General features: G+C 42.5%; 2 protein-coding genes across 2 annotated transcripts; one reads left to right on the top strand and one right to left on the bottom strand.

The window, feature by feature from the left end:
* Positions 1-19,074: 19,074 nt before the first annotated feature.
* Znf569 (zinc finger protein 569) lies at positions 19,075-44,320 on the bottom strand. Its single transcript, XM_059275271.1, has 6 exons — positions 44,071-44,320; positions 42,701-42,872; positions 31,235-31,290; positions 22,732-22,858; positions 22,395-22,490; positions 19,075-21,114 (listed from the first exon to the last, which is right to left on the bottom strand). Exons 3-6 carry the CDS (start codon positions 31,247-31,249, stop codon positions 19,304-19,306), a joined length of 2,049 nt encoding a protein of 682 aa, XP_059131254.1. The 5' UTR covers positions 31,250-31,290; positions 42,701-42,872; positions 44,071-44,320; the 3' UTR covers positions 19,075-19,303.
* Positions 44,321-48,517: 4,197 nt separating this feature from the next.
* On the top strand, positions 48,518-63,025 carry LOC131923894 (zinc finger protein 570-like). Its single transcript, XM_059279159.1, has 4 exons — positions 48,518-48,859; positions 52,458-52,620; positions 54,947-55,042; positions 58,132-63,025. The coding sequence occupies exons 1-4, from the start codon at positions 48,518-48,520 to the stop codon at positions 59,478-59,480; spliced, it is 1,950 nt and encodes a 649-aa protein (XP_059135142.1). The 3' UTR covers positions 59,481-63,025.
* The last annotated feature ends 3,767 nt before the right edge of the window (positions 63,026-66,792 follow it).

Raw genomic sequence — 66,792 nt, 5'->3', positions numbered from 1 at the left:
TAGTCTTTGACAAGAATGGAAAGGGCATAGAGACAGTAACAATAGGATTAAATATCTGAGTATTAAAACAACTTTACTTTGGACACAAGTTAAAGAAATAAATCCCTAATCTACATCTTATTTCATAATAAAGGGGATTGGAGGAGGAAGACATTGTTAGTTACATAAAATGTGAATAGTTGGGTATAGTGGCTCATACCTCTAGTGCCTAGAGATGCTGATGCGGGGTGATTGAGAGCTTGAAGCCATGTTGTGCTGTGTACCAAGTCCCTGTCTTCAATAACATGATTTTAAGAAATCTTATAAAATACTTGCTAAGAAACAAAAGACACTCAGTGTTTCTAGTGGTAAAATAGCTGAATGACACTGAGAATGAGGAATTGAAGGGAATATTTGAACTTAAAAAGGACTTGTCTTTAGGAACAATGTAACTGTGGAATTAAAGATGTAGGTTGCACAACTTTGTAAATACCCTAACATTTAGAGAACACTTTAAAGGGTAATCAAGGATAGCGTGCCATTTTTAGCAAATCAAAACTTAAACATTGTCGGGAAGTGGTGGCACATGCCTTTAATCCCAGCACTCAGGAGGCAGAGCCAGGGAGATCTCTGTGAGTTTGAGGCTCTGGTCTACAGAGCAAGATCCAAGACAGGCACCAAAATAACAGAGAGAAACCCTGTCTCAAAAAAAAAAAAACAAAAAACAAACAAACAAAAAACTTAAACATTATCTGGGCAGCGGTAGCACACCCTTTTAATCTCAACACTTGGGAGGCAGAGGCAGGCAGATCTCTGAGTCTAAGGTCAGCCTGGTCTGTATAGTGAGTTCCAGGCCAACCAGAGCTACACAGTGACATGTGTAAACAAATCAAAACAAAAAACTTTTTAAAAATTAGGATTTTTTTTTGTAAAATATATGAAAATGCCAAACAAAATGTTATTTTTATAGAGAAACTGAATGGATAGCAAAATCAGATGGAAAAGAGGTGTAACTCCTACGGACTCATAAAAGCTTCTTTTGTTTGTTGGTTTTTAATTTGAGACAGGACCTTATTATGTAGCCCTGGCTGGCCTGGAAGTTTATATGTAGACCAGGCTAGTCTCAAACCCACAGAGATCTACCTGCCTCTGCCTCCCAAGTGCCGAAATGGCATGTGCCACCACCCTCCACTTTTCATTTATTTTTGATGTTTATAAATATTAAAAAAGGCAACATAAAAGCAATGGGATATTTGACACCGCATTTGATAACCTGATGTTATCAATATCTGGTTTGAGGGAAGTAGTTACAAGTCTCAGTGTTCATCAAATATCTTGGTTCTACTTTTGGTGTGCTTCATTCTTGAAAATAGTGGTTCACAGATGTAGGTGCTGCCCAAAGCTATGATATTAGTAGAGGCATGACTGTGGAGACATTTGTCCCTGGAAGTAGGACATATGAAATTATAGTCTTCAGCCCAAGCAATACTCAACCACAGCTGAAACAGGCATTGGAAGTCTAGAGCAAAGAAAACTTGCTCTTCTAGAGGATCTGGGTTTGGATTTTAGCACCCATGTCAGCCAGCTCACAACTGCCATAACTCCAGCTTCATCGAATCTGACACCCTCTTTTGGCCTCCTCAGGTATCCGAATATACATGGCATATGCGTGTGTGTGTGTGTGTGTGTGTGTGTGTGTATGTGTGTGTGTAAGATGAAGTGCTAAACGGTCTTATTAATAAAAAAGCCAGGAGCCAGTTATTGGGGTTAAAACCAAGAGATCAGAAAAGCAGAAAGAAGCCAGCCACATTCTCACCACTTGGAGATCCTCAGCCAAAGAGACCTACTTCCTATGTACCCATGCCTATATGCCTTTCTGTTCTGCCATCTCAGTTCCTCTCTCCGCCCAGCTACATCACTTCATTTTCCTGCCCAGCTCTGTCACTTCCTGTCTGTCTATACAGACCTCCAGACCTTTATGGTCAGTGCTGGGATTAAAGGTATATACCACCATGCCTGGCTCTGTTCCCAGTGTGGCCTTGAACTCACAGAGATCCAGGTGGATCCCTGCTTCCCAAGTGATAGAATTAAAGGTGTGTGCTACCATTGCCTGACCTCTATGTTCACTATAGTGCCTGGCTTTTTCCTCTGATCCTCAGATAAACTTTATTGGGGTACACAAATAAAGTATCACCATATATACATACATATGTATGTATATATATGTATATGGGGGGTTGAGACAGGGTTTTTCTGTGTAGCCTTGGCTATCCTGGAACTCACTCTGTAGACCAGGCTGGCCTAAAACTCACAGAGATCACCTGCCTCTGCCTCCCAAGTGCTGGGATCAAAGGTGTATGCTACCACTGCCTGGCAAAATATTATACTTTTTAATCAGTGGGCCAGGCAAAATATGGTGTCACACATCTTTAATCCCAGCACTAGGGATCAGAAGCTGGTAACGTTGGTTATCAAATACTCAGGTGGCTTTTGGAGGGTTTGTTTTGTTTCTAGACAGGTTCTCATTATTTAGTTCTGGCTAGCCTGGCTAATATGTAGATCAGGCCTCGAACTCAGAGATACCCCATCTTTGCCTCCCAAGTGCTGGGATTAAAGGTGTGTGCCACTATGTCTTGCCAGCTTTAGGATTTTTGAATTGGTGAATTCAATTGATCCTATTAAAATGGAATGGGTGTGCACACATACAGGACCTAGTGACTGGAGATGAGTCTATTCTTGGCTTGTTTTTGCTTTCTATAATACAGGTAGTTACTTTTTTAAAAGTTCATTTAAGGGACCACAGAGATTGCTCAGCAGTTGAAAGCACTTGCTGCTCCTCCAGAGAACTTAAGTTTGGTTCCCAGCACCCACACGGCAGTTCACAACTGTCTTGTAACTCCAGTTCCAAGGAACCTAAATGCTTTCTTCTGGCCTCTTAGGGAACCAGGCACACACGTGGTACATATACATACATGCGAGCAAAACACTCATACACATAAAGACCTTACTTTAAAAAACAAACAAATTGAAAACAAAAAACCTTTGAAGATACAGCAATTGAAACACCACACTCACACACCCCTTACATGCAAGCCTTGAAACAAAAGACCCCAAACAGTAACACAGACAGAAATGGTCACTCTCTAAGTAAAATAGCCAGGCGGCCCTTAATCCCAGCATTCAGGAGGCAGAGGCCGGCAGATCTCTGAGTTGGAGGCTAGCCTGGTCTACAGAGCTAGTTCCTTGACAGCCAGGGCAACTCAGAGAAACCCTGTCTCCAAAATCCAAAACCCAGAAACAAACAAAAAACAACAAGGTAAGGCCGACACTCTACACACCCGCAGTGACTCCAAGTCTGGTGTCACACACTCAAAGTTGTAAGGATGTAATTTCAAATTCAGAACCTCAGTAAGCTGACAGAAGCCAACCCCCGTTGGTGCGCACGCGCAATGGTGTGCAGCAATAGTAGTGCACACACCACACACGCAGGCATTCAGTCACCGTCACGCCCTTGCAGAGCCTTACCATCGCCTCTCACAGACCAACCCACACCCGGGAACTCGCCCGGGACGGCTTACAGTTCCCTGCGCTCTCGCGCTTGCTTGCTGCACATCTTGAAGCACAAGCGCAAAGTGGAAAGGGTTGCGCCGCAAAGCACTCTGGGGCTGGTAGTTCTCGGGTCGGATTCAGCAGCTAGTTGAGGGCACGGGGGGGGGGGGGGGGGGGGGGGGCAGGCCTCAGCCCTCCTGCTCGCACGCGGTGACGTCACGGGCCTGGCTCACAGAGCGTGTTTCCATAGCCTGTGGCACCGGGAGGTGAGTTAGGCTGTGCAGGAGCGAGGTGAGGGGCCGGCTGGAGATGGAGTGTGACGAACCGTGTGGGGACCCAGTGGACACCGCGAGGCGTTGTGTGTGTGTGAGGGAGTGTGTCAGTGTGTTGTTGTGCATAACTATGTGAGCGTCTCCAGCTGTGACAGTGTGTTGTCTTGTGTCACTGTGGGTGTGCATGCCTGTGTTCGTTTCTTGTGTGTGACTGACAGGAAAACCGAATGCTTGTGAAGGTTTGTGATGTGCTGCTGTGTGTTTACGTTTTCCAGAGAGCCAACTGTGACATTATGTGTGCCTGTTTCTGTGTCTTTACATGAACTGCGTGCAGTTCTGCGAGTGACGGGGTGGTGGGACCGTGGACCTGATGGGCTGGGATCTACTCTGTGGTTATGAGGTGCAGGGAAATTAAAATTACTTGCCCAGCTTCACGAGGATAACGAGTGCTAGAACCAGTACTCAAACACAAGCACTTGGCTCTAGGCTTCTTGCTTTAAAAAAAAAAAAAAAAAAAAAAAAAAAAAAAAAATTAATTAAATTTTTTTTTTCTTTTATGTGTATGAGTATTTTACCTGAATGTTTGTCTGTCCACCATTTGAATGTCTAGTACCCTGGGAGGCCAGAGGACGGTGTTAGATCCCCGGAACTGGAATTACAGATGGTTCTGAGCCACCATGTGCATGCTGGGAATAGAACCCTGGTTTTCCATCTCTCAGCCACCTACTTCGTGCTTCCGATTAAAAATCGTTTTGGGGGCTGGAGAGATGGCTCAGCGGTTAAGAGCACTGGCTGTTATGAGTTCAATTCCCAGCAACCACATGGTGGCTCACAACCATCTGTAATGAGATCTGGTGCCCTCTTCTGGCCTGCAGGCATACATGCAGGCAGAATACTGTATACATAATAAATAAATCTTAAAAAAAAAAAAAATCGTTTTGGTTCCTGCTCCCCAACACACATATTTTGAGGGTTAAAAACAGGAGGATGCTGGAGAGAATTATCTCTGGAACTAGGGAATTTTAGGTCATGGAGGTTTGATATGGACGTTTCCCTTCAGTCTGAATTACGGAATGGAGTCAAAGACATTGTCGTGAGAACATACTGAAACTGGTTTTTTTTCAGGGAAGGAAAGTCCATCTTCTTCCTTGTAAGGCCACTGAGTTGGACATCTTAGTTTGTCCATGTCAAAAATTATGTCATTTTTGGTACTGAGACTTAGTCTATAATTCTTTTAATGGTGTACCAAGTAAGCTAAGTTTTTGGTTTTGACTTTTGCACTTAATAAAGAAAAATGTTCTCATTTCATTTTCAAATGTGAAAATAGAATACAAACAATAAAAGATATTGTGCACTAAGTGTGTTGGCTCCTGCAGTTTTAACTATGTGGAAAGAAAGCTTCTTAAGGATTTGCCTAGTGTCATATACCAAGGGCAGGAGTTGAAGAACTTCGGTCTAGAAGCTATACAAATCTGTCTTTTCCATTACACATTTTTTTTTGCAAAGACTGATGCTCAATTCAAATTTAGAAACATGTCACCAAAAATATGTTTATCTGATGTTCATCAGATATGTTTATCAGATATGATATCTGATACAGATATCAGAATAGAACAGAAACTTGAAAGCAGTTCTTTTAGGCAAGTGCCATTTAAGGTCCTTCCAGCTGCCAACAAGAATGCAGTGATTTTCCTCTCCGGTTGGAGAGGATTTTTATAGACTATTTCAAGTTGTATTACATTAAGGAAATGACATTCCTCAAGACAGCTGGCTGCTGCTGTATATCCAGAATTCTGGTCAGACTCAACTCTCCCATTTTCAGAAGACATGTTGGCTTTCAGAGGTCTGGGATGCTTCCAGCTGCACAGGTTGCTGTGGCAATGTCTCACTCAGGCTGGTTTCTGTGGCACAATTAAGATGACAGTTGCCGTTGAAAATGCTGCTGTAAGGGACACATCACATCAGTCCTCAGATCTTGTTGAATATTTTCCACTCAGACATCACAGCTTTTTTAAAGAAAAGATTTCTTCCTATTTATGTGTATGTGTGCGTATAGGTACCTGCCTGACAAGCTTGCTGGGAACCAAGCTCTGGTCCTCTGAAAGAACAGCAAGAGCTCTTAACCCACAAGCTGTTTCTCCAGCCTATTTATTTATTTATTTATTTTAATGAAACAGGGTCATATCTTACTATGTAGACCAGGCTGGCCTCAAACTTATAGAGATCTGTCTGTCTCTGCTACTCAAGTACTGGGATTAACAGTGTGTGCGACCTTGTCCAGACATCATTGTAGCTTTTTGAATGACCGACTTTGGAAAAAAAATTCATATATGACTACACTGTATTCCATAATTTCTACTCTTCCTTCTCCCTCTTCAGTCCTCTCACGCTCCCACTCTTGAATTCCTGACCTCTTATTATTATTGTTATATGCAATCACACACACATACAGCCTAGCGAGTCCATTAGTGTTAGGGCTGACCTCTTGGGATTGGATAACCTGTCATATCTGAAGGAAGCTTATTCTACCTCTTTCAATGGCCTTTGATAGCCTGTAGCTCTGCATTTGAGGGAGAGGTCTTATGAAATTTCCCACATCTACATTGTCAATGTTAACTGGGCTGAGAAAGACCAGCTTTTAAATCATACTTCATTTGAACCCTTAGAAGGCAGCTGGAGAGACAGCTCAGTGGTTAAGAGCACTTGTTCTTACAGAGGATCCATGTTTGATTCCCACGTCACACCTCAAAACCTAAACTCTAGTGCCAGAGCACCCAAGAGCCCTCCTCTGCTCTTCTTGGGCACTGCAGATATGATGCACAGGTATACATGCAGGCAAAACATCCTTACACATAAAATGTGAAGGAATTTTTTTTAATTAGAATTGGTTGCTTAAACTTCTTGAACATCAATTTTACTTATTAGTAAAATGAAGATAGTAATACCTACCATTTCAGTTTCTGAAGCTTACATGAGGTTAGCATGAGCAACATGCATAATGTCACTATGTAGATTACAGGATGCACAATATGGCTTATATTGATTTATACAACAATTCTGAGCACCTACAATAGCTCTGGCATTGTTCTACTACTAAAATGTACAAGAGAGCCAAAGAAATCCTAGCTGTCTTAGATCTTGCAATCCTGGGTTGGAAGACAAAAAATAAAATGTGTGGGATAAATGGTAAGAATAAAAATAAATCAGGATTGAGACTAGAGAAATGGTTTAGCAGTTTATGAGCCCTTGCTTCTTTTCCAGAGGACCTGGGTTCAGTTCCCAACATCCATGTCAGGTGGTTTACAGATCTCCTGTAACTCCATCTTCAGGGGATCTGATGTCCACTTCTGGCCTCTATTGGCACTCACACACATGTACCAGGCAAACAGACACATGGTTACATACACATTAATAAAAAAATAATAAATCTTGCAAACTACAACAAAATCAGGCTAGGGGGGAAGGTAGTGACCAGAAGGAATTCTGTGTAGATAAAAATAATTCAGCAAAGTCACCTCTGTAGCCACAATAATACAGGTAGGAATAGAGAGATAGTGAGTCATGTTGATTCCTAGGAGAAGGGAGTTTCAGACATAAAGAAAAGCAAAAGCAGATACCACAAGTGGTATCCATAGTGTTTGAGTAGCAGCAGGGAGACCTTTGTCTGGAGAGGGGGAAGAAAAGGGAGAAGGGTAGGAGATAAGATCAGAAGCATGGCAAGGGCTTTCCTTGCCATGTCAGCCATAGGAAAGGCTTCGTTTTTTGTTGGATTTTGGCAACATATCCTTAATATAAGTCAAGACTCCTGTGATTGACTTCAGCATGGCCTTTTCATCAGATATTGGAAAAGGTGAGTTGTCCCACACAAGGGGGAGATGAGGATGATAAAAGAACAGTAGTCCTGTCTTTGTGATTCTCACATGGGAAACAGAGCACTTTGTCCTCACAGAGCTGTGGTGTGAATCCTAATTGGTCTTAATAATAAAAACCCAGAGCCAAATATCAGGGTAAATGCTGAGCGATCAGAGAGACAAAGGAGCAAGCCACAGCCACCTCTTACCTTGCCAACTCCTCAGCTGAAAGAGAACTGAGTTCCTGTCTCCTCCCACCTTATATTCCTCTCTCCACCCAGCCATATCATTTCCTGTCTCTACCTCCCTAGTGCTGGGATTAAAGTTGTGTGTGCCTCCCAAGTACTGGGATCAAAGACATGAGATCCCAAGTGCTGGAATTAAAGACATGCAGCACCACAGCCTGGCTCTATGGTTAACTAGTGGCTAGCTCCACACTCTGATCTCCAGGCAAGCTTTATTTGTTAGAGCACAAACAAAATATCACCACATTTCCCTTTATTTGTCTAAAATTTAAAAAGGTTATAAGAGAAACTATATACAATAAGTACAATAACTATATACAATATATACAAGCAATAAATACATCAACAATGTTTAATCCATTAACAATTGACAAATTCAGAGAGAATACTCCGTGTATCTGTCCTATCTTGGTGTGTCCAAAAGGTTGTACCTAATTCACTTTCTATTCTAACTTGCATTACCAAAATTATCTTTTAATGTCTCTCAACCTTATATACTTTACACCTCTTTAGTAAATTTCTTTCCTGAATTTGGTAACAAGGAAAACTATAACTATAACTATAAAGTCTTCAACTCCATCAGAGACCTGAGAAGGATATAATATTCCTGAGTAAGCAGGAAGTGCAAGCGACTTCCAAAAAATGTGAGAAATGCCAGAAACAGCTGGCTGCCTGGACAGTCACCCAAGTTTCCTCTGCAACATTGGGGCATCCATCTTCGGCTACAGGCCTAGAATATCTGATACAATTCTCTTTGAAGTATGATTTTCTGAAGGGCTGTCCTACCTTGTCTTGGCAAGGTTTGGCAGTCCTGTCTTTTGTGTCTTGTTTGTCCATTTGGACAGCATACTGTCAGCAGTCAAAGCAAGGGCATTTTCTTGCCCAGTAGCTAACTTTTGCCCCAAAAAAGTAAACTCCATATGGAGTTTCTTTGATGCCTATCATCTTCTCTGAAGTAGACTGGTGCTGCCAGGAGCAGGCATGTCTCATTGTCATTAAAAAAAAACAAAAAAAAAAAAAAGAGCCGGGCGGTGGTGGCGCACGCCTTTAATCCCAGCACTCGGGAAGGCAGAGGCAGGTGGATCTCTGTGAGTTCAAGGCCAGCCTGGGCTACCAAGTGAGTTCCAGGAAAGGCGCAAAGCTACACAGAGAAACCCTGTCTCGAAAAACCAAAAAAAAAAAAAAGAAAAAGAAAAAAGAACCTATGTTATTAAAACATCTTAAATGCCATATTCTGTAGATCTCTGAAATGTTTGAAGATGGCCTGTCTATCTAAAATATATCTCTGTTTGATCATCAAAACATACCTAATAACCTAATATGACTACAAGTTTAATTGTAATAGGTGACTAACTACTAACCTGCATTTCTTTATTATCCTAAATAGTTTGTAATAACAACTTTCAAGGATTAGAAATTTGCATTACATTGTTAAATGAGTTGCATAGGTACAATACCTTGAACAAGAGTAGAAATGTATGTACAGTATGTTCTAACAAAATAATCTCAAATTTGTATCAATATATAAAAATCCATATCAATGTAAAATATTTAAAACTAGTAGTTGCTTTTTTTGGTTTAAAAGTTGATTCAGCCGGGCAGTGGTGGTGCACGCCTTTAATCCCAGCACTTGGGAGGCAGAGGCAGGCGGATCTCTGTGAGTTTGAGGCCAGCCTGGGCTACAGAGTAAGTTCCAGGAAAGGCGCAAAGCTACACAGAGAAACCCTGTCTGGCAGGGAGGAATAAAAGTAGATTCAATAATCTACCTTTTTATCCTATCTCTATACCCCTTTTTTCTTTTCAGAGTAGATTCAATAATGTACCCTTTATCCTATACTTTCTATACCCCCCTTTTCCTTTTTTTTTTTTTTCGTTTTTTTAACCATTGCCAATAACTTGTAACTAGTCACCCCTAAACAATGACCAAAAAACACCAACCCCCACCTCTTGGGAATGTGGGCATTGTGTTCTTAAGTTTACTTCCTGTTGTCTGGGGCAACAGCATCTTTAGGGGATCCTGTAAGAAAAAATTGGGTTAATTGTCAAGTCCTGGGAGAGGTAGCTGAATCATTTGTTGTCAAGTCTTTGTATAATGGGAAAGTGCAGAGCTTGTCTCAACTCTTGGCTAGAGTAGTCTGTAAGGCTATATCATCTCAGCTAGCCATGTCAAAATTGTCCTGAGCAGTTTGTAGTCCAAAGCTGATCTTTGGGTGATGATTGTCAGCTTAGGGTATTACCATAGTCCTGATGGAATCATCATTATGGGGCCCCATCCTCCTTTTAGAGACTTCAAAGGTCACTGTTGGGCATGGTCATGGTTCATTGCAGAAAACTTAAACATTTTAAATGTCATATACAGCAGATCTCAAGAGATTAAAGGATCAATATTTGTTATGTACATTCAGAGTCTGCATGCTTATGTTGTGTGTGGGGTTCTGGAGCACAGAAGAAGGTATTAGATGCCCTCCTCCATCACTCTTCACTTATTCCTTTGAGGCAGGGTCCCTCCCTGAAACTGGAGCTCATGTTTTCTCAACTAGGCTGGAAGCCAGCCCCAGCAATCCTCCTGCCTCCACTCGCCTTGGAACAGAAGTGAGTGTGGATTCTTTGGTGTCTAATAAGGTGTGACTTTTGGCTGAAAGCTATACCACACTCAATACAGTTATCGGCCTTTTCTCCTGTGTGTTTCCTCATACAAAGAGCAAGAGATGAGATCTGAGGGATTAATAGAAATGGGTTAATTTAAGTTATAAGAGCTAGATATCTCAATTTTCTCAAGGTTCCCCCGAAGGTACTAGCATCCCAGACAATAGGAAGTAGTCTAGAAAACAACACCCACGTTCCCAAAATATTGGTTTGGTATGTTTGTTATCATTTAAAGGGAGTTGGTGACAAATTGTTATTGATTATAGTAAAAAACAAAAACAAAAAACAAAAGTTAATTCAAAGATCTCTTTCTAAAAGAAAAAAGGATATAATCAAAAATTATGAGCTAAAAGGGTAGATTATTGAATCTACTTTAATCCAAAAATCAACGATTAACAATTAATTTCAAAGCATTTTATATTGATATGGATTTTGGTTTATTGATACAAATTTAAAGTTATTTTTACTATATTATATGTCTGTTTCTACTATTATTATGGGGTATTGTGCTTATGCAACTCATTTTAAATGTATAATTAAGAAATAGATTAATAGTCATCTATGATAGTCAAACTTATATTCATGTTAGGTATGTTTTCAAGGTCATACACAGATATATTTAGATAGATATATGATCTTCAAACATGTTAAAGACCTACAGAATATGGCATTTAATATGTTTAATAACCTTAGGCTTTTCATTGTAAGCAGAAGTTTCTGCCCCACCAGCAACTCCAAAATACCCAGCAGCCATTTCCCAAATAATTGACTCAGAGGCTTAATATTACTTATAAAAGCTCAGCTGGTAGCTCAGGCTTACTAGAAAAATGTAAATACTTTACATTGGATTAGATTATTTTATATTGTATACAAATTATATATATTGAAATTGATATTGTTAGAAAATGCTATATGTATATTTCTAATTGTACTTATACCGTTCATTTAACAATGTAATGCAATTTTCTGATCCTTGAATGTTATTATTACCAACTATTAGGATATAAAGAAATGAAAGTTAGTAGTTAGACATTATAATAGAACTTGTAGTCATATTAGGTATGTTTTCAAGATTGAGCAGATATATTTTAGATAGACAGGTCATCTTCAAACCCTTCAGAGATCTACAGAATATGGCATTTAAAATGTTTTAATAACTTAGAAAATTTTTCTTTTTTGTTATGATTATGAGAGATGTCAGCTCCTGGCAGTACCAATCTACTTCAGAGAAAATATGGGCATTGAAAAAACTGCAATTGGAGTTAACTTTCGTTGTGGCAAAAGTTAGCCACTGGACAACAAAGTATCCTCGAATCAACTGCTGCCAAACAGGACAGACAGGACATGAAACAAAGGACTACTGATTCTTGCCAAAACAAGTGTGGTTATGGCTTTATCAAAAGGCATCTTCTGAGGCCAGGACAATATGGCACCATCCTTGAAGTGGCCTTCACAATTTGGAAAAGGTACAGTGCCCTTTTCTTCAAAGGCAGCTGAACAGGCAATGGGCCGATGGCTTCTGATGTGCAATGGAACAGCAGCTGAAACAGTTATTCTTGAAGAGTAACTAAGCTCACGCCTCTCAATAGTAGAATAGCATTTAATAGAGGGATGTGGAGAAGAACGGGATGCTGAGATGAAGCCACACACACACATAGCCAAGAAGAATGGACAGCTGAATTAAAAAAAAAATCAACAATTTCCAGAATTTAAAATCCTGAATCATGACATGACACTAGTGGAATTCAGGTGTTTCTGGTACATTGACTGCTCTCACCCAATGTGAGGTTGAACTGTTGACCTTGTGTGTACATCCTACTTCACAAATGAGTCTGTCAAATACGCTAAGCCTATAGGCTGAAGATGATGCCCCAACACTGCGGAGAAACCTCAGATGACTGTCCAGGCAGCTGGCTGTTTCTGTCAACTCACAATTTTTTGGAAGTTGTTTGCATGTACTTCCTGTTTTTATTTTTGTTAGCTAATATTATTTCCTTCTTGGGTCTCTGAGGGAGTTGAAGATTAGTTATAGTTGAAGATTAATTAGGATAGAAAGTGAATTAGATACATTTGGACTTACCAAAATAGGATAGATAATGGAATTATTTTCTCTGAATTTGTCAAATACAAATGGACTAGACATTGTTTAGGTATTTGTTACTTGTATATATTGTATATAGTTATTGTACTTTTGTATATAGTTTTTCTTATGTTAGTTATAAGCTTTTTCCTTTTTTCTTTTTATTAAATAGAAAAGGGTAAATATGGTGATATTTTATTTTGTACTAAAATGTTATTTGTATGTTAATAAATAAAGTTGCCCCGGGAGTCAGAGCTATTAGCAAGCCATAGGAAAGCCGGGTGGTGGTGGCATACGCTTGTAATCCCAGCACTTGGTAGACAGAGCTAGATAAGTCTCTGTGTGTTCAGGGTTACAGCCAGCATTGGATACACATGCCTTTAATCTCAATACCAACCATAGAAGACCTGGAGGTCTACACAGACAGTCAGTGATGAGGCGGTCATGTGGTTGGGTTTACAACCAATGAGAAGGCAGAACAGAAAGTCTATATAAAGACTTTAACACAGGAAGTAGCTCTCTTTCGGAGAGGTAGGACCACCACAGGAGGAAGGGTAAGGTTTTAGCTCTTAGCTCTGACCTCTTGGCTTTCTTCTTTGCATTGGTTCTGTGTTTCTTATTTAATAAGACGGTTGGTTACATCTACAACTAACTAGCTCTTACACTTAAATTAACCCATAATTCTTATCTATGTTTAGCCACGTGGCTTGGTAACTTTTCTCAGTCTGGCATTCTCATCTTGCTTCCTCTGTGTCTGGCTGGTGACACTGACTCTGCCCTTTTCCTTCCCAGCATTTTCAGATTGGCTTTCTCACCTATACTTCCTACATGGCTACTGGCCTGTCAGCTTTTTATTAAAGCAATTTGAGTGACAAATCTTTACAGTGTAAAAGAGGATTATTTCACAGCATTCCCCACTTTGTCTAATGAAAAATGAAGGTTTTAACATAGTAGGATTATATAGAACAAAAAGTTATTAAGTAGGGCTGGAGAAATGGCTCAGAGGTTAAGAGCACTGTCTGTTCTTCCAAAGGTCCTGAGTTCAATTCCCAGCAACCACATAGCGGCTGAAAACCATCTGTAATGAGATCTGGTTCCCTCTTTGGGCCTGCAGGGATACACACAAACAGAGCACTGTATACATAATAAATAAATCTTTAAAAAAAAAGTTACTAAGTAAGAATTATAGCAACACTATCTAATCCATTTGCACTTGGCAAAATTAAAGAAAATACTCTATTACCTATCTTACCTTGGCGAGTCTAAAGTTTCGTATCTAATTGACTTTCTATTATAACTAAGGAAAACTATAATTATAACGATTTAGACTTCACCTCCATCAAAGACCCCAGCAGAGTGAAATGTTACCTAATGACAGGGAACTCAGGCTGCCTGGACAGTCACCCAAAGTTCCTCTGTAATGTTGGGGCATCCAACTCTGGCCGACAGGCCTAGCATGTGGAGCAGGGAATTCTCAAGGATTTTCCCTTGTCTTGGCAAAGTTTTGCAGTCACCTTTCTTGTGTCCTGCTGGTCCAGTTTGGACAGTAACTGTCAGCAATTGAGGCAAGGGCAGTTTCTTTGCCCACATGGCTAGCTTTTGCCATAAAGAAAACAAACTCCACATGTAGTTTTTTCAATGTCCATCATCTCTGTAGATTGGTGCTGCCAGGAGCAGATGTGTCTCACTGTCAAGAAAAGTCTAAGTTCCTAAAACATTTTAAAATGCTATATTCTGTAGGTCTTTGAAGTGTTTGAAGATTGCCTATCTGAAATATCTCTCTTTATGACCTTAAAAACATACCTGACTATAAGTTCACTATTATAGATGACTATTAATCTGTATTTCTTAATCATGTTACATTCTTAAATGAGCTGCATAAACATAATACACTAAACAAGAGTAGAAATATGCATGCAGTAAAGCAAAATTAACTTTAAATTTATATCAATAAACCAAAATCCATACTAATGTAAAATATGTAAGATTAATAGTTTTTTTAAAAGTAGATTCAATAATCTACCCTTTTATCCTATCATTTCTATGTCCCCCCCCCCTTTTCTTTTTGGAATGTGATCCCTGAATCTAACTCCTTTGTTCAGTTTTTTTCCTATTAGCCATAACAACTTGTAAACAACCCCACTAAACAATGACAAATATTCATAATTTAGTTTTGGGGATGTGGGCACAGTTCTCCAGACTACTTCCTGTTGATTGGGGGTGCTGGTAATCTTTGAGGGACCCTGAGAAAATTTAGGATTATGGTCAAGTCCTGACTGGAGTATTCTGTGTAGCTGGATCATCTCAACCAGCAACCTTGAAGCTGTTCTGGATGCAGAACTCAGAGGAAACTGCAACAGAGGTGTATTGAAATGTTGGATCGCCGGGTGGTGGTGGCGCACGCCTTTAATCCCAGCACTCGGGAGGCAGAGCCAGGCGGATCTCTGTGAGTTCAAGGCCAGCCTGGTCTCCAAAGCGAGTTCCAGGAAAGGCGCAAAGCTACACAGAGAAACCCTGTCTCGAAAAAAAACCAAAAAAAAAAAAAAAAAAAAAAAAAAAAGAAATGTTGGATCATCTGGGCCATTCATTTTTATTGGTATCTCGTCCCCTTGTTCTGAAATATATATGTATTAATATAAATATAAACTGTGTTTTGTACACAAGCCAGCCAAAGATAATTTTTTATTTTATGTTTGAGCAGGTGAAATATATGTCATGTGTCTTGTAGTTACTTTAGGTTTATTTTTTCTCATGTCTATAATTAGGATTTCAGGGGATCTTCCTCGATCACACCTGAATTTTCTTAATCCAGAATGAACCCATAGTCTCTCATTTCCTGTGGAAACAAAAACATAACCTCTCCCCCAAAGTGACATATCTTTTGACTTAAATTTTGGAATCAAGATATATTTTTAAATATACAGGTTGATTTAATCCAGCAGCTTCCATAATCAAATGTCTCATAGCAGCCAAAAAATTTAAAAACAACATAATATACATAATTCAGACTCTCCGTGCATTTTCCATCCTCATGTGGCTCATTTCCTTTATATTACTTACTCCCCTTTCTAAGGACTTTATTACTTTAAATCTATATGTTTAAGGCTGTATATGTTCTTTACACACATTTTTTAAACACACTGTAACCCATTTAGAGGTTTTTTTCCATCTAAATCTGTCTTTATTATACATCTGTAATCCTCTTTTTCTGTATGAGCAAAAGCTAAATCTGCCACGCAGTGGGCTGCAAGGCTTGGAGGCGCCTCTGTGTGCTGTGGTGGGAATCCAGCATGCTGTGCTCAAGAACACATGCAGCTTCCAGGGAAAGAGACATCAACAATGAAGCTGCTTTTGGCTTCATTTCTGTGTATCTAGAATCCTTTCTTTTAAGCTCTTTCAGGCTTTATGTGCATCATGTTGGAGCACCATATGTAAGTGGAAATTTCTGTCCTGCCAGAAACTCTCCAATACCCATCAGCCACTTCCTAAATAACTGACTCAGAGGCTTAATATTACTTATAAATGCTTAACTGGTAGTTCAGGCTTACTACTAACTAGCTCTTACATTTAAATTAACCCATAATTCTTATCTATGTTTAGCCACATGACTTGGTACCTTTTCTCAGTATGACATTCTCATCTTGCTTCCTCTGCATCTGGCTGGTGACTCCTGACTCCACTCTTCTCCTTCCCATCATTTTCAGTTTGGCTTTCCCGAATAACTTCCTGCCCAGCTACTGGTCTGTCAGCTTTTTATTAAAGTAATTTGAGTGACAAATCTTTACAGTGCAAAAGAGGATTATTCCACAACATTTCATAACAGTCTGCTCCTAATAGTACCCATTTACTTAAAAGAAGATGATAGGCATCAAAGAACCTCCATATGGAGGTCGCTTTTTTTATGGCAAAAGCTAGCCATTTGGGCAAAGAAACTGCCCTTGCCTCAATTGCCGACAGCGTACTGGCCAAACTGGACCAGAAGGAGGCAAAAAAAAAAAAAAGTGACTGCCAACTTTGCCAAGATAGGACAGTTCTTTAAAATTCCCAGCTTCTCAAAAATATCTGTCAGATATACTAGGCCTGTAGGCCAAAGTTGAATGCCCCAATGTTACAGAAGAACCTACGGTTACTGTCCAGGCACCCAGATGTCCCTGTTGTTAGGTAACATTTCACCTTTCTGGGGTCTTTGACGGAGTTGAAGACTAATCATAGTTATAGCTTTCCTTAGTTATGAAAGAAGGTAAATTGGGTACAGAGCTTTGGACTCATCAGGATAGAATAAATAATATAGTGTTTTCTCTAAATTTGCCAAATACAAATGGACTGAATATAGACACTCAAAAAAGCTTTGTTGAGATCCGCTGAACTTTGCTCCTGCTCTGATGCTGTTACTGGCCCTTGGCTCCAGAGGCTGCTAACCCCATCTGGCATTGTGAATAGTTCCTCTCCTTCTCTTCAAAACCAACCCAAATGCAACTGAACCTTTTCTTTAAAATTGAGAGTCAATATTCCCAAAAAATAATGTCTTCTGTTTTCCTACTGCTTTCAACTAGGGAAAGAACTATGTAAAAGATAACATGCTTTACAATTTTAAAACGGGCCTTCAATGTTGTATACTGTTGATTTGCATTATCCCAATCAATGTTACAAACAATGTGAGCCAGCTTTCTGTTACTGTTACAAGAAGGTCTAAGAAAATCAACTGAAATGAAGGGAAAAAGTATTACTCCTTTTGAAAGCATGCCTCAGGTGGCCTACTTCCTCTCACTAGGTATCACCTCCTACAGCTTCCACGTTCCAGTATCAACTAGGAATCCAGTAGTGGGTTAAACATTTGAAGAGGTTAGAACATCATGATCAAATCATCCATGAACACTTGTTTTAGGGTTCAAGCTCTCAACACGAGTCTTTGGGGAAACATCCAACCAAAAGAGAAAACAAAGCATCTTCAATCAAGCTTGTTTGTATAAAGAGGACTATATATAAAATAACACATAAATGCTATTAAAATTGATTCTATCAGTCCATGCTTCCTGCATCCATTGACTTACTTTAGAAAAAGCAGGCAATTAAAGACAAGCTTTAAATTTTCAGAACTAATTTTGACAACCAGACTTGTCAGCACTGTAATATTTGCTTTCATCCTTTTATTAAAGAAGTATTACAGATCAATGTAACAACTCCCATGAACCCTTCTACATCCTCAAAGGCAGTTAATATCATAAACGGACCCATGAGTAATATCCAATACTGTTCTTTGAACTGGTTTATTAAGTTACAAATATTATACCATGTCTCATTGTGTATTTTGCTTTTTCCTCTCAAAATATTGTGATCTATCCATGTAACTACATGTGAATTTTGCATATTTTACAGTGTAGTATCCTATCATAGAAATAAACATATTGATCTATGTTGATGGACATGTTACATACAATTTAGAGCAAAACAATCCATATTTCCAGGAACATACTGATAGATATCTGCTTGCACACATACAAGGGTGCTTCTGAGGCTAATACACTAGAATAAAATAGACTATTCCATGTTTATGGGTTCTTTTTAAATACTCTTATTCTAAAGCAACATATTCTACTTTATTTCCATCATAGTTTTAGAATTTTACCTTTTCCATTTGGATTATTTTTTATGTGTGTGTGTGGCCATGGATGCCATGGTGTGCCATTAGAGGTCAGAGGACAACTGTGGGCGTCAGTGCTCCCTCCTTCCACCAGGTGGATTCTGAGGATCAAAGTCAGCTACCAGGCTTGGCAGCAAGCACCCTATCAGCTGAACCATCTCATCAGCCTGATGGATTCCATATATGTATGGTTGAGAAGTAACGTGTTTGGGTCATATGAATTTCACACATATTGAATAGGCTAGACTTACTCCAATGATTCCAGTAGCATTAACCATACACAAATTGGCCAGGTCTTGAATTTCTATGTTAATCCTCAATTTTTTTCCAATAGTTTCTTTATTCGCTCAAAAGAATTTAAATGAGAAAAATCTTTAAATAATGTAATGATATCTAGTAGTGATCACCTTCCCTAGTTTTGTCAAAAAAAATTTTGTTCCCATTTGTGGTCCTTTGCCTTGCTGTATTACTCTGAAATCAGTTCATGAATTTCTTTACAACTGATGTATAAATTTTGAGTGGAGGTATAGCAAAGGTAGAAAATTGGAAGAGTACTTGTATTTTTTTTTTATAATTTTCTAGCTTTATTTTCCAAGTGTTCTTTTGTAACCATCAGCAAGTTTTGTAACTTTGTAGACATATCACCTAATTATCTTAGATTTTATTTATGCATTATCATACAAAACCTACTTTTTCATAGTCTCATACTGCCTATAAAAGGTTACTTTTCTGCTTTTTCCAATCTTCTTACCTTGCTTCATGCATTGGCAAGGAGCTCAAGTATGCTGATACTCAGCAGATATTGTCTGTCAGATTTGAATGAGAATACTGATTAGCTATCAACTGGTTTGTTCACAGTTTCTCAATTTTTCTCATACGATTGGTCATCTCACTGAGAATTCTCTAATAAATGCATGGGTTCTTCACAAGGCTTTTCTATATTCATAGTTTTCTGCTCTAGAACGGATCACGTAGTGTGTGCTATGAGGTGGTTATTTCATTGGTAGGCAGTCCCCACATTCACAATGTTCACAGAGTTTCTAGTGAGTGTGGATTCTATGGTGTCTAACAAGGTGTGACTTTTGGCTGAAAGCTTTGCCACACTCGATACAGTTATAGGGCTTTTCTCCTGTGTGTTTCCTCATATGAAGAGTAAGAGATGAGATCTGAGAGAAGGCCTTTCCACATTTGCTGCAGTCGAAGGGTTTCTCACCCGTGTGACCTCGGATGTGTATAGTAAGGGACGAGCTCTGGGAGAAGGCTTTTCCACATTTATTACATTCATAGGGTTTCTCACCAGTGTGGCCTCTCATATGCACAATAAGGGAAGTTCTTTGAGAGAAAGCTTTCCCACATTCATTACATACATAAGGCTTCTCACCTGTATGACTTCTCATATGTAAATTAAGTAGTGAGCACTGAGAGAAGGCTTTCCCACATTTATCACATTCATAAGGCTTTTCTCCTGTGTGACTTCTCAAGTGAAGAGTAAGGGATGCAATCTGAGAAAAGGCTTTACCACATTTATTACAATCATAAGGTTTCTCTCCAGTATGAACTTTCTGGTGTGTAATAAAGTTTTGTTTCTGGCTGAAGGCTTTACCACACTCATTACACTCATAGGGTTTCTCTCCAGAATGAATTTTTTCATGAGCAATGAGATTTGATTTCTGGCTAAAAGCTTTGCCACATTCCTTACATATATAAGGTTTTTCTCCTGTATGAATTCTCTGGTGCCTAACAAGATTTGACATCTGAATGAAAGCTTTCCCACATTCATTGCATCCATAAGGTTTCTCTCTAGTGTGAATTTTCTGATGTGTAATGAAGTTTTTCTTATGGCTGAAGGATTTTCTACATTCCTTACATTCATAGGGTTTTTCACCTGTGTGACTCCTAATATGTACAGTTAGTGCTGAGCTTTGAGAGAACGCTTTTCCACACTCATTGCATTCGTAGGGTTTCTCACCTGTATGGATTCTTACGTGTATAATAAGCATGGAAAACTGAGAAAAGGCTTTTCCACATTTATCACATTTATAAGGTTTTTCTCCTGTATGACTTCTCATATGAAGAGCAAGGGAAGCAATTCGAGGGAAGGCTTTACCACATTCATTACATGCATAAGGCTTCTCCCCAGTGTGAACTTTTTGATGTGCAATGAGGCTTTGTTTCTGGCTGAAGGATTTTCCACATTCATTACATTCATAAGGTTTCTCACCAGTATGAATTTTTTCATGATCAATCAGATTAGATTTCTGGCTGAAGGACTTCCCACATTCCATGCATGCATACGGTTTCTCTCCAGTATGAATTCTTTGATGTCTAATGAGATTTGACATTTTAATGAAAGTTTTCCCACATTCATTACACTCATAACACTGTTCCCTACTATGAAGTTTATGATGATTAATAAGTTTTTCCTTGAGGCTAAATCCTTTTCCACATTGGTGGCACTCATAGAGTTTCCCTCCAGTATGAATTCTCAGGTGCCTAATAAGGTCCAAGGTTTGACTAAAGCCTTTTCCACAATGGTTACATTTAAAGGGGGTCACCACAAAATAGGGCGAGCTATTACTAAATGATTTCATAGCATCATCATATTCAAAATGTTCTTCTGTCATTGGGCTTTTACCATCATTATGATCATCAAGATTATCTTCTAAAGACTTTCCAAACCACTCATGTTCATAGAGATTGTGTCTGGAAGGAATGGAGTCTGCATTTGGAGGAAATGTATTTGCAAATTTCTTAGGACATTCATTGGCTTCATCAGTCACTGTTTCCTTGAAATCTTGTCTCAAGAGTTTGTTCTGGGTTTTCTGATGCTCATCAATTGCCCAAATGTCTCCTAAAATAGATAGCAAATAAATATCACTGGTGATTTCTTTTCAAATACTGAAATACCAAGTATACTTGAAAAAAATTCCAATTAAACAAATCTCAAATGCATATCTATTTTAATTTAATCTTAAAAATATTTTCATTTTATGTATATGGGTGTTTTGCCTGCATGCATTTAGGTGCACCACGTGCATACTTGGTGCCTGTTGAAGCCTAAAGAGGGCATCAGATCTCATGGAATTGGAGTTACAGACAGTTGTGAGCTGCCATGTGGGTACTGGGAATCCAACCTGGGTCCTCCAGAGGACCAGCCAGTGCTCTTAACTGCTGAGCCATCTCTCCAGCCCCATATATATCTCTTATCTCCATGGTTTTTAGAAGGAAATTCCAAGAAAGGCAGTGTGGATAGAAGCAGATATCTAGACATTCAATCATCTTTGTTTTATGTGAAAGAAAGTAATATTAATTTTAATAACCTTCATATATACATAAATAACTATTTAGGAAATATAATAAAAAAGAAAACTGCTTATAAAGGAATTTGAAAAAATTTAAGGAAAAATTAGTAAGAAATACCCAAAGATTGTATGAAAACTCAAAATGAACACACAATAGCAAAGCATTGTAGACTATGCCTCCTAAGTTCAGCCCTTGGGAGGTGGAGGCAGAAGGGTCAGTAATTCAAGGCTAGTCTCAGCTACATAGCAAGTTCAAGACTTGCTTTTGCTATATGAGACTTTATCTCAATACAACAATAACAAGATGAGTCCAACTGTGTGCTGCCAAAAAGATATAATACAGTCCTAACTGCCAGTACCTCAGAATATAGTTATCCCCTGTCCTCCACATGCATGTCTTCACACACACATGCTCCAGCACACACTAAAAAACAACTCAGACACACACACACACACACACACACACACACACAAATTAATAGTATTGAAAAATAACACCTTGAGCTGATGAAATGGCTCAACAGATAAAGGCATTTGCCACTAAGCCTGGTGACCCAAGTTCAAGGGTACAACTTGTCCTTTAACCTCCACATGTGCACCATAGCACATGTGTACCATAGCACACGTGCATCCACACACATGTGCACACATGCACAAATAAAAATGTAATTAAAAAATTTTTAAAGGGAAATGACATCTTAGTTTTTAAGTGTTCACACTGTTACTACACAAGTCTACATGCTTTAGAAAAATACTTTGGGAAACATCTCAGACAGATTACCCATTTATTGTTCCTCTCTCCTCACCTGTCTGGTTCCCTCCCACTAACCTGGATAGTGTCTCTTTAACACTTCTTTCTCCACTACACATGGTTCTTCCTCTTGTTCCAACTTGAAAATCACATCAGGTTTGGTGACTGGAGAGCCTGTCAGAGGGAAATGACACTAACTTGCGTGTACACACTAGTAACCAAAGACATTCAGGAACTGAGCTAGGCCGGTGGAAGCCAGGTATTCTGACTTCTGGGGATGTCGTACCCTGAAATATGACCAAAGATTTTGCTTTGACACTGAAGCACAGATAGGAGCATTAACAAAGGCATCTCAAGACAAAACTCACCAACATTAAAACGTTCCATCTATTTTAGAAAAAGGACATTATCTTACCCACTGTGATTAAGTTGTTATAATTTTCTAACATCACATTCCGATATAGGTTCCTCTGAGTAGGATCCAATTGCTTCCACTCTTCTGGGGTGAAATCAATAGCCACATCTTTGAATGTCACTGTTCCCTGTAACAACATACTTACACTCAACCTGAAGTTATCCATTTTAATGACACAGGAAAAACATAATTAATCTTGTTCAGAAAAGAAGAGGTTATAAAAAAACATTGCCTGTTTTTTAAACAAAACAAAACAAATATCATTAGCAATATTCTGGCAGTTATGATCATTTACTAGAAAATGGAGCCAGTGGTATGTATACACAATAGAATTTTGTTCAGCCATAAAGAAAAATGACATCACACCTGATGAGCAAAGCCTTGACTGTTACCCCAGTGAACTAGGGAGGTTTCTAGCCTTGCCTGTAGTCCTGGTGAGTTCAGTATGTCCAGGAAGCCTCAATCCTACCACAGTTTCTGGGGTGCAACTGCCCTGAACCTTCCATAAGCGAGGTCAGCACACCTATCCAGACTATCCACCACCACTCCTGGTTCTACCAGATGATAATAACAACCTGGTACCCTTCACAGTGAAGACAATGAAGAGACACCCACTCCTAAACAATAAGGGTAAGATAAATAAGAAATAAATTCAACCAACAATCTAGCTCCAGATGTACAAGTCTCCACACAATACACAAGTAACATGAAAAACCAAGGAAACCTAACTCCTTCAAAAATTATTACTCTATAGTAATGGCATCCAAAAAATAACTGAAAAGAAGGATAAGTATGTTCAAAGAACTTAAAGAACAAAATAAACTCCTGAAAAAAAAAAATCCCAAGGACACAAACAGCTGAATACACGTGACATAAAAGAGGGATTCTGAATAAGACAGAAATAAGCCGGGCAGCGGTGGCGCACGCCTTTAATCCCAGCACTTGGGAGGCAGAGCCAGGCGAATCTCTGTGAGTTCGAGGCCAGCCTATCTACAGAGCGAGGTCCAGGACAGGCACCAAAGCTACACAGAGAAACCCTGTCTCAAGAAAAAAGAAGACAGAAATACTGAAGAAAACCCAAACTGAAATACTGGAAATGAAGAACAGAGCAATCAAATCAAAACCTCTATGAAGAGTCTCCCCAACAGAGGGTGTCGAAAGGGAGCCATATAATAGATGCAAATGAAATTCAGAAAACCACTAGTACATCCCTTAAAAGCATATCCACTAAATTGGAAAAATCTAAAAACAGGGATGAATTTTTATATGCATATAGTCTATCAAAATTAAATTAACATGAAATAAATAATTTAAAAAGATCTAGAACAAGCAGTGATATTGATGTAGTAATAAAATCTCCCCTAGAGTCTCACTGCAGAAACAAATTACTCTTAGGGGTAGGCTGCATGCCCAGCAATAGACAGCCGACAGAAAAGGAACTCAATGGCAACTTTTGAGATTCCTTGTCTCATAATGTTGTGTCAGGGGTTTTTTTTGCCCCCCCCTTTCAGTTTTGGTTTTTTGAGACAGAAATAGTTTCTCTGTGTATCCCTGGCTTTCCTGGAACTCACTTTGTAGACCAGTCTGGCCTTGAACTCAGGAAACTACCTGCCTCTGCCTCCTGGCTGCTGAGATTAAAGGTGTGTGCCACTATGCCCAGCTTAATTTTGCCTTTTTACTTTTATCTTTTATATATATTTTTTCTCTTTTTATCCTACAAGTCCTTTGGGTATATAGTATGGTCTCCAGTTTAAAGTTTTTATGAGATTCATGAGTGTGCAAATGAGTGGGTCTCTGTATCTGTATCTGTGCCTCTATATATTTCTTGTGCCTTGTCTTGGGTTCTTTTCTTTCTGTTTGTTTTGTCCCATTCCAATGTGTTAGTTTTTGTTATATCATATCATATAAACCTTTAGAAGCCTGTTTTGTATTCTAATGAGAAAGAAAGGGGTGGATCAAGATGGAAGGGGGAGGGGAGAGGAGCTGGGAGGAGTAGAGAGAGGGGAAACTATAATCAGGATATATTATGTGAGAAAAAAATCTATTTTCAATAAAAGGGGACAAAATCTCCCTTAGAGCTGGTGAGATGGCTCAGCAGTTATGAGTGTTTACTACTTAATCATGAGACTCTGAGTTCAGATACCATGGCACATATAACAAGCCAGATATCCCAAACATGCCTGTAACTCAGCTCTGAGGAGGGCAGAAACAGAAGGCTCCAGCCTAGCTGAGAGAATACCAGTTTTAGGTAGAGATCCTGCCTCAAAAAACAGACAGCACCAGGCGGTGGTGGCGCACGCCTTTAATCCCAGCACTTGGGAGGCAGAGCCAGGTGGGTCTCTGTGAGTTCAGCCTGGGCTACAAAATGAGTTACGGCTCTGTCTCGAAAAAACAAAACAAAACAAAACAACAACAACAACAAAAAAAAAACCAGACAGCAAGACACAGAGGATCACACCTAATACCTTCTTCTTACATCTGTGTACACACACACACACACACACACACACACACACACACACGTAGATATGCTCAGACACACATATACAGACATATACAAATAATTTTTAATAAAACTTTAAGTTTGCTGTAGCAAAATGGCTTTGGCAACTGCTGTGCAAGATTTAACACATGAGATGTTGACTTGTCTCTAGAAAAAACTCTAGTTTGGGGCTCACTGCTGTGTTTCATTGGCTAATTTAGGTGACTATATAAGAAGAAGAAAGGGACTTTGTTCTCTGTTTTTGCTGTTTTGTTTCATTGGAGACAGGATCCGAAACTCACTATATAGACAAGGTAGTCTTTAACTCATAGAGATCCTCCTGCCTCTGCTTCCTAAGTGCTGTGGTTAAAGGTATAAGTGAGTCATTATACCTGACAAGAATATGATTTTTATGTATTCAAGTTCTGAGTTTCTCCTTTACCACAAATGAATCCCTATTATGTTGAAAAGGCAAGCTTGTAAATACAGAAAATGCATTCAATAGGGCTGGAGAGACAGCTTAGTGATTAAGAGAACTCCCAGAGGACCCAGATTCAGTTCCAGCACACACGCCAGGCAGCTCAGAGGACCTGACTCCCTCTTTCGACTCTAAGGGCACCTTAACGTGTACATGCACACAAAACCTTTGGCTCCTAGCTCAGTTGTAGAGTGCTCAAGGTTCAACCCCCAGTACCACAGCCAAGCCAATAACAACACTCAAGAAGGTTCCTTGGGGTGACTGAGTGCTCTCCAACACAGTGTCATTTTGAACAATCACTTTAGAAAACTGTTTTCCATAGCAATGGACTCTATGCACAACCTGGCATTTATAAGAAATTTCACATTTTTCACATTTATAATTCCTAAAAGTAAAACCAATGAAATACCTGTCAGTAATATGTATAAATAAAAGCAAATTTGTTAGCTGAATGAAAGAAACTGAGCTACAACTAGATGTAACAATTGAACACGGATGAATCTGACAAACGTAATATTAAGTAAATAAAGCCAGAGACAGACAGATCTCATGGATTATATGACAGTCCTTTCCATTCAGCACACGGGGCCCGGACTGAACTCAGGCCTTCAAGCCTGGTGACAAGTGCCTTTCCTTTCTGAGCCATCTCGCTGGCAACAATCCTATTTCTTGACCCTGTGCTGCCTACACAGTGTGTTCACTTTGAAAATTATCTCAGTGTGCCTGAGCAAAAATTAGAGGTATAAGAAGCTGGCAGATATGGAAACACGGTTGAGGAAAAGAATCCTTCAGTATTTACCTCAACTGAGATAAAAATGCCATGAAGTGAGGGTCATAGTCAATAATTCAATACCTGAAAGTCTTACATGCACAGCCTGACATTTTTATAACTTACGACATGTCCACCCACCGAATAAAGTCAAACAAAGCTGTCTTCAATAAGTGACCAGTGCAACCTTCTACTCTCTCAGAGGTAGCCTATTCTGGCTTTGTTGATGTGGAGTAGGTAATGATCTCATTACCCAGGCTGGCCTTGAACTTGCTAAGTAGACAAAGTTGACACTGAGCTTCTGCTTTTTCACCTCCCAAGTGTCTGGATTATAAACATATACTGCCACACCCAGGGCACTATTCTGACTTTACACACACTGCCTCACTGCTGCACAGCCCTGCACACTGTGTTTACACACACTCCCTCACTGCTATGCAGTGCCCACTGCACACAGTGTTTAGTACACTGCCTCACTGCTATGCAGTGCCCACTGCACACTGTGTTTACATATGCTCCCTCACTGCTGCACAGCCCTGCACACTGTGTTTACAGACACACCCTCACTGCTGCACAGCCCTGCACACTGTTTACACACACTCCCTCACTGCTGCCCAGCCCTGCACAGTGTTTACAGACACCCCCTCACTGCGGCACAGCCCTGCACACTGTGTTTACAGACACCCCCTCACTGCTGCACAGCCCTGCACACTGTGTTTACAGACACCCCCTCACTGCTGCACAGCCCTGCACACTGTCTTTACACACACTCCCTCACTGCTGCACAGCCCTGCACACTGTGTTTACAGACACCCCCTCACTGCTGCACAGCCCTGCACACTGTGTTTACAGACACCCCCTCACTGCTGCACAGCCCTGCACACTGTGTTTACAGACACCCCCTCACTGCTGCACAGCCCTGCACACTGTGTTTACACACACTCCCTCACTGCTGCACAGCCCTGCATACTGTGTTTACAGACACCCCCTCACTGCTGCACAGCCCTGCATACTGTGTTTACAGACACACCCTCACTGCTGCACAGCCCTGCACTGTGTTTACAGACACCCCCTCACTGCTGCACAGCCCTGCACACTGTGTTTACACACACTCCCTCACTGCTGCACAGCCCTGCACTGTGTTTACAGACACCCCCTCACTGCTGCACAGCCATGCACACTGTGTTTACAGACACCCCCTCACTGCTGCACAGCCCTGCACACTGTGTTTACACACACTCCCTCACTGCTGCACAGCCCTGCACACTGTGTTTACAGACACCCCCTCACTGCTGCACAGCCCTGCACTGTGTTTACAGACACCCCCTCACTGCTGCACAGCCCTGCACTGTGTTTACAGACACCCCCTCACTGCTGCACAGCCCTGCACACTGTGTTTACAGACACCCCCTCACTGCTGCACAGCCCTGCACACTGTGTTTACAGACACTCCCTCACTGCTGCACAGCCCTGCATACTGTGTTTACAGACACTCCCTCACTGCTGCACAGCCCTGCACACTGTGTTTACAGACACCCCCTCACTGCTGCACAGCCCTGCACACTGTGTTTACAGACACCCCCTCACTGCTGCACAGCCCTGCACACTGTGTTTACAGACACCCCCTCACTGCTGCACAGCCCTGCACACTGTGTTTACACACACTCCCTCACTGCTGCACAGCCCTGCACTGTGTTTACAGACACCCCCTCACTGCTGCACAGCCCTGCACACTGTGTTTACACACACTCCCTCACTGCTGCACAGCCCTGCACTGTGTTTACAGACACCCCCTCACTGCTGCACAGCCCTGCACACTGTGTTTACAGACACCCCCTCACTGCTGCACAGCCCTGCACACTGTGTTTACACACACTCCCTCACTGCTGCACAGCCCTGCACACTGTGTTTACAGACACCCCCTCACTGCTGCACAGCCCTGCACTGTGTTTACAGACACCCCTTCACTGCTGCACAGCCCTGCACTGTGTTTAGAGACACCCCCTCACTGCTGCACAGCCCTGCACACTGTGTTTACACACATCCCCTCACTGCTGCACAGCCCTGCACACTGTGTTTACAGACACCCCCTCACTGCTGCACAGCCCTGCACACTGTGTTTACAGACACCCCCTCACTGCTGCACAGCCCTGCACACTGTGTTTACAGACACCCCCTCACTGCTGCACAGCCCTGCACACTGTGTTTACAGACACCCCCTCACTGCTGCACAGCCCTGCACACTGTGTTTACAGACACCCCCTCACTGCTGCACAGCCCTGCACACTGTGTTTACAGACACCCCCTCACTGCTGCACAGCCCTGCATACTGTGTTTACAGACACTCCCTCACTGCTGCACAGCCCTGCACACTGTGTTTACAGACACCCCCTCACTACTGCACAGCCCTGCACACTGTGTTTACAGACACCCCCTCACTGCTGCACAGCCCTGCACACTGTGTTTACACACACTCCCTCACTGCTGCACAGCCCTGCACACTGTGTTTACAGACACCCCCTCACTGCTGCACAGCCCTGCACTGTGTTTACAGACACCCCTTCACTGCTGCACAGCCCTGCACTGTGTTTACAGACACCCCCTCACTGCTGCACAGCCCTGCACACTGTGTTTACACACACCCCCTCACTGCTGCACAGCCCTGCACACTGTGTTTACACACACTCCCTCACTGCTGCACAGCCCTGCACACTGTGTTTACAGACACCCCCTCACTGCTGCACAGCCCTGCACACTGTGTTTACAGACACCCCCTCACTGCTGCACAGCCCTGCACACTGTGTTTACAGACACCCCCTCACTGCTGCACAGCCCTGCACACTGTGTTTACAGACACCCCCTCACTGCTGCACAGCCCTGCACACTGTGTTTACAGACACCCCCTCACTGCTGCACAGCCCTGCACACTGTGTTTACAGACACCCCCTCACTGCTGCACAGCCCTGCATACTGTGTTTACAGACACCCCCTCACTGCTGCACAGCCCTGCACACTGTGTTTACAGACACCCCCTCACTGCTGCACAGCCCTGCACACTGTGTTTACAGACACCCCCTCACTGCTGCACAGCCCTGCACACTGTGTTTACAGACACCCCCTCACTGCTGCACAGCCCTGCACACTGTGTTTACAGACACCCCCTCACTGCTGCACAGCCCTGCACACTGTGTTTACACACACTCCCTCACTGCTGCACAGCCCTGCACACTGTGTTTACAGACACCTCCTCACTGCTGCACAGCCCTGCACACTGTGTTTACACTCCCTCACTGCTGCACAGCCCTGCACTGTGTTTACAGACACCCCCTCACTGCTGCACAGCCCTGCACTGTGTTTACAGACACCCCCTCACTGCTGCACAGCCATGCACTGTGTTTACAGACACCCCCTCACTGCTGCACAGCCCTGCACACTGTGTTTACACACACTCCCTCACTGCTGCACAGCCCTGCACTGTGTTTACAGACACCCCCTCACTGCTGCACAGCCTTGCACACTGTGTTTACAGACACCCCCTCACTGCTGCACAGCCCTGCACACTGTGTTTACAGACACCCCCTCACTGCTGCACAGCCCTGCACTGTGTTTACAGACACCCCCTCACTGCTGCACAGCCCTGCACTGTGTTTACAGACACCCCCTCACTGCTGCACAGCCTTGCACACTGTGTTTACAGACACCCCCTCACTGCTGCACAGCCCTGCACACTGTGTTTACAGACACCCCCTCACTGCTGCACAGCCCTGCACTGTGTTTACAGACACCCCCTCACTGCTGCACAGCCCTGCACTGTGTTTACACACACTCCCTCACTGCTGCACAGCCCTGCACTGTGTTTACAGACACTCCCTCACTGCTGCACAGCCCTGCACTGTGTTTACAGACACCCCCTCACTGCTGCACAGCCCTGCACTGTGTTTACAGACACCCCCTCACTGCTGCACAGCCATGCACACTGTGTTTACACACACTCCCTCACTGCTGCACAGCCCTGCACACTTTGTTTACACACACTCCCTCACTGCTGCACAGCCCTGCACTGTGTTTACAGACACCCCCTCACTGCTGCACAGCCCTGCACACTGTGTTTACAGACACCCCCTCACTGCTGCACAGCCCTGCACTGTGTTTACAGACACCCCCTCACTGCTGCACAGCCCTGCACTGTGTTTACAGACACCCCCTCACTGCTGCACAGCCCTGCACACTGTGTTTACAGACACCCCCTCACTGCTGCACAGCCCTGCACACTGTGTTTACACACACTCCCTCACTGCTGCACAGCCCTGCACTGTGTTTACACACACTCCCTCACTGCTGCACAGCCCTGCACACTGTGTTTACACACACTCCCTCACTGCTGCACAGCCCTGCACTGTGTTTACAGACACCCCCTCACTGCTATGCCTCCCAGCACTCAGGAGGCAGAAGCAGGAGGATCTCTATGAGTTCAAGGCCAGCCTGAGTCTACCAGGAGAGTTCCAAGACAGCCAGGGCTACACAGAGAAACCCTGTCTTGAAAAACCAAAAAGAATTTTAAAATAAATAAATAATGAAACCAGAACTTGAGGCCCAGCTTTAATCTCTCTGAATGGACTTCATAAAACAACCACATCTGAACTCTCCCTTAGTTTTAAACTTCTAACACTACTTCCTTTGAAGAAAAAAAAATGTCTTATGTATACAGACTTTTTAGTGCAGTGCCCTTAAACTGCATGTACAAGCACAGGACAAGACACTATTTAATATTTACCTCAGACTCAGTCATTTCCTCTTCTGTTTGGGGAGGGGCGGCCGGAGCAGGCTGAGCTGGCAAAAAGAACGGAAGTCATTAGCACACAGTTGCCTTTGTGGTTTCAGGAATATGTATTTACAACTTACAATCATTCTTGGATCCAACAGAAAGTGGGAAAATATTCATACTGCTGAAGGGCTAACCACAAGGGTCACTAGAAAGATGGTCCGGGGCTGAGGTAGGGTGAGAGAGCAGGGGCACATCTGTGGAGATGCTCAGGACTTTATCCGCGGCTCTGGGAGCATAGGCCTGGGACAATCAGGAAACCGCTAAGCCATGCCGGCTCTCTTAGAGTGCTGAGACATTTACAGAGGAAAAAATTAAATGGGAAGGTAACAAGAAAGGTGGCGTATTCCAGGACAGGGAGGGTTATGTTTGCAAGGTGTATCAGAAGTACTGGTGGTTAAGAGCGCTGCTTGCTTATCTTTAAAAGTGTGCTGCAAACTCTCAGCCACAGAGATTGGACTTGCTCTCACTTTTCCTGTCTCTAGTTTAAGCTCCTTAAATTCTCTTACTGGTGTTTTTTTTGTTTGTTTGTTTGTTTGTTTTTTTTTTGTTTTGTTTTTTGGTTTTTCGAGACAGGTTTTTTTCTCTGTGTAGCTTTGCGCCTTTCCTGGAACTAACTTGGTAGCCCAGGCTGGCCTCGAACTCACAGAGATCCGCCTGGCTCTGCCTCCCGAGTGCTGGGATTAAAGGCGTGCGCCACCACCGCCCGGCTCTTACTGGTGTTTTAACAAGACAGTTTTAACACGGCAGTTTCCTGTCCTATCTATGCTTACAGTTTTGAAAACTTTTCTCAAGTTGTGACTATAAAACTTTATCATCAACCGCTCTACGAAGCAGACTTTCTTTTTCATACTTACATGAAGATTCAACACACACACACACACACACACACACACAAACACATCTAAGAATATACAAATCAGCAGAGGCAGGAGGATTCCAAGCCCAGGGCTTGCCTGGGCAACTTAAGCTTGCCTCAATAGATAGATAGATAGATAGATAGATAGATAGATAGATAGATAGATAGATAGACAGACAAATAAATAAATAATAAAATAAGTAAATAATGTTTTAAAGGGCTAGAGAACAGTCCAGTGGTCTATCGCCTACCTAGCACGTTCAAGATCCTAGGTTCAATTCTCATTACTACAAAAGGAAATAAAAGGCTATACAAACCTAAGTTTCATTTAATAAGTATATCAGGATGCAAAGTACTCGGATATTTCTGATGCTAGATTACTGTGATGGGAAGAAAGGAAGCCCAGAGACTCAGGGAAATGCACCTCGAAACCTCTCATTGAAAACAACATTTCTGGATGAAAGCATTGGAAACAGGAGCACAATTACATAAATTTCCAATCCGGCAGAAAGACTAAGGCGGCAAGGGACACAAGGCCGAAACCTTAAGGCGGGCATGCCGAGAGAGGTCACCCACAGCTCGGAGGAAAAGCCAGGGACAGCAGCAAAGCTCCTCTAGGAAGACGAACAGTCTAGTCCTCTTGTCCCCATCCAAGCACTAAACAGCCCAAGATTCCATGTCAACAAGAGGCAGGAAAACAGCCCTGGCCTCAGTAGAGGAGGGACAGGTGTGGGGCAGAAAACAGGCTAAAAGAGGCTTACTTCTCACTTGATGTCACCTGTCTATTTTTGAATACATACACGTGTTTATATGTAATGTGCATGCATAAGTATATTCTTGCATTTTTAATTTTAAGTGAGGGTGGTGGCATATGCCTGTACTCCCAGCACTTGAGAGGTTGAGGCAGGAAGGTCTCCATTAGGTCAAGGCCACCCTGGCTACGGATGAGGCCAGTCTCAGTCATTCACTCAATCAATCCGTACCAACGAAAGAAAAGCTCTACTTTACAATAAACAAGATAAACTTTTTCAAAACAAAGCCTACAAGAAAAGAACTAGAGTTTGTTTATAAGCTTTCTCTTGTTCTGAGGGGACACCTAGAGCCTTTGCATTTGAGAAAGAAGCTCCCCACTGACATTTGTTAAACATAAGGTAACAGAACTCCACAGCAGCCAAAGTGCAAAGTATCCCTCTAGATAGGTTAAAAGTGAGGGATGTGCTTCCTAAAATAGCTTACCTATTTCCTTCCTTTCCTCTAGTTTACATTGTGAACTTATATATGCATTCTACTCAAATTCTCCTCAATTTGTATTCATTTTCACTACCTCCCACCCCCGACAGGTTTTCCTGTGTAATCCTGGCTGTCCTGGAACTCACTCTGTAGACCAGGCTGGCCTCGAACTCGGAGATCCTCCTGCCTCTGGCTCCCAAGAGCTGGAGGCATGCACCACCACTTGGCTCATTTCCACTTTTAAAAGCTCTATACAAAGGCTTGTGGAAACATTCACTTAGAGCTTGCATTCATCTGCTACATTTGGTCTCATTCCTTCTCTAAATACTTGACCTTCACTCTTATCTCTAGCTTGTACCTATTAAAAGCTAAAGAAATTCTCCCACATAAACACAATGCCACTATTACACCAAAACCATTAAACATTGGTAAAATAATAAAATCTATATAGTCATGGGGCTGGAGAGATGGCTCAGTGGTTAAAAGCACTTGCTGCTCTTCCAAAGGACCCAGGTTTGGTTCCCAGCACCCATATCAGGTGTCTCACAATTGCCTGGAACTCCAGCTCAAGGGAATCTGATGCTGTCTTCTGGCCTCTATGAGCAGCCCCCCAACACGCACATACCCACACACATACTTTTTAAATCTACATACTCAAATATCCCCAATAATTTTAATGATACCTTTTTCAAAATTAATTTTTAAACCCCACGATTTAATCAGGAATTTTATACTGAGGCTGGAGAGGTAGCTCAGTGGTTAAAAGCATTTGCTATTCTTGCAGAAGACCCAGGTGCAGTTCCCAGCACCCACACTGGGCACTCATAATTGCCTGCAACTCCAGCTCCAGAGGCTCCAACACCCTCCAAGGCCACCAACCACATACATGGTACATGTACATACATGCAAGACTTCACACATACATATGAAATAATATAAATCTTTGACAGTTTTTACTTCTAAAATGTTCTCCTGCTTAAATTCAATCAATGGCTCCTTTTACAGATTTATTCCTAAATGCCTTGCTGGCCTCTCTTTCACTCCTGAAGTTAAACTCCAGCTATATATAATGATATGCCTTTCTTAAAATCCACACTGCACATCCTGTTCCCATGCCCAGAAACCATTCCGATTGCTGACCAGTCTGCTGCTCCTTTACCAAAGCCTGTTCTAAAGTCAAAACAACCTCACTTCTTGGCTTACTTAGAGTCCTGCATTCCCTAAGCTCCCAACTGTGGCTGTATCACCCTGCGATAGTGTTATCTGTTGACCTGTCAGAGTCTCTAATACTATGAAGTATTTAGGGTATGGACTGCTATAAGGCTTGATGTTTCATGACAAAGCACAATAACTCACATGAAAAGATGCAGTAAAGTTTGTGAAATGAGTTTTAAAACACCATGATTAGTATGATGAGGACTCTAATGGAAACTCGGGCAAATCAGCAAAGAAATGGAAACTAGGAAAGAAAAGGGATGGTATAGATAAAAAAAAAAACAAAAACATTTGAACAGAAACAAATAATGTCTTTGTGCAGACCAGCAGAATTAATAAATCAAGGGAAAACATTAGTGAGTTTAAAGATATGCCAATAGACATTTTCTAAGCATAAATGCAAAACAATGGAGAACAACCAAACTATGAGACAATATTAAAGCACATGATACACAGATACTACACATGCAAACGGACTGCCCAAAGGAGGAGTGTTTTCAGCAATAATCTACAGGAATATTACAAACAGACAGCAGGTCTGGTCACAATCCTAAAAGGCTCAGAGAATGTCAGTGCGGTATGGGGGGGGGCAACACACACATAAGCATGGCAGACTGAAAATAAAAAGGAAGCCAGCAAAAAAAACAATACAGAAAAAAGGGAAAAGAACTATAGCAGTCTTAAAAACAAACACAGACACCAAACAGGGTACAGGGAATGTTTGCCTGAAGAAGAAAACACCAACCCGGAACTGTCTATCCAGAAAAATTAACCTTTCAACAGTGAAGGACATAGAGAAACTCTCTCAAACAAAACCTGAGGGAATCTATCAAGCAGATCTTCCTTCAAGGAATGGTAAAGTTTTTTAGTTGGTCATGGTGATATACTCCGGTAAATCCCAGCACTTGCAGGCAGAGGCAAAATCTTAAGACTGGACAATGTAGTTGTAGAGTAAAAGGGCCAGCCAAAGAAACACATCTTGGCCCTGAGACCAGAGCCAGTGAAAGAAACACACCCTGGCCCTGAAACCAGAGCCAAAGAAACACACTCTGTCCCTGACCAACTCAGTACAAAAACCAACCAACCCCTGAGCAGGAAAACCAACCAATCCCTGAGAACAAAATCCAGCCAATCTGAGTTTGTCCAAGCCCAGAGATTGAAATCTGACCAATTCCCACCCTTCACGCTGGAAAATGAAGCCCTATATAAGCCTTGCACAGTTGGGAGCTGCCTTTTTCCACCCTGGCAGAGGCAGCCTGTCTCTGTCTCTGTCTCCCTCTCTCTCTCTCTCTCTATTTATTTATTATGTATACAATGTTCTGTCTGCATATATACCTGCAGGCCAGAAAGAGAGCACCAGATCTCATTATGGATGGTTGTGAGCCACCATGTGGTTGCTGGGAATTGAACTCAGAACCTCTGGAAGAACAGCCAGTGCTCTTAACCTCTGAGCCATCTCTCCAGCCCAAATCAATGTGATCTTTTTTGTTTGTTTGAGACAGGGTTTCTCTGTGTAGCTTTGTGCCTTTCCTGGAATTCACTCTGTGGCCCAGGCTGGCCTCGAATTCACAGAGATCCACCTGCCTCTGCCTCCCGAGTGATGGGAGTGCCATCACCGCCCCCCCCCCCATGAATCTCTTGAATGAGTTTTGAATGAAGACCTTCTTTCACTCAGAGTGGAGTGGCAGAGAAGTAACAACTTTCTCCAAAGCTAAAGCAAACTGCTACATTTCTGAGGGGGTGTTCCTGCTTAGCTGAGTGGAGCAGAGAAGTAACAATTTTCACCAGAGCAGAGAAGCAATGGACATCTCTGTGGGGAAACTCTCTTGGCAGAGTGGGGCAGAGCTGAGCTGTAATGGCTCTCTCGGAGAAGAGCAGGATTGCTAGATTCCTTTGGGGAAACCATCCCCCACTGGAACACAGCTATAGATATAGCCTGGCTTCTGATGGTCAGGATAGCTTTCTCTTCAGAGCTGTAACACTTAGAGGTATAGCCTGCTTCCCACAGCCAGGATAGCTTTCTTTTCAGAGCTGTAGGTATCGCCTGGGTTTTGATGGCCAGGATAGCTTCCTCTTCAGAGCTGTGCCACTGGCAGGTACAGCCTGGCTTCTGACGGCCAGGACAGCTTCTCCTTCCAAGCTATAGCTGTAACCTTTCTCTGCAGAGCTGTAACACTTATATTTTGGTGCCCAAACCGAGGACTGACTACCTCCCTACCTATTTACCATCGGTTTTCCTCTCAGTTCACTCAGGATCTCCAACAGGTGCTTCAGACCATCCTTACCCTCCAGGGCCAAATAGACTCACTGGGCCACCGTAAGTGCTACAAAACTGGCAAGGATTAGATTCACTAACAGCAGAAAGAGGTGGTCTTTGTCTCTTCTTCGGGGATAAATATTGTTTCTATATCAACCAGTCAGATATAGTAAAAGACAAGATCCAGCAACTCCAGCTGGATCTCCAAAAATGTAAAAAACAGCTCAATGCCTCTGGCTAGTGGCTCATTGACAGTCCAATATGGAATTGGATACTACCCTTCTTCATCTCCTTTCTCCTGCTTTTCTTAATCCTACTAGTCACACCCTGCCTCATAAACTTCTTGTCTAGATTTCTTCAACAGATCTGAAAGATCTCTAACAGACTTTTAATCAGTTGCTATTATAGGATTACTAGCCTCTAGCTGCAGAGACAGAGGCCAGCAACTCCCGATTATACCCTGATAGTGAAGATTTCACCCAAAGGACTTCAACACCCTGCTTCAGCAAGAAATAGTCTAATGAAAAGGGGATAACATAGCCCCTTTTCTTGTGACCTAATTGTTATCAATAATAAACAGGAAAGGAGGAATGTCAACCCCTTGAGCCCCAGGAGTGGCCAGGCCCCTCCCCCAAGAACCTCTAACTGCCAGGTTCCACTCACAGAAAACTCTAACTGCTGGACCCTGCCTCCACCCTACAGAGTATAAAGCCCAATCTCTGGACATAAAATCCCACCCATCTCCACCCTGGAAAGCTCCACCCTGAAAAAGTTCTACCCCCTTCCCAAGAAACTCTCTATAAGCCCTGTACCCTGTTCAGTTCGCTGCTGTTTCTTGCGCAAGCAGAGGCAGCCAGCCTCCTGTCTTTTTCCTTCCCAATAAGCCTCATGTGAGGTTTGTTGTGCGGTGTGACTTGGTGGTGTTCCTTGGCTCCCAGCTGCCAGGACACCTTTCCATCCAAGCTGTAATGCTTACAGTGATGGGCAAATGACAAGGGCAACCCTGTGATGGGACAATACAGGTGAAAGAAAAGGCTTTCTTGGGTCCTTCATTAATTGATCTAGAGACAAATGCTTACTTAAAACAATAGCAATAACAATGCGTTAGCTAATTATAGTACACATAAATATAGCTAATTATAGCACAGAATGAACGACGTCAATGACCAAAGTGCCATAAAATGTGGGAAGGAGTGACGAAGACCACTCCGTTAAACAGCTCTTGTGCTGTGTACAGGACAAGGCAGCTCTTCTTCAAAGTGAACCAAGATGAGTTAAAAAAATACACATTGAAAATTCTGGGGCAATACTCTGTGTTTTTTAAAGAAAATATAAATAAAAGAGTAAAACCAGGGTCTAGAGAGATGGCTCAGAGGTTAAGAGGACTGGTTGATCTTCCAGAGGCGCAGAGTTCAATTTCCAGCAACCACATGATGGCTCAGAACCATCTATAAAGAGACCTGGTGCCCTCTTCTGGCGCGCAGGTATACATGCAGACAGAACACCGTGTACATAATAAATAAACAGATCTTAAAAAAATAAAAAAAAACCCAGGGGCCAAAGAACAGACAAGCACAATTAGGAAGGTGGTGGATATTAGCCCACTACCAAGGGAAATGTTGTTAATCTCAACACAAAAGACAGCTGTCCATGACCTACCTACCTATTGTTGTGGGCTATTTGTTCACACTGACACTCAAGACTCACAATAAAGTTCCCCTTGAATCACAGAAGTGGCAGAGAAGTGACCAGTGTCCTCCTCTCTCTCTCCTTCCTTGATCCATACGGCCTATGAATCTTTCTAAGCCCCTTTCTACTGCTTCCTGCGTTTCTCAGTCTGTATCCTGGGTCCTCCAAAACCTCTATGGATAATTTGAAGCTAAACTTTATTGACAGTCTCAGAGTGTCAATGCAAACAAATATCTCACAACAATCTATGTCCACAAGAAAACCACTTTAAGCTCAGATGAAAATAGAGAGATGGGAAAATGCAAGAACCAGGGACTCTGGGCACTCGCTCCTGGCTAGATATAAACGAAGGGGCCTGACAGGGCCTGTCAGAATCCTCTCTCCAGGAGCTCTAAGAGACAGACAAAGGCTCTAGTCAAATGGATACTACTTCCCGGGAGAAAGGTAAGTCACTGTATGCTGTTTTAACTTATGCACAAAGGTGACACTTGGAATAATGCAAACAAAAGCTATATGAAATCTGATTTCTAAAATTTATTTTTTATATAAAAATTTAATGAGCAATTATGACACAAATGCCTTCAATCAGTCCCAGTACTGAACAGGCCATGCCTTGGAGGGTCACATGAGCTCTGAGTCTGAGACAGCCTGGGCAACACAGAGCCACCATCTCAAAAAAAAGACAAAATAGAAACAAAAGTTTATCCAAGCTCCTAAAGATGAGCTAAAATAAATATCATACTTAAAATAGGTAAAGTCACCATGGTAAATATGGTTATTTCACTGCTGTCCTGAAATAAACTTTCACTTTACTTTTGCTTATTTAAAAAACAAATTTAAGGTCTAGAGAGATGGCTCAGCAGTTAAGAGCACTGGTTGCTCTTGCAGAGGTCCTGAGTTCAATTCCCAGCAACCACATGGTGGCTCACAACCATCTATAACAGGATTCGATGCCTTCCTCTGGTGTGCAGAGACCACGCAGACAGAGCACTCATTATATTAATAAAAAAATTAACCTTTTAAAAAAACAAACAAAAAAAATTTAAAAACTGGGGCTGGAGAGATGGCTCAGTGGTTAAGAGCATGTACTGCCCTTGCAAAGGACCCTGGTTCAGTTCCCAGCACCCACACTGGACGGCTACAACCACCTGTAAGTAACTAGTTCCAGAAGACTACACAGCTCTTCTGGCCCCTGAAAGCACTTGCGTATACATGATGCACACAAAGACAACTAGGGATGGACACACACACACACACACACACACACACACACACACACACAGAGAGACAGAGAGACAGAGAGAGAAAGCCTGGTGGTGGTGGCACACGCCTTTAATCCCAGCACTCGGGAGGCAGAGGCAGGCGGATCTCTGTGAGTTCGAGGCCAGCCTGGTCTGCAGAGCGAGATCCAGGACCGTCAGGCTACACAGAGAAACCCTGTCTGGAAAAGGCAGCGGGGAGGGTAGTAGCGGGGGAGACAGAGAACCAATACAATGTCCTTAAATCCTATAAAGAGGGAAAAGTCCATTCATCCCCTCTTTCTTGTACAAACTGTCCCTAACGAAAGAATGCCATGCAGCCCAGGCTAACCTCAAACTGGTCATCTCTCTGCCTCCATCATGTCCGGCTCCTTTTGTTCTGTTTACAAGACGTCTGACAACCAAAACTGAAAAATCTCCTTCCTGTCACCTTATTTCAGCCCCTTCAGGACTCCGCCCACTTTTCATTGTCTTTTATTCCTTCCTGGTCTCACTCCTTTGTTTGCTCAGTTCAAAACTGACCATCAGGGCGGGAGACGGCTCCATGGGTACGCACGTGCTGCACTGACCATCGGGGCCGGGGAGACGGCTCCATGGGTAGAGCACGTGCTGCACTGACCATCGGGGCCGGGGAGACGGCTCCATGGGTAGGAACTTGCTGCACTGACCATCGGGGCCGGGGAGACGGCTCCATGGGTAGGAACTTGCTGCACTGACCATCGGGGCCGGGGAGACGGCTCCATGGGTAGGAACTTGCTGCACTGACCATCGGGGCCGGGGAGACGGCTCCATGGGTAGGAACTTGCTGCACTGACCATCGGGGCCGGGGAGACGGCTCCATGGGTAGGAACTTGCTGCACTGACCATCGGGGCCGGGGAGACGGCTCCATGGGTACGCACGTGCTGCACTGACCATCGGGGCCGGGAGACGGCTCCATGGGTACGCACGTGCTGCTCTTGCAGGGTGGGCTCCCAGCACACACACAGCTCTACCTGTCTATAACTTCAGTTCCACAGGATCCAAGGACACGGCACACACACGTGAGGCACAGACATACATGCAGACAAAACACCCGTACACATAAATTTAAAACAACACTTTTTAAAAATCCACAATCAGAAAATACGATCAATTACTTAACTGAAGCCTTCCTCGCTTCTCTTTCACGTTATCCCTGCTCGCTTAAGTGATTTCCCAGTTTTGTGTTTGCTTTGCTGTCTCTTCAAACCCCTAACAGCTCTTTCCACTCTCTCAGTGGGTCAGGCCGGGTCTCCATCAGTCAGCTATAAAGTTGAAGGACTGCAGAGGAAAAGCTTCCAAGCTATCTGTTTGCCGGCCTGTCTCTGGTCCAGTGACTTCTTCCTTCTCTCCTCGGGATAGTGTGAGCATGCTCCAAGCTAAGGCACACTCTGCCGTCTGATCCTCTAGGCTCTAGTGAAGGACAGACACATTCCTCCCTCGTTTTTGATTAGTTCTTTCATCCAGTGTATTTTGATCATATTCACCTTTTTTTAGTGGGGGTGGGGGTGGGTTTCTTAAGAGCTATCTGGATTTGATCTCTCTCGTTTTTTCTTCTCTAGTTCTCCTTGGCTCCATAATCCACTGAAATGTTTTTCAGAGCCACCAATGAATTCAATGCTTCTTTCTTAGCCTTCAGTACCCTGTCTGTAGTGTTTGACACAGTTTTCATTAAGATGGACTCATTCCTTGTGTCCAGAATAACACATTCACCTAGTTTCCTCTGACTTTTCTAGCTAGTCTGTCAGACATTTTTATTAATTCTCTACTATCCCTCAGATGTCTTAATGTTAGAGTAACCCCCCAATCTGTCCTTCACCTCTTACCTTTTTCCATCTATTCTAAGTGATCTCATTCATTCTTCTGGTTTTCAGTACCATTTAAATGCTAGGAATTCTTGAATGTCACACGTGTATATAGAGTTGCCAACGTGACATTTCAATTTGAACGAGCATATCACACTTCACATATTATATCCCAAACCAGAATCTCATATCTTCTTGAGGAAGATTCTCCTCCATTCTCAAAAATCGAGTTCTTAGCCAGGCAGTGGTTGCGCACACCTTTAATCCTAGAACTCAGGAGGCAGAGGCAGGCAGATCTCTGAGTTCGAGGCCAGCCTGGTCTACAGAGTAAATTCCAGGACAGCCAGAACTATACAGAGAAATCCTGTCTCAAAAAACTAAAACAGAAAGAAAAAAAAAAAAAAAAGAATCGACTTCTTAACCAAACAAACACTATGCAGTCTTGTTACAGCCACATTCTGCATCCATCCTTCCATCCAACTACCGCAGCTCTGCTTGAGCATGGTATTGAGAGCACCGCCCATCATTCCCACTACTGTTGCTCTGGATCTCCAAGTCTTCCCCTTAGATCATTCTAACTTTCCTAACTGGTCTTTCCGCATTCCTCTTCCAGCGGTTCACTGTCACCAGAGCAGCCAATGCTGCCATCAAGCAGATATATTTATTATTACTCCCATGTTCAAAATACCTCCCATTTCACTCAAGGTAAAAGCCAAAATCCTGACTAAGGACAAGAAAGCCCACCCTCCTCTGCCCTCCTCCCCTCCACTGAGCTTTCTTCTCACACCTCACACTAGTCTTCCTGGTCATTTGCTGTCTGGGCCAGCGCCAACGTTTTTCATCCCAGCAGGCATGAAAACCTCAAAACCCGAATAACTGCATTGTCCCTGTGAGCAGCAATCCTCCCTCGGCTGTATACACGCCTACCTCCTTTTCTCCCGTCATCTCCTTATCGATCCTTCTCAATACCCCTTCCCTGGCCACTCCACCGAAAACTCTCCTTCCCATCTCTAATTCTAAATATCCTCCTTCTTTGACTTATTTTCTTAGTATTTTTCAGCATTTGATATATTTGGTTTACTTACTTTATTATCAGGCCCACGGCAATAGAAGTATCATGATAGCTGAGGGGTTGGTTCTTTTGTTCACTGCTGTATCCCAAGCACCAAAAAACTGTGACTGATATGTATCCAACATTCAATAAATATTCAGTTTATAAAAGGATTCTCAGCAGAAGAAGAACTCTGGAAATGAAAGCTGAAAATAGAACACTACTTTAGAAAAATAAATCACAAAACGCTTGATTTTGGTAATAAGTACTGCAAACTAAGTTTTATTTTGTAACTATGAAGTTAAGGATTATTATCCCTTACGGTATTTGTTGCTATTTAGGGTGTATCTCTATTCCAATATTACTGAAATAATAGAGATGCATCTATTATTTTAGTAATATTGTAGAATGTTAGAACCTTGCATTGGGAACAAATGTTTAGATCTAGGGAGGTTTTAATAAGGATTATTACTGTATCAATTCCACTTCTAAAAGCCTACCCCCAAGGAAGGAGGGAGGAGGGGGATGCTTCAGAGCATTGCCAAACAGTTCTTCATAAACTTGGTTTATAACTTCAAGAGGTTGAAAAGACACAAATTATTCAAGAGACAGATGCATGTATGTATACCAAGGAAAATTTAAATGGTATACATTTGTAATGGTTGATGTCGATATGTTAACAATATCTTATTAAATGAGAAGTAAGCTACAGAACTGTATATATGATGTGATTGCTCTTTTAAGCCACCGTGCTCTTTCTATGAGCACATAATGCGTGTACAGAGTGTAAAGAAGTATATTTGACAAGAGCTGTGTGACTAGTAGAATTGAATAATTTTTATTCTTTGGGATTTTCTGTATCTTGGTATTTGGGAAATGGAGTGGGGCAGCAAGACTAATGACACAAGACAGCTTGTCAATGCACGAAAATAGTCATGCGTTGGGGCTACTACTAATTCATACAAAATTATACTTCCAATTATTATAAACGACTAAATTACAAACGACTCGTTCAAACACGGTCTTCACACATCTCCACACACAATCCTGCCTACCTGACTTCCACCCACAGAGTTTCTCATTCATTCATTATCTCAGTCATGCACATGTGCACCCATTTCTTAAAGGCACATAAAGGATAACAAGCAAATTACAGCCACATCACGCCGAGGCCACGGCCGCTGCAAACCGCTGGCATCGCCTCCTCCATCCACACCCCGGTCCACAGGGCCTCGCTCCCACCCAGCACAAAGAGTCCCGGCCTCCGGGCTCGCGGCTTCCTGGGGTCTCACCGCCGAGCCCAGCCACCGGCCGCGATCCTCCACCCCGCTGCCACCCAACGCGCACAACCCGGGGGACTACGACCCGGCACGGCTAAGGCTGGCCGGGAGAAGCGCCACAAACCTGGGTCCGTTAGACGCAGGGTAGCACTTCCCAGAGGGCCCCGCGGCAGGTCGGGCGGGTCTGGCCTTCCGTGTTCGAGCCGGGAGAGTGCCCAGGTGAGGGCGCGGCGCTCCAGCAGGGGGATCGGCTTAGGCCTGGACCGGGCCTAGACGGGTTTGGAACAGCGGCTTCTCTGCGGCCTGGCATTTACAGCCCTGGTTCCGCAGCTTGCAAGTGAGAAGAATCCGAATGGGTCCGCCGCTGTCTTGCTCCGGACTACATTTCCCAGAGGCCTTCGCGGCCGGAGACTTGCGCTCACCCAAATGAAAAGCAACCCCTGCTTCTTCTGATAATCTCAGGGTTAAAGAGTCTGGTCTAAGCAAAAGGCACGGCTGAGTTTATTTAGTTCCATTGTGTCTGGTCCCTCAAGACAGCCCTTTTCTCAAGGTCTGGCATTTAGACAAAAGCCCCCATTCCCTCATGGGCTTGAAGAAAGTTCTTGCTTGCAAAAAATAATAATAATAATAATAATAAAATAAAAGCAGTCATTCTCCATATCTCTGGCAAGAGGAGTTTGTGGCTCTTCCATTAACATATGCCTCGTGCCTTTTAACTTGCCAAAGTCAATGCCAGGCTCCCTCAGTCCCAGCTCACAAGCTGCCTTTCTCTCCTTCCCATTTAACTCTGAAAATCTTTTCGTTACTTTCCCAGGAGATAGCTTTGGCGGTTTGGAATAAACTTTTCTCCTTTCACCCACGGAGCGGCTATTTTGGTTTCTTTCCTGGGCTTTCTCCGTGATTTTACAAGGAGGGTGGTCCTCCGGGGAGACACAAACTCCTTGGTAGCTGGCAGAAGCAGGAGGAGTTACACGTTATGTGACTACGTGTGTGTGTGTGTGTGTGTGTGTGTGTGTGTGTGTGTACTAGACAATGGGCTTGGGGTGTGGAGTTTATGGAACTGAGAGACCCTGAGGTTCAATGACTTTGAATTTGTGAGTTTGCAACCACATTTGTGACCATGGGCGTGTAGTATGTTCTCAACAGTGTTTCATTGGGATCCTCCAATCTTGTCAGAAGCAGATACTTTTGTCTATATCTGTAGAACCTCGATTCTGACAGACAGTGTTACTGGACAGAAGACCCAGGATTGTAAATGTGATTGCTGGGAAGAAGTGTCTGCATACTTGTGGTGGACCAGCCCCCACACTTATTTACCCCAGGAACTCTTGAGGAATGAGGGATAAGAGACTTAGTTAGAAATAAAGAGTAAAGAAATAGAGAGAAAACACAGAGTAGACTCAGATGGTCCTGAATCCTTATCCAAACAGGTCCAGAACTTCATTCCAAAGGTCTATTTATAACAATGCCAAGGGATGGAGCATAAGACCTCCACCTTGCTAGTTAGACCCTTACAAACACCTGCAGGTCCATGGTCCAATCAACCTCCCATGCAGTCCTGTTGGGTACAGGCACTAGGAAACCTAGTGGGCTCCAACACATACTAACTAAATTCCATGACGCAGCACCATTTACTAGTCAGCTTGACCCTTGTAACAGTTAGCCATCCTCTCTCCATCTTTCCCCTTTCTTCCCACACTTTTCATTCTCTAGTAATCTAATTACAAATGATACCGGGCAATTTTTTAGCTGCTTGCTGGACATTGCATGTCTTCTTTAGAGAAACATCTTTTCAAATTCATTGCTCTTTTTTTTAGTTCATTGTGATTGTCATATTGGCTGGAGTTTTTCATATATTTAAACCCTTAGCAGGAGTTGGGGATGTCATTCAGGAGGTAGAGTATTTCCGTTGTATATGGAAGGCCCTGGGATTTATCTCCAGTACTACAAAACAATCACCATAAAAGAAACCTTTATTAGATACATACTTTACAAACAGTTACCCATGCTGTAGGAGTAGGTTGTCTTTTCATTGTACCAGGCTTTTTCTCTTGGGATACCAACCAGCTCCCAAACTATGACATAGAGACTTATTATTAGTTATGAAAGCTCAGCCTAGCTTAGGCTCATTCCTGGATAGCTCTTTTAACTTAAATTAACCTGTTTCTCTTTATCTATCTCTTGCCTCAGTCTTCTTGACCTTTCATCCTTTCTGTATATCTTACTTTCCTACTGTCTCCCTGTGGGGCTGGCAGCTGCCTGGCTTCTGGCCTCAGGCATGTCCCTCCCTTTCTCCCTCATTATCTCTTCTCTTCTTCCCTCTCTTCTGGAGCCTAGATTCTTCCTTCTACTTATTCTCTCTGCCTGCCAGCCCCACCTATCCCTCTACTGCCTAGCTATTGGCTGTTCAGCTTTTTACTAGACCAATCAGGTGCCTTAGGCAGGCAAGGTGAAACAGCAACACATCTTTTTCATAATTAAACAAATGCAGCATAAACAAATGTAACAGAGCCTTACATTGTTAAACAAATGCAGCAGAAACAAAAGTAACACACCACATAGTTAAAATAATGTTCTGCAGCATAAACAAATGAAACACATTTTTGCCCAGTTAAAATAATATTCCACAACATTTAATTTCTTAATAAAACCCTTTGATGCGAAAGGTTTTTTAAAATCTCTCTCTCTCTCTCTCTCTCTCTCTCTCTCTCTCTCTCTCTCTCCACTTTTTGAGACAGGGTTTCTCTGTGTAATCTTAGTTTTCCTGGAACTCGCTCTATAGATCAGGCCAGCCTCTAACTCACAGAGATCTGCCTTTTTTTCTCTCCTGAGTGCTGAGATTAAAGATGTGTGCCACCACTGCTGGGCCAGATTTATTTATTTCTATTTTATGTGTATGAGAATTTTGCCTGCAAGTACTGCTGCACCATGTGCATGCAGTTCACAGAGAGACCAGAAGATGGCACCAGATTCCCTGGAACTGGAGTGACAGGTGGTTGTAAGCCACTCTGTATGATTGCTGAGAATTGAACTCAAGTCCTCTTCAAGAGCAGCAAATACTCTTAACTACTAAGTCGTCTCTCCAGGCCTTGCTTTGGGTATTATAGTGTACATATTTCCTTTACCGTAGTATTTAAGCAACATTATTTTACTACTTCTTTTTTTCCTTGCCTAATGTTATTGTTATTGAATTTGCCATTGCTCACTGCGTGTAGACCAGACTGGCCTCTGTTGTGGAATAATCCTCTTGTACACTGTAAAGATTTGTCGCTTGAATTGGTTTAATAAAATGCTGATTGGCCAGTATCCAAGCAGGAAGTATAGGCGGGGCAGCCAAACTGAGAATGCTGGGAAGAAGGGCAGAGAGATGAGCCGCCAGTCAGACGCAGAGGGAGCAGAGGATGAACGTGCATGCTAATAAAGGTACCACCATGTGGCAAAGCATAAACACAAATATGGGTTAACTTAAAATGTAAAAGCTAGTTAGTAACAAGCCTGAGCTATTGGCCAAGCATTTATAATTCATATAAACCTCTGTGTGTTTATTTGGAACTGGGCAGGCAGGACAGGAAACGTCCATTTACAGGCCTCAAGCTCACAGAAATTGGACTGCTTCTGCTTCCCAGGTACTGAGATTAAAGGTATATACCACAATGCCCAGCATTAGTCCGTATTTTTTTTTACTTTTATTTTCTGTTTATCCCAGTACCTCAAATAGCTTCTCCCATACAGTATTGGCTTTTCTAATCAGACACCACAGAGAAGAATTCCATACACAAATATATATCCATTATATTAATCCTTCAACCTCTGTCTCAATGGTCCCATTGCACTCCCCACAAATCTGTCCCTATTACAGCACATTTAAACATCATGAGGAGCTGAGGAGATGGCTCAGAGGTTAAGAGCACTGGCTGTTCTTCCAAAGGTCCTGAGTTCAATTCCCAGCAACCACATGGTGGCTCACAACCATCTGTAATGAGATCTGGCGCCCTCTTCTGGCCTGCAGGGATGCGTGCAGGCAGAACACTGTATCCATAATAAATAAATTTAAATTAAAAAAAAACATCGTGAATATCATACAGTGAACACAATCACACATGTGATCACAGAAATGTATGGCTAACCTAACACATCGTGTTTTCCACAGTTACACTCAGAGAAACACACACACACACACACACACACACACACACACACACACACAGAGTCTGGTATTTATTCTCAAAATCACAACTGTGAAAGAAATTTTTCCTGAAGAAAAAATGCTATGTGTTCATATAAAGTATAGAGTCAGATCAAAAAGATACGGAGGGCGTGGCTGAGTGGCAAAGCGCTTGCCTGGCATGCGTGAGGACCTGGGTTCCATCCAGCAAAAAGATCTAGAGACGGCTCAGCAATTAAGACCACTCTGGGAACTGACGTCCTTTTCTGGCCTCTCCTGACATCAGACATGCTCATGGTGCACATCCATAAATGCAGGCAAAAATACACACAAAGCAAAAATAAAAAATACATTTTCAAATTATTTCACGTGCATGGGTGTTCTGCTTGCATGGATATCCGCATACATGTGGTTTGGCCGCGGAAAGCCAGTGAGAGAGACTTTGGGACTGAGCCTGTCAGTGCAGCGGAACTCCGTGGTGCTGATGGCCCTTTCTGTCCGGACTACATTTCCCAATGGCCCCAGCGGGAGCTGGGCCGTCGCCCCTTTTTGTCCTCCAGGAGCCCAGGCAACAGAGTCGCTTCTTTCCGGGCCCTTTCCCCTGAGGCTAGATTTCGTCAACCTAAGGGCTGCGGGTGTGGAGGAGATTCCAGAGCCTTCCGGGCAGAAACGGGACCTCCCCGCAGTTCGTTCTGCCGGCGCGGAGTGGGCCGGGCAGTGGCCAGGGCGCGTCTCCCGGACACCGGTCGTCAGACCCTCTGAGTGCCCTTCGGAATAAGACAGTGTTTGCTACGGTACGGCGAGACTGTCACCCGACGTGCGAGTCCACGTCGACTCTGTGACAGGGTGCGAGTGAATCCACGACTGGTACCTTTCTCTTTTCCCCCTTGTGCAGGGACGTGCAGCCTCTTTGTGACTAGAGTGTGGGACCGTTGTTAGTGACGCCAGACTGTGGCACCTGACCATGTGAGAATCGGGGGTGTAGGAGAGGGTGAACATTTGATACTACACCCAGGGCCTTGACTGTGGCATATGTGTGACACTGGCTGGCAATGTAGTCTTTGAGGCTTTGGGTATGGGAGGGTCCTGAGACTGTCACCCAGTGTCTTTTCAAGCTATCCGAGTGGTGACAGTATGCTATCAAGTTCCTGAATTAGTCTTCTATTGGAGGGAAGCAACCTCATTTAATCTTACTGACTCATTTATTCGAGGTGTATCTTTAAACTATCGCATTTCTCTTTGTTAACTCTGTGTATTTGCTGCCCAAGTAATAAATTGGAAATAACTTAGGCCATGGATTATATTGTATGCAAACAAATTGCTAGCTCTCCATCATGCTCTGCTTATTGGTAGGCAGTTCTGGATGCTGAGAGGAACATCTAGTTTCTCATGTTCTTTTCCCATCTCAGTTACCTGGGATTGCCATTTCTTAAGAGAAGAGTTGAGGGGGGAAAAAAGAAAGACTCCCGGGCTTCTTAAAACCGTGTGTCAGGTGAGCTGGTGTATTCTCTCTTTGAGTTGTCCCGAAGTCCTCCAGTGGATTCCCAGTACTCCTGGCTATCTCATTTGAACTCACCTAATTTCTTTCACTCTGTGACTCTGTTTCAGTCAGCTCACTACTATCCTTAAAATCTTTAAATACAATTTAAAAAATCTTTTTCAAAAGATTTTTTAAGTGCATGTGTGTTTATCTGTGTGAGTGTGTGCAACTGCCCACAGAGGCCAGGAGAGGGAGTCCGATCCTCTGGTGCTAGAGTTACAGGCATGTGTGAGCTGCCTAACCTGGATGCTGAAAACTGAATTAGAATCAGTTAAGAGCATAGCAATGCTCTTTACTATGGTCCACCTCCCCAGCCCTATATACATTTTTTTTTTTGAGACAGGGTTTCTCTGTGTGGCCCTGGCTGTCCTGGAACTCACTGTATAGATGAGACTGGCTTTGAACTCACCTAGATCCACCTGCCTCTGCCTCCCAAGTGCTGGGATTAAAGGCGTGCAGTGCTATATACATTTTTAATGTGTGATCTTACACATACTGTTCCCTCTTCCTGGCATGCTATTCTGACATATATAAGATAAAGCCCAGCTTAATTCTAGTTAATTCCCAAACATCATTCATGCATCAACAGATTTTAAGTGCCTGTTGACACTGGGTACCACAGGACTTACTCTTGGGTCTCTTGCTCCTTTATTTACACTCACTGCTCTGGTAAACTCATCTTGTAGCATGGCTTAAAACACTATTTGTAGGACCAAGCTGGCCTCAAACTCACAGTGTCTCTACCTCCTGAGTGCTGGGATTAAAAGTGTGCACCACCATACCCAACCTGTTGTGTTTTTATGGGAACAGAATTGAATCAAATATGAAGACAAGGGATACAGCTCAGCGGTGGATTTGCTTAGCATTCACAAGGCCCTTAGTTTGATTTTAAGTTAACACACACACACACACACACACCCCATATAAAATGTAAAACAAGTCACATCCTTTTATGTTGCTTTGACAACAGGTCACATCTTTTGCTTTTGTAAGGTATTAAATTGTATTTCAAAACACATACGTGTAACATATTAGGTTCATCAGCAAGTGGTCACATAAAGAAACCTGTAGTGCCAGTGAACCATAGCTTAGCTCCAGATTTTTAAGAACTTTGCCCTGCCCCTGGAGATAGAAGCAAAATTATGAAGGAAACTGCCATTTCTCTACACAAAAACAGTACCCTGTGCCCAGCCTAGCACAGTTTTCAGAGCGGAGCAAGGAACTGTGGACTGCTTTTTAGCCCCTCGAGCTTGTTGAAATGATCAACCCTTCATTCATTCATTTAAGTGGTCAAGTGAGTACTTTTGTTTGTTTATTTATCTTGTTTGTTGTTGTTGTTTTGCTTTTTGAGACACGATTTCTTCTGTGTAGCTTTTGGAGCCTGTACTGGAACTCAGGCTGGCCTCAAACTCAAGAGATCCGCCTGCCTCTGCCTCCCGACCGCTGGGATGAAAGGCGTGTGCCACCGCACCTGGCTGATCCAGTGAGTATTTGAGTGTCTCATGAGTATCAGTCCTGTTTGACACCAGGGATTCAGCAGTGACCAAAGCAACATGCTGCCCTTGGGTGCTTACATTTCAGTCACAGGGGAAGGGACAGGCAATACATGAATCAGGCAGAGGGCTGAACTGCAGCTCAGCTGAGTGTCTGCCTAGCATGCACTAAGCCCTGAGCTTAAACCCAGGACCTCAAAATCCAAGTGTGATGGTAATCCTAGCACTTGGCAGGTGGGGGCAGGAGGATCAGGAGTTCAAGGTCATCTTCTGCTACACAGAATTCGAGACCAGCCTGGGATACATAAAACCCTGTCTCAAAAGTAAAATAAAGTACAGAGCTGAGGATGTAGCTCACTGAAGAGCCTTGCTTAGCACGTGCAAAGTCCTGGGTTCAAACCTCAGCACCCCACCTCTGATCTGGGGCTGCAGAGAGGACTCAGGGGTTGGGAGCACTGGCTGCTCTTGCAGAGAGAGGACTGGCATTCGGTCCCAGAACCCACATTGCTGCTCACAACCATCTGTAACTCTGGTTTCAGGGTATTCAACACCCTCTCTGGCCGCTGAGGGCACCGTGTGCACATGAGGTGCAGACACACATGCAAGCCAAACACTCCTACACATAACTTATAAGTAAATATAGCACGCATAGCTAGGGGAGTAGGGAATTGAGGTAGGAGTGTCGTTGGTCTGTGTTGCACAGGATGATCAAAGAAGGAGAGCCACTCTAGAATGTAATTTAGGCTCTCTGGCAGCAGGGAGGTCCAGCCTCTGATAGACTGAGCCTTGAACCGCTGTTCAGAGCATATTATTGATTGTTACACAAAGGCTGTTTTTTGTGTAAAACAAGTTCCTCCTATCAAAGCCCCTTTGATCTATTCTGTATGTTCTTTGAAGGAAATCATCACAGTCCTTATTGTGCACTGTTTGCAGTACCCAGTAATTCAAGATGCTGTAAGTGTGCCAGGATGGTCTTGTGACCACAGTCATGCAACAGATAGAAAATTCCCTCCCAAAAACAACTCCATAACTCACAGAAAACAATCACTGTTCTCTACTATGATTTCTTCAAGGTCTAAGAACCTCCAACTATTTCATTCTAATGTTGCTAGATACAGTAAGAAACAACTATTTCACTCTAATGAATGAAAAGATACAATGACTCTGCTAGATTCCCACTATATAGGAGCACTGTACAGAATGTTATGAGAAATACAGAGGCCCTGAGAGGGAACATGGCTGACATATTTGGGGGTTTCATATCAGGGAGAGCCCCTGTCCCAGTGCTGAGTAAATGAGGTGAACATGGAGAGAGGGGAGATTATTTCCTTTCATTTCTTTCACTTCAGGAGATGGTGACCTTCAGAGATGTGGCAGTTGACTTCTCCCAAGAAGAATGGGATTGTCTGAGTTCTTCTCAAAGGCATTTGTACAGTCATGTGATGTTGGAGAACTATAGGATCTTGGTGTCTCTGGGTAAGTATACTAGATAGTTTTATGTCAGTTTGACACAATCTGAAGTCATCTAAGAGGAGAGAACTTCAATTAAGAAAATACTTCCATAAGATCAAGCTGCAGGGCGTAGTCTTAGTGATTGATGGGGGAGGGCCCAGCCCATTGTGGGTGGTGCCATCCCTGGGCTGGTGGTCCTGGGTTCTATAAGAAAGCAGGCTGAACAAGCCATGAAGAGCAAGTGAGTAAGCAGCACCCCTCCATGGCCTCTGCATCAGCTCCTGTCTCCAGGTTCCTGCCCAGTTTGAGCTCCTGCCCTGACTTCCTTCAGTGATGAACTACAATGTGAAAGTGTAAGCCTAATAAACCTTTTCCTCCATTTTACTCAGTGTTCTATTGTTGTCCATGTCAACTATCATGAAGGAAAGCATTTAACTGGGTCTGGCTTATAGTTTCAGAGGTTTAGTCCATTGTCATCATGGCAGGAAGCATGATGACACACAGGCAGACATGGTCCTGTAGAAGTAGCTGAGAATTCTATATCCATAGCCACAAGCAGCAGGAAGGAAGAGACACTGGGCCTGGCTTGAGCTTTTGAAACCCCAGGGCCCACTTAGGTGACACGCTTCCTCCAACAAGGCCTCACTTTGCTATGGAATAATCCTTCCCTACACTGTGAAGATGTATTGCTCTCATTGTTAATAAAAAGCTGATTGGCTGATAGCTAGGCAGGATTTTCGGGACAGAGAGGATACTGGAAAGAAGGAGGGTGGGATCTGAGGAGTCGCGAGCCAGACATGGAAGAAGCAACATGGGAAGCTCATAGAAGAGGTGAACAAGCCTCGGAGCAGCACATAGATTAATAGAAATGGGTAAGTTAAGTTGTAAGAGCGGGCTGGACACTACCACCAGACTGGAGTTTTCTTTAATACCCATCATCTCTGAAGTAGATTGGTGCTCCCAGGAGCAGACATGTCTCATAGTAATAAAAAAAGAATCTATATTATGAAAACATCTTAAATGCCGTAGTCTATAGATCTCTAAAGTGTTTGAAGATGACCTGTCTATCTAAAATATATGTTTGACTTTGAAAACATAAAAAAAAAGAGCTGGCTGGAGACAACCTAAATTATCAGCCAAGCATTTATAATTAATAATAAGTCTCAGTGTGGTTATTTGGGAATTGGCTGGCAGGGAAAAAAAAGTCTGCCTGTATCACCTCCTAATCCCTCTCAAGTAGTGCCACTCCCATATGACCAAGCACTCAAATATATGAGCCCATGGGGGCCATTCTTATTCAATCACCACACTCCCCAAGTTGTTTCGGTCATAGTGTTTCATCACAGCAACCCTACCATAGCAACCCTAACTAAGACAGGAAGGATATCTTTCTCCTGCAAAATGGGACTTCTGCTCATAAGGGACTTTGCTACCGTCATTGTGACTATTTTGGTAACGTCTCCAAAGCTTGGGTGAGTGTCTACCATAATGAAAATCACACGGCGTTAACAGCAGTTAGCCCTGCCATTGACCTGTGCCAGTAGTTTCAAATTCTGTTTTTAACGGTTTTTGAATAGGAGAGCTTTTAAAATATTTATTTATTGTGTGTTGGCAGAGGCTCATGGAGGTCAGAAGACAACTTGTAAGAGTCAGTTCTCTCTACCACATGTGTCTTAGTGATCAAATTCAGGGCATCATTCTCCCTCAGCAAGTGCCTTCACTTGTAGACCATCTCACCAGCCAAACCTTTTTTGAGATGCAGTCTCTCACTGAACTTGGACCTCACTAATTTGGCTACACTGGCTATCCAGTGAGCTTCAGGCATCTGCTTGTCTGTTGCCCATAACTGTGATTACAGATGTGCGCCACCATGCTTTTTACGTGGGTTCTTTTCTGACTGAGCCACCTCCTCAGCCCCAGGCATTCTTTTATTATTAACATTTTATACAATATATTTTGATCATGGTTTCCCCTCCCCAACTCCTCCTAGATCCTCCCCTCTTTCATGCACACTCAACTTCATACTTTCTCTCTTTCAAAAAAGAAAGAAAGAAAGAAAGAAAGAAAGACAGACAGAAAGAAAGAAAGAAAGAAAACAAACAAACCAAGAAACTACAAACAGCAACAACAAAAAAGTCACAAAAACAAAAATAAAAACAAACAGGTAAAATACCAATAAGAAAAACAAAGCCAAACAAACAAAAGGAAACAAAACTGACATTGCATTTATTTTATGTTGGCCAGCTCCTCCTCGGCATGGGGCCTGCCCTGCAGTGTAGTGTGGCTGATAGCAGATGGGAGTTGTGGGCTGCCCTTAGTATAACCAAGTCATTTCTTTTCACATTTTCAGGCCTTTGCTTTTCTAAGCCAAGTGTGATATTCTTGTTGGAACAAGGAAAAGAGCCATGGACAGTGAAGACAGAGCTGACAGACAGTTTGTCCACAGGTGAGTGGGGGATAAATAGATAGGCAGAGACCTTTGAAGCTCAACCCGACTCAAGAAAATGTCTCTTGGTTCTTTTTTTGTGGCATGTCCCCAAATGTTTTGGGCCTAAAAGAAACTCGAGGCCTTCCAGGATATTCTCCCCTATTGGCCAACCTTACCCTCCTCATGCATTGCCTTCTTCTTCCTAATGACTCATTTCATTTGTTTTCTGACTCCTGATGCTTCTTCATAATTCCCTTCTAGTATTTAAATAGTCCTTTCCTGGCCGGGTGGCGGTGGCACACACCTTTAATCCCAGTACTCGGGAGGCAGAGCCAGGCAGATCTCTGTGAGTTCGAGGCCACCCTGGTCTACAGAGAGAGTTCTAGGACAGGCACCAAAGCTACACAGAGAAACCCTATCTGGAAAAAACAAAACAACAACAACAACAAAAACAAAAACAAAACAAATAAATAGTCTTTTCTGAGTTGACAAGCTCTGGGGCCATACTGACAGTAAATGAAGTACCAGGTTCAAATCCTGATTCTTACATGTAGTGAAATTCTAGGAAAGTTGCTTAATCTCTCTTTGTTTTGTCATCTCTAAAATAATACTTTGGAAGTACCTTGAACTGTCTGTCCTGTTGTACAGTGTGAACTCAGTAGCTGTTACCTTCCATTAGAAGTAGTGGTTTCTCTCTAAATGCCTCATCTTTCTCTGTCAGTTCATTCATTCTTTTTCCTCTAATCAATACCAACATTACTCAACTCGTGCTTTAAACATGGTTCTTTCAACACCACTCCTACCTCGCTCCCCACCCCAAGGCCCTAGAGTGTTACATGTGTGTACAAATAATCAAACAATTGTTAGGCTAGCCATAAAGAAACGATAAAGCTACAGGTGGCACATATGGAAAGGAAGCTCCGCATAAAGGAAGCCCAGAGAACAGGCGGGAGACAGCGAATCTGGGTAGCTGGGAAGATGACAGTCTTTAACAAAAGCAAAGATAAGCAGCTGGAGAACATTTGAGGAGCAGAGGAGTAAGAGCTTAGGTTTGTGGTGTGAAAGGATTTGCAGACAGACAGGAAACACTGAGGAACAATGAAGGACTAAAGTTTTGCCTCTCTCAACCCCATATCCCACACTGCCTCAGCCAGTGTTTTATGTATACGTTCAATGTTCTGAGAAGAAATTTTGATGGGTAACTGTAGTATCAAATGATACAGAATTAAATTTTATCCATTATTATTAAAGAATCACTCACATAAATAACCGTTATTACATATATGGAGTTTAGAAATTATTTTAAACTTTTGTTTGTGCGCGCGCGCGCGTGCGTGCGTGCGTGCGTGTGTGTGTGTGTGTGTGTGTGTGTGTGTGTGTGTCTTAGTTACTTTTCTCTTGCTGTGAGGAGACACCATGATCAAGTCAAGTCATAGACAGAAGAAAGTTTAGCAGGGCTTACAACTTCAAAGGTTAAGTCCATGTGTTGTTTTATAGCTATTGCTCAGCGACTACCACTGCCTCAAGGCCACAGGCGGGCGGGGGTGGGGGTGGGGAGGGGCTTCACACCCCACTGCTGCTTCAACTGCCTCCTTGTAGAGAGACAAATGTGTTAACTAAGTCTCTGTCCTTTCATTTTACCAATAAAGACTTGGGAGCCAGGTGCTGGGGTAGAAACCTGCTAGCTCAGAGAAACAGAGAAAGCAGCTGGCTGAACTTCCTCCTCAGCCATAGTCTCACATGTGTGAAAGTGCCCAAGGGGACAGAGACATTGCATCCCCTGGAGCTGGAGTTATAGGCAGTTGTAAGCCTGGGTGCCTGTTACCAGTTTGGGGTCCTCTGAACAGAAGTGCTCTTAATCACTTGAGCCATCTCTCCATCCCCTTTATGAAGTTTAACTAGAACAAAACCCCATTTAGTTACTTCTAAAATAGAAATAGACAGAGCCGGGCGGTGGTGGCGCATGCCTTTAATCCCAGCACTCGGGAGGCAGAGCCAGGAGGATCTCTGTGAGTTCGAGGTCAGCCTGGGCTACCAAGTGAGTCCCAGGAAAGGCGCAAAGCTACACAGAGAAACCTTGTCTCGAAAAACCAAAAAAATAAAATAAAATAAAAAATAGAAATAGACAACTGGAGCTGGTGAGATGTCTCAGTGGGTAGCAACACTTACTTTTAAGCCTGACAATATGAGTTTGATCACTAGGACCCACATGGTAAACAGAGAGAACCAACTCTAGCAAATTGTCCTCTAACATCCACATGGCAAATGACATGGGCGTGAGCATGTGTGCACGCAAACACACATATGCACACAAAACAGATTTTTTTTTTTAAAGACAGTATTTCTCTGTGTAGCCCTGGCTGTCCTGGAACTCACTCTCTGTAGACCAGGCTGGCCTTAAACTCAGAGATCCATCTACCTCTGCCTCCCGAGTGCTGGGATTAAACACATGCCACCAATGCCAAGCAAAATAAATTTAACAATGAAATATTTTTAAACAAGGTAAGAGAAATTTTTATTGTTGATTATTTTATAGAAATACAACTTATAATGAAGTAAAACATAAAATAAATATAAAATTGTCAATGCCATTTTAGGACCTTGAAGACCTCTGTGTACAGATACATGACAGCCTACCCTTCCCTTTTTCTGTAGCACTGAGTACATTTAACATGCAATCAAATTTCCTTGCTTATTTTTGTCTCTTCTAAGAAAATAAGATCAGTGAAGGCAGTGGTCATTGTCTCACGACACTTAAACCCCCACGAGAGCGTCTGATGTCAGATAATTATTTTCAATGAATGTCCTTCACTGAAACAATTATGAGAATGCAGTCTATCCCAGTATCTATACTTACAACCACGTCCAGTCCCCATCAGTTCCTGCTCACCCTTTGACTTGCCTTGCTGATTGTCATAAAGTTCTAGTCACTCTTCACGTATGTTTATAGCCGATTTTTCAGTCTGTTACATACTTCAGAACTGTGAAAGTAAGTATTAAATGTTCTTTTGGATTTTGATACTGTTTACATACTTTACAAATGTACAATCATGATCATATTTACTGGATTAAATAATAAAGAAGACACTTTTTCTTATTACTTTTAGACTGGGAGTCTATGTATGTGACTGAAGAATTAATCCCAAAGCAGGAACTTTATGAAGAACAGTCATCCAGAAAGATAATAGAAGAACTTAGAAGTATTGGCCTTGAGTATCCCAGGTTGATGGGAGAATGGAGCCATGAGCAGCATTTTGAAAGGCAATCTGAGAATCTAAAAGCGTATTTCAAGGAAGAGACCATCACTTTTGAAGCTCTGGTTGATAACAGGTCCTGGGGAAGTTTCTGTCAGAACACATTGCTTCATGTACAACAGACAGCCCCCACAGAGGAGAATGCATATAAACAAGGCACACACAAGAAAAGCTTGAAGAAAAGCTTGAAGACTGTTAAGCCCAAGAGTATCTACACAGAGAAGAAACTTTTGAAATGCAACGATTGTGAGAAAGTCTTTAGCCAGAGTTCCTCCCTTACTCTACATCAAAGAATTCATACTGGAGAGAAACCCTATACATGTATAGAATGTGGGAAAGCCTTCAGCCAGAGATCAAACCTTGTTCAGCATCACAGGATTCATACCGGAGAGAAACCCTATGAGTGTAAAGAATGTCTGAAAGCTTTCAGTCAGAATGCACATCTGGTCCAACACCTGCGAGTTCACACTGGAGAGAAACCTTACGAGTGTGCGGTGTGCAAGAAGGCCTTCAGCCAGTTTGCATACCTTGCTCAGCATCAGAGAGTTCACACTGGAGAGAAACCCTATGAATGTATGGAATGTGGAAAAGCCTTTAGCAATAGGTCATCCATTGCTCAACACCAGAGAGTTCACACAGGAGAGAAACCTTATGAGTGCAGGGTCTGTGGAAAAGCATTTAGCCTCCGTGCATACCTTACTGTGCATCAGAGAATACATACGGGGGAGAGGCCCTATGAATGTAAGGAATGTGGCAAGGCATTCAGCCAAAATTCACACCTTGCTCAACATCAGAGAATTCATACAGGAGAAAAACCTTATAAATGCCAGGAATGTAGGAAGGCCTTCAGCCAGATTGCCTACCTTGCTCAACATCAAAGAGTTCACACTGGGGAGAAACCTTATGAGTGTGTTAAGTGTGGGAAGGCTTTTAGCAATGACTCATCCCTTACTCAACACCAGAGAGTTCATACTGGAGAGAAACCTTATGAATGTAATGTTTGTGGGAAGACTTTCAGTTACTGTGGATCCCTTGCCCAGCATCAGAGAATTCATACAGGAGAGAGACCCTATGAATGTAAAGAATGCAAGAAAACCTTCAGGCAACATGCACATCTCGCTCATCATCAGAGAATTCACATTGGGGAGTCACATGCCACCCAATCCAGGAAATCACCAAGTCCTGTAAATCCCATCTCCTAAATATTTCTGAAATGTATGTTCTTTTCTGTCTTCAATGCTGACCACTGCTATACTGTTCTAATGGGTTTTCCAGTATTTATTATTACTATCTTTAAATCCTTTTCCCATAATGTACCCAAAATGATTTTATTTTGAGGTGGGATCTTGTGTAACTCAAGCTGGCCTTAGAATCACTATGTAGCCAAGGCTGGCCTCGACTCATTATCTTCCTGTCTCTGCCCCTCAAGTGCAAGTGCTGTGATTACAACTGTGTGCTACCACACCTAGCAGATTTTGTTAAGTATAAGGATTAATGCATCACCATCTCCACCTAAAATTGTTTTTTGATTGCTAGTGGTTTTAGACTAATCAAGACCCTTTAAAATTGTATATAAGACTTTTCATTGTCTGCTCCAAACATACCATTCAGCTTTATTTTATCCCCATCTCCTTAAGGCACTAGACACTTCTTAAGACTATGAGCTTAGATTCTGGGAAATCATAGTTCTACCCCTACTACGGTATTGTGTGAGTTTGAACAACTTATTTCACTTATCTAAACCTAGGATGTTAATCTTAAAATCGGGATATTAAAGGCTACTGTATTGTGCAAATGTATTAAATGAAAGTGTCTGTTGAAAATTAATGCATACTGAGATAAGAAATTTGCATGCAGAGTACTTAACATAGAACATCAACTATAGAAGATACTCAGTAAATAGTAATGCCTAACATGAATTAGGTGCATACTAGGCGCCAGGCACTGTTCAGTATAGTTAGCATATTTGAACTCATTTACTTCTCACAACTGAAACAAGATTTGTTGATCCTCTTTGGGAAACATCTGATCAGAATTGAGAAAACTTAAACATTTTAGAACGTAAATGGGAGTTTCCATCCTCTGTGAATCATTATTATAGATACAGGAAGTAAAACAATAATTGATTATTAGTGTTTTACCAAGTTTCTAAAGAGAATGGAGTAGATTAAACCAATAAGATAGGATTCACTGGCAAGTGTTCAGCACTTATATTTAGATCAGGAAAATAGAATTCACAATTAACTCTAAAAACATAAAGCAGAAATGGATAGTTCCCATCAAAAGACACTAAACCTAAGTAATTATATGAGTTAATTCGGTATGAAAACATATCAATTTTTTTATACTTAGAAAAAATATAGTTTTTAAGCTTTTATCCAGTGGTTTCCAAAGTGAAATCAAAAGTAAAACTACAGATTTTCATTCATTCTATAACAATTGAGTAGCTACTCTTCAAACACCCTGAAGCATGTGACATGAGCAATATGAATACTACATTCTCATCAGTTAAATTTCAGAGTGTGAAAGGGTTAGTAATAATTAGATATAAAGACAATACATTTTCTGCCCAGCATGGTGGCGCACACCTTAATCCCAGCACTCAGGAGGCAGAGGCAGACAGATCTCTGAGTTCGAGGCCAGTCAGGACTATTACAAAGAGAAAACCTGTCTTAAAAAAATACATTGTAGAGCTGGGCAGTGGTGTGGCATGCCTTTAATCCCAGCACTCAGGAGGCAGAGGCAGGCAGATCTCTGTGAGTTTGAGGCCAGCCTGGGCTACAGAGTGAGTTCCAGGAAAGGTGCCAAAACTACACAGAGAAACTCTGTCTCAAAAAAACAAAAAAAAAAATTTAAAACCCAGAAAACAGAAAAATGACAAGAAAATAAGCTAAGGACCATAACCTATAGCATAGTCCCAGGAAACTCATTGGAGTTGGTGGTTCTTCCTAATTCATATTCTATAGCAAGCTTTCTTGTCAGACTATCTTTGGATTGGCAGCCCCCAAATAATGACATGGCGACTTCTTATTAATTACAAAAGCTTGGCCTTTAGCTTAGGCTTGTCCCCAACTAGCTTTTATGACTCAAATAAACCTGCTTCTGTTAATCTATGTTATGCCCCATGGCGTTTACCTTTTCCTCACTATGGCACGTCCTGACTTGCTCCAAATCTGCTGGTGAAATCTGAGTGCCTAGATTCCTCCTCTTTTTCTCTCACCCCAGAAATCTTGCCTATCCTTTCCTGACTAGCTGTTGGCCATTCAGCTCTTTTTTAAACCTATCAGAAGGTACATTGGCAAAGACACATTTTCACAGTATACAAATATTCTGCAACAATATCCATTGCAACTCCTCAATGGAATGCTTGTATCCTTTAATTTCATACAATGCCCTGGAAGCTTCTGGCAAGTGAAAATCCCAAAGAATGCAAGTTTCTATTTGAAGAAACTTCATATGAAAAGTCGGTTCAGGATGGTAGCAAAAAGTAGACCTGGAGGGATTAGAAAAATTGATTTTATATGTTATGAGTAGTAAGGGTTGTACAAAATGAAACCATCATAAAATGAGCTATTTCGAGATCAATGCTGGCAGCTAGGCATAGTGGTGAACACCTGTCAGAGGCAGACACAGGCAGAGCTTTATGGGTTGGAGATCAGCTTGCTTTACATAGCAAGTTCCAAGCCAGCCAAGACTACACAGTGAAACCAGTATTTAAAAAAAAAAAAAGAAAGAAAGAAAGAAAAGAAAAACTAACTGGAAAGATGTGGAGCCTTGTGGATATTCATGGTTGTGGTTGTCTGCAGCATCAGTTGGCAATATCTTATAAAGTTGAGGATGTGAACTGTCTTGAACCCAGTAATTCTGCCTTGAACCCTCTACAAAAACGCAAGTCTTCATGTTTCATGAGATGTACATGGAAGCCCACTGCAGTGCTATTTATAGGAATGAAGAAAGTAGCCCAAAAGTGGGCTTAATTTAGAATGCCAATTACACTAGCCAATGGAGATATTTCCATCAACATTGTTAAATTCCAAAACTATAATAATATTTAATTAGAGAGTATTTTGTATGACACAGTACCACAAGGATTGAAAACATACAAGTCAGATGCTATATACTTTCCATAATAGATACTATATAGGAAGAACATAAAAGCGTTTATGGAAATAATCACAAGATCCATAATAGTGGTGATCTCTGGGGAGAACTAAAAATGAGACTGAGAAAGAAAGCAAAGAAAAACTATTTATTTAAAAACAAAGCAAAAATGTGGGATATTTGTACAGTGTGTGAAGATATGTTACTGTGATTGGTTTAATAAAGAGCTGAACGTCCAACAGATAGACAGGATGCATAGGCAGGACTTCCAGGCAGAGAGAAGAGAAGTAGGAGATGAACATAGGCATGCATCAGACACCAACAAAACATGGAAAAAGTCAAACATTCAGAATGAAAGAAAGGTAAAAAGCCCCAAGGCAAAATGAAGATTAAAAAATATGGGTTAATTTAAGTTATAAGAGCTAGTTGAGATAAGCCTAAACTAAAGGCCAAACTTTCATAATAAGTCTCTGGGTCATTATTTGTGTGTCAGACCAAAGATAGTCTGATAAGAAAGGTTGCTACATTTGGTGCCCAACGTGGGGCACCACAAAAACAGCCAATTCAAGTTGTTTGTAGGTGTCTGGGTTAGAGCTTATTCTCCATCTTCCTATCTAAACTGTTTCATAATAAAGGATAAAAGACATTTCAGTGGTGTTTGCTTTTGCTTTTATTAGTCACTTCCTTACTCTAGGCATGCCATTGCTGTCCTCACATTCACCATCTTAAGGAAAAAAGTGGACATCAGCTTCAAGAGGCAACCACAGTTGCCAGCTGAAACTAGGCTTGTAATGGTGGTAGAGCTACACAGTCCTGAATTCAAGCTCCAGCACTGCCCCACCCCCACACCTCACTCTTCACCACCCCACTCCCACCAGATCCCCACAGAAAAAAAGACTACTCTTTCATGTTTGAGAGTTTATCTTCAAGGTTGGTTTAGTTCTGTAATTCCAGCACTTCAGAGGCTAAAGCAGAAGGAATGCCACAAGTCTGAGAGCAGTCTGGGCTACCTATCAGTCAAGTTGGGGCTACATATCAACACCTGGTCCTCTGCTTCAAAACAAAAGAAGGAAGAGAAGGACATGGTGTGGTATTATGTTGTGTACCCCAACATATTGTGTACCCCAATAAACTTATTTGGGGATCAAAGGACAGAGCCAGCCACTAGATTAGACATAGAGGCCAGACAGTGGTGGTACACACCTTTAATCCTATCACTCAGAGGCAGAGATCCCTCTGGATCTCTGTAAATTCAAGGCCATACTGGGAACACAGCCAGGCATGGTAGCACACACCTTTAATCCCAGAACTCAAGATCTCAGGTCTTTGCTTGGGAAGGAGACATGCCTTTAATCCCAGGAAGTGATGGCAAAAAGCAGAAAGGTATATAAGCATGAGGACCAGGAGCTAGAGGCTTTTAAGCAGTTGAGCTATGACTCTTCCAGGTGAGGACTCATAGACTTTCAGTCTAAGGAAACAGGATTAGCTGAGGAGTTGGTGAGGTGAGGTTGGCTCTGGCTTGTTCTGTTTCTCTGATCTTCCAGCTTTCACCTCAATACCTGGCTCCAGTTTTTTTTTTTTAATTAATATCTTTTAAGATTTGTGTTACATGGTGCTGATGATTCTGTTTTCTACTTTCCCTCCAGATAATATGTAACCAAACATGGGATCTGTATAATAATGGAGGAAAGAAGTAGCTTAGGAGCAGTCTTATGAACTAAAACTGCAGCATTTGTGGCAAGATGGCCAGTTGTGCACAATGTCCAGGACCTACATCACAATTGGGGGTGGTTTCTCCCAGTCTCCAGCCTTTACTGCCCCTGGCTTTGTCACTCATGAGCTTGATCTACCTTGATATTATTTATAAAGGTGCAAAACTCTTTTGGATCAATTCCATGTGTTGTGAAATATTCCTTTATACTATGTGAAGATATGTCACTGTGATTGGTTTAATAAAAAGCTAAATGGCCAATAGCTAGGCAGGATTTTTGGGGCAGAAAGAATGCTGGGAAGAAGAAGGGCAGAGAAGCCAAACAGATTCAGAACGAGTTAGACACACAAAATGGGATAGAGGTAAAAGCCACATGGGAGAACATAGATTAATAAAAATATGGGTTAACTTAAGTTATAAGAGTTTATTATGAACAAGCCTAAGCTATTGGTCAAGCTTTCATAATTAACAAGAAGTCTCTGTGTGGTTATTTGGGAGCTGGCAGGTGAAACAGAAAAGCCTGCCTACACCATTGATGTTCCCTTAATTCCTCATGGCTAAGCAATAGTAGTTACGGGAGTTTTAGGTTTTCATGCTTTCTTTGCACATGGTAACTTCTTGGCTTCCAATTGTATGGCTGTATAATTCACCTATAAAATAAGATGTCCAATTGGGGGTGTCTTTAACACATGTAGTCAGTCTTTCCTTTGGCCTTCAGTTGTGTGGTTTTTACTGAGTCTCAGACAGTTTACAGCTAAATTATTGTGCCAGCCTAAAAGGGACTGGGATTACAAATATGGGGGAGCATACCTGTAATCCTAGCACTTTGGAAGTGAAAGCAGGGAGATCAAGAGTTCAAGGTCAGCCTAGGTTATATCATACCCTGTCTAAAACAAACAAAAACAAATACATTAAACAACAACAAAACCCCATAAAAACATATGTGACCAACCCCCACCTCCTGGCATTGGAGACAAAGAAACGTCAGCTTTAGGATGTGGGACTGACTCTCCATGATGTTCATGGAGAAAGGAGCATTGGATTTCTACAATGCAAGAGTAACTATGTTTAGAGATGCAGGGGCACCTACTTCGCTTGCCCTACAATAGCCAAATCTCCTGGCCTAGCAAAGGATTTGTAGTACGGCACAGTTTTAAATATGGTTCCTGTTATCAAGTGGCTGCCAGGCAGGTGCAACCATCATGCCTTCATTAACGCACGGAATGCCCAGGCTCCTGTCCGTGGAAAGGCTGCAGAAAGTCGGCTGACAACCTCAAAGTTGCTTCTGAGTCTGCGCACTGGCTCTCTGGATGGAAAGAAGTTACACCATAGTGGTGAAAAGCTGAGCCAGTCAATTTGGGGTTAAAAATGCCTATCTAAATGGGAATGGTTAGTGAGGGGAAAACAGTCAAAACTTAAGATCTGTATTAGGTGCTGACTTGGAACTACAGTGACCCAAATGGGTCAGTTATGGGTACTTAAAAGTGTCAGTGCCAGCCAGACCAAATGATTTGTGAATGGGCATCATATCCAAGTGAATTGGTGGCAGATACTCTGTGAGTTGGGAATGTGTGGGAATTAATAAACAAGGGTTCTGTGAAATGTCATAACTAACAGGGTGTAAGGTGTCAGTTACAACAGTCTTCATGGGTCTGGGGCCAAGTGTTTTGTCAAAGGCACAGTGCAAACAAACGGACATTTCCTGTCCCAACCACCTGCTCCCCATTCAGGTAGCTGCTTCCAAATTGCCACACAGAGACTTAATATTATTTGTAAATGCTTGCCTGCTAGCTCAGGCTTATTACTAACTAGCTTGTATATTTAAATTAATCCATTTTTATTAATCTATATTTGGCCACATGGCTCATGGATTTGCCTGTCCTCTAGCATGTCTTGCTTCCTGGGCAGCTTGTTGGCATTTCCCCTGACTCCATCCTCCTTCTTCCCATCAATCTCAGTTTGGCTTTTCTGCCTAACTTCCTGCCCAGCTACTGGCCTGTCAGCTTTTCAATAACCAATGAGAGTAATAAATATTCATAATGTAGAAAAGGATTGTTCCACTGCAGCTGGGAGGTGGAACAGGAGGATCAGAAGTTCAAGGCTAGCCTTGTACTTGTGAGCTTGTCTCAATAATGATAATTATTGTCAACAGTCTTTTCTAAGAAACACATTCTGCCTCTAGAGCACTCTGACCCTTGGTACACTAAAGAGGTAAATGATGGCCGGGCGGTGGTGGCGCACGCCTTTAATCCCAGCACTCGGGAGGCAGAGCCAGGAGGATCTCTGTGAGTTCGAGGCCAGCCTGGGCTACCAAGTGAGTTCCAGGAAAGGCGCAAAGCTACACAGAGAAACCCTGTCTTGAAAAAAAAAGAGGTAAATGATTAGTCCAGTAGACATTCCTACCTCAAGAATATAGGAATGTGAAGCCCAACCTGGTGGCATACATCTTTAATCCCAGCACTTGGGAGGCAGAAGCAGGTGGATCTCTATGAGTCTGAGGCCAGCCTGATCTACAAAGTTCCAGGACAGCCAGGGTTACACAGAGAAATCCTGTCTCAAAAAACAAACAAACAAACCGAATGTGGAATTGTGTAAGCAGATTTTTCTGTCCTGCCAGCCAGCTCCTAAATCACAACATGGAGACTTATTGCTAGTAAATTGCACCAAAAGGTTAGTAAATTGCACCAAAAATGTTAGTAAAC

The sequence above is a fragment of the Peromyscus eremicus genome, chromosome 1, assembly GCF_949786415.1.
Source record: "Peromyscus eremicus chromosome 1, PerEre_H2_v1, whole genome shotgun sequence".
Taxonomy (NCBI): domain Eukaryota; kingdom Metazoa; phylum Chordata; class Mammalia; order Rodentia; family Cricetidae; genus Peromyscus; species Peromyscus eremicus.
This window is presented reverse-complemented; position numbering and strand designations above follow the sequence as displayed.

Coding starts and splice junctions, on each gene's coding strand:
- Znf569 (XM_059275271.1), bottom strand. Junction 22,491..22,731: donor TAACAACTTAATCACAGTGG/GTAAGATAATGT, acceptor TCCCTCTGACAG/GCTCTCCAGTCACCAAACCT. Junction 21,115..22,394: donor GTTAAAGAGACACTATCCAG/GTTAGTGGGAGG, acceptor TATCTATTTTAG/GAGACATTTGGGCAATTGAT.
- LOC131923894 (XM_059279159.1), top strand. CDS start 48,518: ATGTGGTTTGGCCGCGGAAAGCCAGTGAGAGAGACTTTGGGACTGAGC. Junction 48,860..52,457: donor GCGTCTCCCGGACACCGGTC/GTCAGACCCTCT, acceptor GAACATGGAGAG/AGGGGAGATTATTTCCTTTC. Junction 52,621..54,946: donor TAGGATCTTGGTGTCTCTGG/GTAAGTATACTA, acceptor TCACATTTTCAG/GCCTTTGCTTTTCTAAGCCA.